Raw genomic sequence first — 71,699 nt, 5'->3', positions numbered from 1 at the left:
AGGAAGCCTGTTCCAGTGTTTGACCACACTTTCAATAAAGAAATGCTTCCTAATGTCCAGTCTAAGCCTCCTTTGACATAACTTTGAACCATTCCCACACGTCCTATCACTGAATACCAGGAAGAAGAGGTCTGCATCTCCCTCTCCACTTCCCCTGTCAGGAAGCTATAGAGAGCAACAAGGTCACCCCCCAGCCTCTTTTTCTGCAAACTAGACCAGTCCTCACAGGACGTGCCTTCCAGCCCTTTCACCAGCTTTGTTGCCCTCCTCTGGATGTATTCAAGGACCTTTGCATCCTTCTGAAATCATCATGTCCAGAACTGCACACAGTATTCCAAGTGGGGCTGCACCAAAGCTGAATACAGTGGGATAACCACCCCTTTTGACCAGCTGGTGATGCTGTTTGATGCACCTCAGGATGCAGTTTGCCCTCTTGGCTGCCAGGGCACCCTGCTGACTCTGCTGACTGAGCCTGCTGTCGAGCAGATCCATTCTGCAGGGCTGCTCACCAACCACTCCTCTCCCAGTCTATGCTTGTGCCTGGCATTACTCCATCCTAGGGGCAGAATCCATCATTTTGACCTATTAAATTTCACCCTATTAATCATAGTCCAATGCTCCAATCTATTTAGATGCCTCTGCAAGCCCTCTTGTCCCTCAAGACAATCCCCACTTTGATATAATCAGCAAATTTGCTGATGGTGTGTATTGGTCCTAATAGTGTCCTCTGCAAATAAAGGCATACTTAGTTTCATTATGTTACTCTTTTTTTTTTTCTTTTTTCCTGTTTTTTTTTTTTTTTTTAGGTGTGAGTTTTACATTTGATCAACCATCGTAACTTTAGAAAGCAATTAATTTAGGTGTGGCCACATGTCACTTCTCAACAAATGCCTTTTGAACTGCTACCTTCTTTAAGGAAATTGGTCTTGTGCTGTGAATTATCTGCAAATCACATTCGTATATCCAATTTTTTTCTTTCTGGTGATACCATCTTAATATCAGCTCACTGATAGGGATGGGAAGTACAGCTTACCAACAGAAACTGTTTGGTGCCAATTGCTAGGAAACCTTTCCTAATACCTTCAGCTCAGTCTTGCCTTGCTTTCTGTGTTAGTTGGTTGTGTAACTGTCTACCCCACTCCTTAGAAAGGACTGGATTTTTCAGACCTGGGAAACAGGGGCTGGAGATGTCAAAACTGACAACCAAACCTCACCAACACTCATAGGAGGAAATCTAGATATACCCAAGGAAGAGCTCATTCACAGAAAAGCCAAGATGGATTTGTGAAGAAATATTTCAATAACATTAGCAAACATTGCTTGTTTCAAAAGTCAGTAGCAACTGCCTGGATAGATGGTAAATATTTATTTTAAATAAAAATTTATATTATAAATATTTCTATTAGTAAATAACTGCTCTCAGGCTCTATGTGGAAAAAAAATGGGGGCACCAAGCTTTGCACTATGATGCCACTGGTACAGGAAGGCTGTAAAGGTCAGAAGTGTCGTTTTGCCAGTGGACCAGCACACCTGTTCTGGGAACTTCAGTGTCCTTGTGCAGGACAGAACGTCCCTCAGGCGCAGTCAAGCACTTGACATCTGATGATCTCAAAGCACTTTGCAAAAGCAAGTGAGTTAATCTTTCACATTGCCTCAATATGGGGCTGGTCCATAGAGAAGTGCCCTGTTCAACAAAGCCATGAGCCAGCGACTGAGCTGAGAATAGGATCCAGGTTTTCTACTGGCTTCCTATCATCTTTTGTACGTGCCAGACCATACACTCTGCCGCAGCATCGTACCATTTCTCTCCAAAGGAAGAGGTGACTCCTATCTGCACTACTTTACATAAGCAAGTTACCAGACTTCGCTGCTGACGGGACATCTGTAGGATCATGTTACCTGCAGCCTCACGATCACACCCCAGCTCCAATCCTCTGATTGCCTGTATTGCTCGTAGCCTGGCTCACACCTAGGCTGAGACCATTGCAGGTCAGGGACATACAGGCACAAGAACACTACTGGCCAGGACTTGGATCCTGCCCCCGTGGGCAACATGGGCCCTAGCAGGCTGAGCCATGCCAATGCATGAGTGCTCCAGCCCAGCAGTGTCACTGTAGCGCAGCAGTAAACCATAGGCTGAGATTCAACATGAGGATTCAGAGAAGGCCCAGGAGTGGAACCTGGCTCACCCGTTAATGTGTGCAGTTTGGCCATCTTCTGCTGTCATGCCTGGGAGTATTTCCTCAGGAAATTTTATTTTTCCTTATCTCATGATTTGGTGTTTGTTTGTTTAAGGTTCCTGAAACACAGTCCAAGCAGGTTGAACCTTGTGACTTGTGGCTGACTGAATACTGCTTTGCAAATAAATGTGCCATGACCACAAACCGAAAACAGTGGGCTTCAGTCCCAAGGAGATGTCCTTTTGCTCTCCCTGCAAGCCTAGTGGCTTGCCCAGTGGAGACCATGTCTGCACACATCCAAAGTCCTCTTCTGGAGAGACAAGCTGTCCTTGGATCTGACACCACAGCTGCCTGCTGGCCGCCAGCCTTTCACAGCTGCAACGTCATTGCCATGACACGAACGGTCCCCTGCCCTGCGGCTCAGCGAAAAGGAAAACATGAACTACAGGGAAGGATTTACTACTCTGTTTCAGTTGTCCTTTCTGGCAGCTGGTGGCATTCCCACCATGTCCCCTTGAAAGTCCTGATTGTTCTGGTCAGGCTCCCTTTGCGTTGATAATTCCATACACCAGCAGCACCTGTTATCCCGGTCTGCTTCTGCAGCGCTGGCTGCCTCGGGCTTGTACAGCGGGCACCTCCTGCCCCTGCCTGCCGTTGTGCCCCGCAGGGAGGGCACGTCGGATGTCTCAGCCGGTCGAGGAGCACATTCAGCATACCAGCTCGTGCTCTGTTCCCTGCACTGTTCCTGTGGCTGCATTTCAACTGCTTGATCAGAGGGCTGGAGCACCTCTCCTGTGAAGACAGGCTGAGAGAGGTGGGGTTGTTCAGCCTGGAGATGAGAAGGCTCTGAGGAGACCTTACTGCATCCTTCCAGTGCCTAAAGGGGGCTTATAAGAAATATGAGGACGGGCTTTTTAGCAGGGCCTGTAGTGACAGCACAAGGGATAATGGTTTTAAAGTAGAAGACATAGATTTAGATATTAGGGAGAATTTCTCTACGGTGAGGGTGGTGAGGCACTGGCACAGGTTGCCCAGAGAAGCTGTGGATGCCCCATCCCTGGCAGCGTTCAAGGCCAGGCTGGATGGGGCTTGCAGCAGCCTGGTCTAGTGGAAGCTGTCCCTGCCCATGGCAGGGGGAGTGGAACTGGATATCTTTAAGGTGCCTTCTAACCCAAACCAGTCTGTGATACCATGAACTCCGGGTACAGCCCATGACGTTTGCAATGCGTGGAGTCTCACTCTGCTGAAGGAGTGTCTCTTGTGATAAGCCAGGCAGATTAAGACAGCTGGCCACAGAGACCAGGACTGGTCTCCTTCAGAGACCTTCCCTTTGACACCTTCTGTGCAGCACTGCTCTTGTGCTGACCTCTGCCACCAGTGCCCCTGCACAGGAGGTCCACAGACCTTCCCGGCTGCATCGGCGTGATGTGAAGTCTCCCTCGGTGTTGCCATCACTGCTGCAGCCCAAGCCTCTCACTTCCTGGAGACAGGAAAGCGAGAGCGTAAGACAGGAAGATCAGGAGCCAGCAGTTTTAAACTGTCCCCTCCCTTGAATCTACCCAGCACTTTAGAGGAAATTTCTGTCTCAGGGTCTGTACTTATCTCATCTTCCCCTCCTAAATAACTCAGCAACAATTCCCAGCCTCTCAACAAGCGACAGAGGTGAGTGCAGATGTGTTTGCGCCTCCCAGGGTGCATGACCTGTCGATGCTGTGCTTGGGACCCTGTGTGCACCCTCCTGACTTGTGCTTCTCTTGGAGCAGCAGTGATGGTGAGGGACTGAGCTTGAGCTGATTGCTTCAGAGGTGTGTTTTACCCCCTGAGGATGTTAACACCCTGACAAATCAACAGTAGTAAAGATGCTCCATGCGCACTTCGGCTTCACAAGACTGTGGTCATGTTGCTGTTCTTGGAACAGATGATGAGACCCATTCTATATTTATTTATTTATTTATTTATTTTCAATAAACCGTGACAGTGCATATATGTTCAATATAAGTGAATTATTATTATTCCTTTCCTAACACCTCATTCAGCCTATTTTTCAGAAGCCCTCTGGTATTTGTAAAGTTGGCTTCTCAGCCCCATTTGTCTGGTGCATGTTCTCTGTAGTGGGGGAATGCGAATCATCAGCACCAGAGAGACCGTAAACAAAATGCTTCAGGCACCCAGAAGTCCTTTGCTCTAACATCCACCCTGACAGCAAGTGTCATAGTCCTGTGAAAGGGTTATGCAGGGTTACCTTGCTGCAAGCTGATTCATTTTCTCACCTGGAGGCAAATATCTGGAGGATTTGTAGTTTCTGGCCTGAAAGGGAACTTGATGGTGTCTTGCGTCATGCAGTTTGATGGTTTGGAAAGTTTGTCTTTGTACAGACTACAGACCCTGATTAATGTGATGTTGTTGCTATGGTCATTGCCCTATCATGCGATGTTTTCTGTTTCTGCCTTTGCTGACAAGGCCCTTAGCACCAGTCTAAGGGCAACAAGTAATAACAGAGACGAACAGAGTCATAATGACCGTCCTCTGAGCAAACAATTGATATGCTAATGACGTCGGTGGGAACGCAGCTTATATCTACAAAGAGAGGGACTGGAGAATGGAAATAGGACAGGGCAAAGAACAGAGGGGATTAAAAAATCGATTTGAAGAAGACTCTTGTGGGATTTTGCCAAGGACCTAGAATAAGCTTTGTGGGGGAAAGGGAAGAATCCAGTGTGATTTTTGTACTGGGAGAAAGCCTGGTTTATCAGCTAAGCTAGCCGAGGAACTGACCCAAGCTCTGTATTACCCCAGAATAGAGAGGACACTCAAGGAGAGGAATCTATGCAGAGCTCTTTTATTCGTATTTTATCTCCTGTGCACTGCTGGTACTGAGTAAAGAGATAAGTTGCTCCTGAATCCCATCTCAACCCCAAGGCACGTTACCTTTTCAAACTACCCACCACATGCTCTGAAGGCTTACAGAGGAGCACCAGATCTCCCAGGTACCTGTGGTCCTGAGGAGTGAGGTGCTTTGAAAGTAGTGGCTAGAACACAAAGCAGTTGTGTTTGAGACTCCACCTCTACACAGAACAGCAACCCAGAGCCAGTGTCCTACACATGTTTAGAGACAGATCATGGAGGAAAGGGAGCTGTGGTCTACCAATGTAGATAACGCAATGGGTTGGGGCCCTGGGGGAAGTTGTGTGAATGCCCAAAGAGGAGATCTGCTCTAGCCAAGTCACGGGCAGTAGCATTTCACACAATCATTCTTTTTTTATTTGTCCCCACAAATAATCTGTGACTGAACCAGCCATATTTTTTAGAAACAAAAATCTCCACTTCAAGCAAAGACTTAAAATAACAGAAAATGTGGAAGTCTCATGAGAATCTACTCCAGTGCTGACACCTTCACTATTAAAGGCTTATTTCTGCTCTTAATTTTTTGCACTTAAACTTCCACATTTCAGGGTAAAGAAGCTCTCTTTCTAGATACTCGCTTGTGCAGACACTTTTTAACTCTAATCAAGTTGTCTCTTAGCTGTCTCTTTGATCAGCTAAATAGATAGAGTTCCTTAAATCTCTCTCTGCAGGGTGCAATTTTCTCACCAAGAACCATTTTCATGCCATCTAGGATCTCAGCTGAACAAAGCTGAGGGAAGAACTTAGGCCAGACTGTGTTCTGAGAAAAGACTTAGGAGATGGATTTTGTTATCTGATTACATTTGGTGTTAATAAAAACTTGATTATACAACGATAAATTCTGCAGTCTTTATTGTTTTGCAATGACAAAAACTTGAGTCATCCATTGCACTTCTCTGTGAATTTCTTCCCTTTGAAATGATTATAACAAGCATGATTATATTACATCAATATAAATCTAACACCAATGTCCTGTCTTGGTTACAATATACTGATGCTTTATTCACAACATCATGAGTTTCTTTTTAGGCATTTTCAAAAGTATAAATCTCCCTTTCAGAGTTCTCAGTAGCAAAATTAGCATTTGCTTTTTGTCCCTGTGCTCACAATTTTTTCATGGTTGTCAGTCCAAGTATTTGGCCTTCAGAGCTTTCTGATGGGAAGCATAAATCAGGTATATAAAATCCAGTATATAAAAATGCAGATTCACTTATGTGCAAGAATTTTTTTCCTTTTTGCAGGTGTAGAAGGGGAACTGATTCTCTGTTTAAAAGTGTTGTCACTGCTCTTTCACTTCAGAAAACTTTGCAGCTTTACGTTACTACAGTGAGAAAATTGTTATTGGTCAGCTAAAGGCCAGTATATCATAACATGTTACTGTGTCTCCCATAGAAGAAATCATGATCTCATGTTGGAAAAGTTCTCTGGGGTATATTATTACTGGGACATGTCCTCTAAGAACAAGGGCAGAATCTCGTAATGGATATGGTGCCAGCACAATAGCACATGAGCTTACTCTGCTATCCCACATGCCTCTGCACCACTTCTCCTCCCACAGAAAGGTCAATGACAGAGAGGCGAGAGGATTTATGTACCCATCACCCTACCAAGAAACACTTTTAGCTAGGTTGGGCCTGAGCTGTAAACAGCCCCACTTATTTCAGCTAACCATTATCAAGGTCATAAAATGTCTCAAGACTTACGCAAACTTCATGCCAACTTGGCTTCAGCCCAGGTGCATCTGCTGTGAGAGCCTCCTGAGAACACTTGGGGAGCTGCGGGGGAACATGACGGCAAGCAGCATGCTGAGCTGAAGCCTGGAAGGGGTTTCTTTGGGAGGTTTTGTGTCCGGTTTCAGCAGTCCAGCTTTCTGTGGGATGAAAGCATGGCAAAAAGAAAGCACTGCGAGGAAGGTCTTACGGCCTCTTGAGTCCCTCTGTGCCTGTGAGTGGCATCTCCACGTCAATGGCTAGGGCATTCTGGTGTTTGGGATCACCTGAAAGTGCAGGTGTGTTGCTTTGGAAAACAGCAGAGGCTGTGGCGTTGTGCCAGTGGTCAGGATGGGGGAGTTTTGCAGTGCCACTGGTTTCCACATTCCCAACCAAGGTTTACCCAGTAATCCTCAAAAAATGGTTTATTGTGCAGGCTTTCTTTTGAGGGCAGTGGTCTTTCGTGCTTAGGAAGGTAACAGCTTGTTCCTTTCCCTTCACAAAGGCACAGACTGCAACGTTTAACAAGTAGTGGGGCTCGGCACTGCTTCCTTCCACCTTGCAGCACAGGGTGGGTGTGGGGGGAGGCTCAGCGGTGCAGCCTTGTGGGGACAGGGCAGGGATGGGCACAGGGTGGGCAGCCCCACTGCGAGGCACAGAGGCGATGCCAGCTGGGATGGAGCCGGAGGGGTGAGGAATGTTGGAGCCAGCAGTTCCAGGGTGCCTCTGCACACCCCCGGGGATGTCAGCTCTGACCAGGGTGCGCTGCAGCACGGGGGGACATGGGAAGCTCTCCCGGGGCCACAAAAGGGTTGTGCTCCAGCAACAGAAAAGCAATCAGGTTGCAGCAGCCTGGTGCTGTTGGTGACATGAAGAGATGCTTCCAGTTCCAGGGGACACCTTCTCGAAAGAGATTTTGTATGCTAATCCATCCTGCCCCCATCAACCAGGCCTGTGGCTGCTGAGCTGCCAAGTCCCCAGCAGCAGTAACCTCTGGTGCACTGACAAGAGGGAATAAAAGCCACCTTCCCCAGCCCCCCCCTGGCTCTGGTGGGCTCTCCCCAGAGCCCCCTGCAGCCAGCCCCACAGCAAAAGCTGCTCCCCTCTCTGGGAGGGTGGTGCAGTCACTTGGTGAGGATGGTGGCCAGGTCCAGGCTCATTTGGAGCCCGGGCCACAGGTGGGTCACCCCAGCCTTTGGTGAGAAGGGACAGGGTTCCCTAGCCCATCACAGTGACTCTGGCAGCATGCTGTGCTGGCCAGCCTGTGAAGCGAAACTGGGCACACTGGTGACGGACAAGGCTCTTCTCCAAGGGATTACCGCTGCCTGAAATACAGGCGGCTCTCTGCTCCAAAGCTCAGTGAGCAGAAGAGGGTCTGTTCTCCCCCATGGTGATCTCTGAAGTCACCTTCACACTGCCTGTGACCCCTGGGGCTGGCACAAATATATTGCACTGGTTAAAGCAAACTCACGGTTTGCTCAGCAATGCCACAAAAGCCTCCTCTGCAAGCTGGGAAGAGCTGGAGTCTCTTCTCCAGTCTGGTCATGGACGTTTGTCCAACCTCTCTGCAAAGGGGATTATAAGAGCAGTAATACACAGGTCTTCTGTTGATAATCCTGCCCCATGGGGAATTTACCAGTAACCAAAGACTCAGGCGTATGAGCTCTGAAAGACAGACAAGTCAGGCCCCTGCTGCTTTGATTGGTTTTGCTGTCATATCTTAAGAGATAACTCCTTTAAATTACATGGCACCAACCAAGCAGTGTCCCGCCAAATAAAAAATAAATGTTGCAGCAAAATGTTCTTTGTCTAACTCTGCTAACAGGTTTGTCTCTCCCTAAGACAGCTGTTTTAAGAAAATGAATTTGGTTTTGCAGACAAATCATGTCTGTTCAGTAAATCTGTACCCTAATCAGGTGAGGTAAATGCCCGGAGACTAGTTATGGGGGCCGTATAAATACCTCCATAGATAGAGGCATCAGGAGATAAAATGCAAAGATATTTATTATTTTATGAGGCTCATTCCTTTCTCTAGGATCTAAGGAGACATGCTTCATTGAATGTCAGTAAAGTGCCTTTGATGTAGTGAAAAATCTACTAGTTTTGATAGGTTTGATCTTTCCCAAAATAACTCTATATTGAAGCATTGTCTGCGGTGCTGGTGACATTTAATGACATATTACCGAGTCTCAAGTGGCCATACATGGCTGTGAAACAGCGAGGGCTCTGTGTGGCTTACAGAGTCCCGTAACACTGGAGCTCTCCAGAAGTATTAAGTGTTCAGCACAAAGTCAAGGCACTGCGTAAATTCTACGCGTGTTTCATACCCAAGTGCTTTCTGCCATTTAGCTTTTTGGTGATCAAAGGATACTATTGCAGGTACCAGGCATATTTTCTGAACCACCTCTGCATATTTCAGAAGGTGTGCAGAACTCAGCATTTAAGCCCTCTGGGCTGCTGGGGCAGACAATGCTAACACACGGAGCAGGTGAGAACTGCCTTTGCCAGGGCTGGCCGTGGGAGCAGGCAGCCACCCAAGGTTTCACCGCCTCAGTGATGTCCTCAGAGCTGTAGGTGAGGGGGTAGCCCCGCTGCTTATTTTAGGCGGCACATAGACAGTTGCTTTCAGAGAAAGGCAGATTAGCTGCTGATCAGCAATCTGTCCTGCTTGTGCAGCAGTTTATGAATGGGAGGACAAAAGGACCATGCTGAAAGCACCCGTGAAGGGACATAGCTGGCAGGGGAGCTGGCTGGGGGGGTCTGCAATTCAGATAGGCAGAAATTGTCTCTCCAACAGACCTTTCTGCAAGAAGTGAGAAGGAGGTGACAAAACATCCAAAACCCTCAACAGTGCTTTCTGGTGAAAACATGCAGAGAAAGTTTGTTTCTTCTTAGACTTTTAATCGACCTTTATGAAAAGGTCTCAGAGGGAATAATATAAATTTTTAGTGTAGGAATGTTATAGTCCAATTATAATGTCTTGCTCTGGACCCTTTTGCCATGTCAGGGTCATTAGCTAACATTTAGTACTAGCCATTTCCCTAGGAATAGCAATGGTTAGTTTTCTGAAGTTCTTGCCTTTTGGTGGAGGGCATGTCAGAAGGCCAGCAACGACGGATGAGACATGGAGTGGTGGTGGTTTATTTCAGTCCTGCTCTTCACCCTCCCACCTATTCTTGGGTTAAAGAAAATGCTGATTATGTTTTTTTGGTTGTGTTTGTTTCAGTTGCCTATCGCTGTTAATGACTGCAAAGCCCCACCCTGTCTATTAACGGGTCAGTGCCCAAACCATGCCCACTGTTAGAGCTGCATAGTTTAAACAGGTGCTCTTTCTAACACACGAGAAATACGAGCCGACTTTTTAAAGCCAAGCTGTCCCGCTCACAGCTTAGGAGCGGGTCTCGCTTTTGCGAGCTCTCTCAATGGCTGTGAATTTAAGTTATGCAAATCCTGAACAACTACTGTTTGGGAGGTGGTCCCTGGCTGACTCTGAAACAGCTGCTTCTGATGAAAGGTCCAGTAAATTCTCAGCTGATAAAGCTACCTGAATTTAAAGCAGCTAGCAGGCAGAGAAATGGCTATCTGCCATTGCACAGTGCAATATGTGAATGGATTTTTTTTTTCATTTCAACCCTTCACCCTAAGGCTGTATTTATAGGAGGAGAAGGGATGTCACACTCAGGTACACTGCCCAGTGTGGTATTGTGGTATTGTGGCAATAGCCTTCTGGTATTGTGGCAGGTGAGCGGCCATCCCGCATGCACTCCTACTGAAGGTTGGGGGTGAAATATGTTTAGAAAGCTCCAGCAATATGATGAGCAGTTGATCTTCACATCTGCTCGCTACCAAGGGAAGGAGGGAGGTGCAGCACTCAAGGGACTGGAGGAGCACTCAGGAGATGAGCCTTCCTTGGAGGGAGCCTGCTGGCCTTGCTTGGAAACAGCCCCGGTCCCTGGCTCCCAGGGATACTGCTTAGACCAATGGGAACAGTCCTGAGGAGATGACTCTGGGAGCTAAGGGCACAGAGCATGGGAATGAGACATGTGTCATCAGGTGGCACACACCTCATCCCTGGCCAGAGCAAAAATCCATCACTGCTCTCCGAGATAAAATGCATTTGCACTTGCTCTTTTTACTCGCATTGGTAGAGGAGAGGCCACAGGCAGTGGTTGCAAAACATCACCCTGAGAACCTCCCTGTGGTGGTACTGTTACTTAGAATCTGCCAAGGTGATGGGTGGAGGGACCGTGTGCCCTGGCATGCCCAGAAGCCCTTTAGATTTCTTATGCTTTCCTGACAAAGCACTACAAGACTCCCCCAAAGAAGGAAGACAAGCACTTTGCCCCTCCACAGCTGCCCCCAAATCAAGGCAGAAAGCTGTCTGCCCCAGCACCTGGGCAGCTCATCCAGAGGGATCAGGCATTTTGTGGGAGGCTAGGTGCTGACCCACGCAGATCCAAACTGAGTTACGGGGTGCTCTTCAGCTCAGGATAGCACAAGGTCCCCCCAGGACGGGGAGGAACAGAGGGCTGTGCTCTTTTGCAGCATCTTTTCTCCTTCACAGCCTGCAGACACCAGGATATAGGGCTGTAGGCAAGGCAAGGTAAGGAGAGGCTGGAGAAGAGAGCAGGGGACCGACCAGTGTACATGGGACACTGCTCCCCTGTGCTCCCAGGCACGCCTGCTGAAAACCGGCATGACCAAACCAGTCCTGCTGAGGAGCAAAATGGCATTGGGTACACAGATGTGCACAGCGCTGTGCAACGTGGCCAGTGACTCCAACACAGCCGGTTTCTACGCAGGTTTATGCCAGCTGGCAGAGCTGGCCTGGCTACGCCAGTGCAGGCAACTCAGGCAAGAGGTCTCAGGCGGGTGGGAGTTAAAGCAGGAGGTCTGTAGCTCAGCTGGCAGAGCCTTTTACCAATATTTGCCAGCTCACATCTGCCTGCAGGGCAGATGGGCAGGGAAACCAGGGTGACTTCTGAGCAGAAGGTGGGCAGCAGCATGACAGTGTCACACAGCAGCGGTCATGCAAGGTCTGTGCTTGGGATTAATGAGGGAGTGGGGCTTTTTCCAGAATTCATATTCAGCGTGCTGAGCTTAATCCACTGTTTTGCTCCGTTCTGTCTCAAGCACCACATCCCACCAGATGTGATGACTTTTCAAAGCCTTTTTCGGGGTGAGTTCTTTTTTTGTTTTGTGGGGTTTTTTTTCCAAAATACTGCTGAGGCAATGTAACACAGCCCAGCCTGTGTACGTGCTGCCCCATTCTGGAAAATGGAAAACAAAAGCTAAAAGAAGGTGGTTAACCTTTTCTAACTGTCGCAGCACAGGACTAGTTGCCAGGAGGAACTTGAGTGCTAATCCTACTTTACTCACCATGTGACCTTTGGGTAAGTTACCTAATTAACTTATCCTTCAGTCAGCGGAGCCTGTAAAGAGCAGGTGTTTCAGTGAAACTCAGGATTCCTGAGCCAACATGTGGCCTTAGGAAATAACCAAAGAATAAAACCTTCTGCACTTTTTTAAAGGTGGTGTTAATACAGAGAATTAAAACATTCTGCAGAAAGTTTAAACTGTCCCTCTAATTTTTTGGTGGGGCACATGATTGAGCCCAGGCGATTTAGTTGTAGAGATCATTCTGGATGGCATTTGTTATTTGTGGAGCAGTGATACAGTGTGATCTGGTCAAATTGTAACTGAATCCATTCTGTTCTGCTGGAATTAATTTCCTTCTGCTGGACATGTGTGGATCCTGATTTTCCCTGGCCACCTTGTGCTGTTTCTGCCAGCCGCACCCTCCAAATCCCACCATGGCTGCCCTCTGGAAGGAGGTGGGATTGCCCCTCTGTGTCCTTATGTCTGAAAGGAGTTTTCAGGCTGAATTAAAAACACTTGGTGCAAAGACGTATAGTTACACCCTGAAGCTTTTTCCCGTTCAGTTTCTCCTCCTTCCTGCATATGACTTTTTTATTGACTCACTTTAGCCATAGTCTAATCTCTTTTCTTCCTGAAATTATGCAGTATTAGGTACATAAACACTTCTTGGTTTTGCTGGAGTTTTCTGGTTGATGTGAAATTAGAAGATAGGAACCCATCCCCAGAGATCATCCTCTCTCTGGTGAAAGATCTTTCACCCTACATTGGAAAAGCACTTTACAGAACTATTCACTCCCTCTTTAGTATTTCATGTCAGAGAAAATGCCATTGTATCTCTGCTGTGGATTACAAACACATCATTTATTATTATCTGGCACTCAGGAGGCAAGCCTGCCTCCTGGGGTTGGTACCGCTTGTTTTCGTGGTTTGATCTCTCTCTCATTTAAAGAGGGAGGTTTTCAGGGAGAAGCTTTTGCAAAGCAGTCTTGCTACAATGGTCCAGTACAGTGTGTATTTAAATCTTCCCTTTTTATAATATGCTGTGGACTGGGCAGCTGAAATGCAGCCTTGGTTTGGATGAATGCATTCTGCAACCAGATTTCCAGAATCAGGTTTTGATCCCTTCTTATTCAAAAATGCCCATAACCATGAATGGTCTAATTGAAACCGGAGGCGCTTGCTGCAGACTAAGGAACAATTCAATGGGATTAAGGCAATGCCGAATCTGGGCTGTTGTGATTAAATTTTGCAAATATTAACTGAAAAATCTTGGCGCAGATCCTAACCAATATATATTTGAGCAGTTCCCCAGAAGAGAGTGAGCTGAGCCTTGCCTGAGGTGTAGCAGTGTGGCTGTTTTAACACGTCCTTCCATTGTCTTCACTTGACGGAAGCTAACGATTTTGGCTTATGAAGGGCAAGCTCTTGAGGGATGTTAAGGTTAGAGTTTGGAAAGAGCAATTTCCAAGGAAAAAAGTTTGCAACAGGACAATGAAACCAGACAGAAACCCTGCTGCCTTGAAAAATTGCTCTAGGAGTTAGAACCTTTCCCACAAACCCAGCGAGCTCCTTGGGGCACATCTGCACCATGCGATGAAGCACATTGCAAAGATCCCAGTGCTGGCCACAGAGCTAGTGGGAGGACCAGGAGCAGAAGAGCTGTGTCATTGTGGTCCAGTGACCAAGCCTGTCTTCCCCGCTCAGAGGGCAATATGCCATGATCTCAAAAGGGAGCTCAGCTCCCTTCAGGCATTGTACTGTGCTGAATGTACAGACTAGTCTGGGGGTTGCTCTGGGCTTATTGCAAATGCAGTATAGACGTACTAGCATATTCCCTCTCCCAAAGAATAAGCCTTGAGATGTAAAAGGGAAGAAGTTCCTTTTTTGAGACAACAGGAAAATGCCACTTGTCCCTGAATACCTTGCTAGCAGGGAGTTCACTATACCAGTCCTAGTGGTGTTTATTGGTGGTTTTTGTTGGGTTGGGTTTTTTTTTTTGGCTACAGCTGCCTATTACATTCCAGGATGAATCTGAGGTGCTGTTATTCATCTATAAAACTGCTGCTTCTCCGGGATATTGCCAGCCTAACCCAGGGCCAAATTTTACAGAGGTGCCACAGCTAGAGTGACTGGGTCGTTCGTGCTGAGGATCTCCCAACTGTGAAACTACTCCCCTCTGTCCTTTGGCTTGGAGTAGCCTGTTCAATCAATCTGCATCCACTTGTGAGCATCAGGCTTCAAGAAGGATGTTGACCAACTGGAGAGAGTCCAGCAGGCAGGAATAAGAGTGATCAGAGGGCTAGAAAACATGAGCTATGAGGAAAGAGTGAAAGAGTTGGGTTTGTTTAGAGTAGGGAACTGAAGATGGGTACATGTGATAATACCCTTCAAGTATGTGAAAGACTACTGCAAGAAGGAAGGATAAGCTGTTCTTCATGTCTGCTGGGGACAGGAAAGGAACTAACGGGCTTAAAGTGCAATAAAGGGAATTCAGGTGAGATATTAAGAGGCATTCTCCAGTTGTGGACTTGTGCACCATTGGGATGGTTTGCTGTGTGAAAGTGCCGTTGTGGGAAGGCTTTAGCAGCAGCTAAGTAGCTTTAGCAGCAGATAACTGTCTCAAATCCAGCGTCTTCAGCACAGCTGATCATATCTGGAGGCTGGTGGAAGGGCAAGATGACCTTTAACAGTTTCTTCTAGCTCCATTTTCTACGATGTCTGTTATCGACGCAGAAAATCACAAAGCTGATTGTTAATTCTCTAGTGGGTGTTTTGTGACCAGGCCACTATCTGGTTTGAAAGACTGTTGTCTGATGGGAGAAGGGATTTAGAGAAGATGTCCATCCTGAAATTGTCCAGAAGAAAATCCCAAAGACACCACAGGGACTCCCCTTTAAAGGAATTACAGATGCAAACCAGCAAGTGTGAAGGGCAGGTCTCTCAGCTGATGTAAAGAATAGGGCTCCCTGCTGGACCTCGGCAGCATCCTGAACCACCATTCCAGTGGTGGCCAGTATGGTGGCTGTCGCACTGAGGTGCAACTGAGGTCCTTAATGTCCCAGAAGACAGAATCAGACACCTGAGTGCTTATGAGCAGCCAGAAGCAGCTTAAGAGTTTCTTTATGTAACTCAATAAAAGGGATAGAAACAAAAGCAAAACCTGATGCACACAACAATCCCTTCTTCTCCGGTTTCACAGGGAAGCAAGTTACAACACTGTCAAGTCAAAGATTAAATAAAAAGAAAAAGCCAAGGGCACGCTGCCATGCATATATTAGACCTGTGTAAAACAGTGGTGTGCACGCCCTCGCAGATATAAACACTGTGAGGTGAGCAGGGGTTTAAGACCTGACAAAGAAGCTACCTTTTCAGCAGGTTCATTGGGCCTGTGTTTTTAGCCCTCCCTTTTCTGTTATCCTGTTCATTTTTAATGAGGTAGCATTATGCAACCAGCGTTAGCCCGGAGAAGTGCCCCGCTGTGGGTCAGCGGGGAGGAGGGGGCGGCTGGATGGCAGCAGTGGCCTGGGGCTCCCCGGGCTGTGGCCGCCCCTGCTGCTGTTCCCCAGGGAGGTCGGAGCTCGGCTTTGCTGGAGCAAGCTGGGGATGGATGGAAATCCCCCGTGCAGCTAAGCCAGCGCAAGCACCACAGGCTGGTTTAGAATTAAAAGGCCTTTCTGACATCCCCACAGAGAGCAGCTCTGCCCTGTTTGCGAGTTCAGCTCCTTTCTGTTGCTCTTCTGCATCCTTTTGTCCTCATTTGTGACTCTTCTGTAATGTAGCTTTGGGATGTGTGCACCAGCCAAGGGGCAGTGAGCTCCTTTGACCTTCCACTTCATCTGCAACAGACAGGAATAATGATAAATGCTGATGAGGTGCAAGATTTGACAGTCATCTGGGAGTGCAGAGGCATGCAATTTCTAATTTCACCAAAATCTAGAAATGGGTGGTTATTTTTGTTATTCATCTGTGAAATATTGAAGGTCAACAATACATTTGAATTTCTGTAGCTTTCAAAAGTGCTTGTTTTCCCATAAATTTGATAATTGCACGGATTTTTAAATCCATATTTTTCCTCTTGAAAAAATAAGAATGTGAAATTCTTAGTTTCAAATTAAACATTGTCGTTCAAGAACAATTTTATTTTTATTACTGTTTGAAAAACTCATAATGTGGCTGTGGTGATCAAGGGAAATGGCAATTAAAAAATCTAGAATAAATGCCAGACATGAAGGCTATGGGAAAAAAAGGAAAATACTTTCAAAAATACTTCCGGAGGAACAGCTATGCCCTTAATTATTTGGCAAATGTTAGCCAGCTTAATAAAATGATGCACATTCTTGGTTCTGTCATTTCACCTAAAGGTAACTTTCCTCCAAGAAGAAATTTTCCATTGCAGAGGGAGGGATTTGGGGGCTATATACCAGGCCTCTTGAAAATTAAGAAATCTAACGTGTCGTTTTCAAATGGTGGACATCAATCCTTGTGTGCTTCCCTGTGCACATCTGCAAACATACGGGTCTGCTCCCAAGATGGCAATTCCTGGGGAATTTTTTCTCCCTTCACCCCTCTCCTCAGGTACCTCAAGAGCTTTCCATGCTCGGAGGACCTGCAGTTGGTGCTCTCAGTCAGCAGCCCGACACTCAGGATATGCATGCGGTTTCTGGACATGCACTGAGGGAGGAGAAAGCTTTCCTGCTGGTGAGTCTCATGCTGGCACCAGGTCAGGGCTGGGACAACAACGCCATCAGATGCTTTAGGCGTATTTGGTGAGACAGAGAGGTGCGTAGCCTGGGCAGCGGGATTGCAACCTTCATGTGTTGTCCAATTAAAAAAGTCAAATAATTTTGCTGATCACATTCAGTGTTTAGTTTTGCGATTGTGTTTCTGGGGGATCTTTGAGGTGGTGCCAAAGCATTCAGTGATTTTATTATTAGTGGCTATTCCTCCCAGCAAGACACAGACACCTAACTTCTCTGTGATCTCTCACAAATGCAGTTGATGCGACTACAGGTCATGTTGTGTGTGCCCACCTTGTTTCTAGGAGCATGGATCAGCTGGATCCCAGATGGCTGGGAACCGTGCATGCAGCGTTCGGTACAGCTGGTGCACGTGGGGCTCAGGCACTGCATAAGCACCTGGTTGCTCTTCCCACCACTGCCTGGGGCAAAGGTTACTGAGCCCAGCTTCACCCTCTGCTCTGTGCATGCAGGATGTATTCATGCTTTAAAATGCCGCTGAATGAAAGGTGTTTTATGAATATAGGGTATTAAACCTTTGTACAGCACTGTGGCTCGTATGTTTACTTTGGATCCTGAACACCCAGCCCCAGTTACTGGAGCAAATAATCTTTCAGTGCCTGTTGCCGCATGCACTGCAAACTGCTGCTACCCACACAGCTGCCTCATGAATCCGGCTCAGGGTTTCAGCCTCATCACACCGCTTCAGGTGCCAGTTGGAGGGACCTTTTCTTCTCTTATACAACTGCGTTTGGGTAAGGTTCTTTGTCTGGAGAAAATCCAGCAGGGGAATCCCAAGCCTGATCTTTCCCCGACTGCCATTCCTGCCAGCTGCGCACAGACTTCGCTGAGGCAAAACATCTTTTAAGGTTGTTGATTAATTCTGCCCAAATGAAAGTAGCTAAATCTGCAAACCTTGGCGCGAAGCACTGTTAACCCAGGACAGTGACAGGGGAGTGTAGCACTTAATGCAGTACAGAGCAAGCTGTGGGGCTGGTACACGGGTGAAGCATTCCGGCTGTTCTCATACCCGCTGAGACCAGTCAAACTGGAATACCCCAGTACAGAGCCCTGGCCTTTAGGTAAATGACAGGGCTGCAGTCCTCCAGGAGACCAAGTTGTCATGTGCCTCTGGCAGAGGTCAAGAGAAAGTGAGGCCAGCCCAGGCAGTAATATCAAAGGCACCCAAAATGGAAGGAAACATGATTAAATTGATTAAATGAGTCACGCCTACATGATCCTGTGCTGCAGAGGTAGGCAGAAAAGCCCACCCCTACCACTCTGAGCTGCAGATAGCAGCATCTGGTAAAAGGCTTCTTATAGATACCAAGATGCTGGTAGCTATGCTGTTTCCTGGAGAAAGGGTGGCATTTTTGCTTCACTAAGCGTGACAAAGCAAGAACGGTCAGTATTTGGCCTGTGCCCAAGTGTCAGGGTGTCTTAGAACTGCGATGTGCATGATGACTGCATTTTCATGAAACTCCTGAAATGGAGGAAGAACGAGTAAACCAGCAGGAAAACAGCAGACACAGGCTGAATTTGTGCGTATTTCCACAGGCAAGACTTACATCACTAAAGTAGCTGCAGCTTCTTTTAGAGCAGCCACAGAAGGACGGGATAACTGCACTTCTGAAAAAGATAAACAGCCTTAAAGTGGGTTTGACAGTGCTGCTGGAGGGCCTGTGGACCTGCTTATGAGGCTGCAAGAGCTTGATGTGCCGTGATGTCCTCACACTATTCAGGTGGAAGTGGAGGCTGACCACAGCTAAAGACAAGTGTTTCAAGGGCCACCAGACTAGACTCAGTGGCCTCACAAACAGGACACCAACTGCTACAGTTTGGGCTCTGGTTTTTGGCCTGCGTGTGTGACATGGGACAAGTCTTATTGCTCTCATGTGCCCTCTTCCTCATTTAGCCTTTCCTTCCTTGCTCATGCTCGCTGTAACTCTTCAGGCCAGGCACAGGCCATTACGAAGTGTTTGTACAAGGGTCCGTGTGCCCTTTGATGCCTCCAAGTATGCAGTTACCAGTTTAGCTTGCAATTATTTTTAAATCCTTGTAATAACACACAGAGCTGTTTCTTTCCACTCTCTCTTATTAACCAGTAAAAGTACTGAAAGTATTTCTGTTCTCCTCTGAAGATGACTGGGCAACCATTTCCAGCACAGTCACCTTTTCAGCTGCCAGAGGGACAGGGACATCTCCCCAAGGCTGATCCAGGGATTTCATCTCCCTAAAACTGTGGGCATGAACATGAAGGCTGTGTTCACCACCAGCTCTTGTGTCACTTTCCTAAATGTGACATAATCAGGAAAGGCTACCTTCTGGGGAGCAAGACCGATTTAAGGCAGGAGACCACTAGCTCAGCTAACACACCATTTACTAGTATTTGCCAGCTTACATCTGCCTACAAGGCTGGTGGGCAAGGGAAGCCAGTCTGGTGTCTCAAATGGCTTCCCTCAGGCCATGCCTTTGCTTCAGCCAGAAAGGAGACTGCCGCCCCAAAGATCCAACTCCTCCTGGCTAGCTAGCACATGCATGTGCCGTGAGCCAAACAAGCCTGGGTGAAGTCCCCAAGTAAAATAGGCAGCCCAGGACATCTATGGGGACTCCAACCGGCTAGATGACAGCTATCTCAGGTATGTCTAACCATGCTGCTCTTGCATTTCCCGGCTGCAGCCTGCATAGCTGGAGAGCTAATGCAGACGGAGAATCCGGCTCCCTCGCTCCCAAGTGTCCAAGGAATGACCCAGCCATCTGCAGGAATCATTACCGTCCTCCGCAAGAGGGGACAAGGTCAAACCAATTGAATGTTGTCTAAAGAGGATCTTGGGGAGGGAATGTTTTCATTACAACAGTTCATCTTTCTTTTCACAGTTCATCAGAAGCAGGCCTTCTGCATACACACGCAAGACAAATAGGGCTGAGGGGTGATGACGGATACTGTAGGCCCGCGGTGATTGGGATGACCCTCCACTCACACAGCTGATCAAAGGCAAGTAAAACAATCAGCCAGCCATCAGCAACAATGTAATATTAAACTCCCCAAACACCTCATTTAATTGAGTCTTTATGATCAAAATCTCCATACCAGATCTTTTAAGTTATACACTCTTAGACCTTGCTCTAAGATAGCAGGAAAGGACTTCCGGAGGGAAAATGGCTGTAAAAAATTATTAATAAAATAATGCCTCTTCCCTCTACCCCCCAAATCAATTGCTCTCTGTAAGGATACGCTTCTGTCTGATTTGCCCAGGCAGAGCTCAGAAAGCCAGGTGCCTCATGCGCAGCACTTGTCCCTGCCTAGTCTGCTGCAGACAGAAATCAGGGAACAGCAAAGCTGGCGTTTATGATGCCATCTTTATGTTGGGGAGACCCCTATGATGTCTCAGAACCCACCTCTGGGAACCTGCTGCTGGCCGTGCAATCTGAGCCAAAGCTCACTGAAGAAATGTTAGGCCCATGCAGGTGCAGTGCCAGTGCAGGAGGGGAGGAGAGATGGAGGGGACCAGGCATCCACCAGGAACACATCGATGTGGAGGGTGCCTGCACGGTTCAGCTAGGCCCTCAGAGAGTAAGGATTTCTGAGCCAGACTCCAGTCAAGAACGAGATGGGATGTGAAATGCAGATGTCCTGGAGGTGGAGCTGGAATTCACTCTATAGTCAAGGACATCTGACCTGTTGGAGCAGGTCCAGAGGAGGGCCATGAAAATGATCAAAGGGCTGGAACACCTCCCTTATGAAGGCAGGCTGAAAGAGTTGGGGTTGTTCAGCCTGGAGAAGAGAGGGGACACCTTGTCATGGCCTTTCAGTACTTAAAGGAAGGTTGTAAGAAACATGGAGAAAGACAATTTACCAGGACCTGCAGTGACAGGACAAAGGGTAACAGTTTTAAACTGAAAGAAGGTGGATATAGATTGGATAAAAAGAAGCTCTTGAGGGTGAAATTAAAGGTCTCTTCCAACCCAAACCATTCTATGATTCTTTGATGTTCAGAAAATTTCTCCACCCCCTTAAATACCCATCTTTGTATGAGATGCTTCTTCTGGAAGCTTCTCTTTCCATTGATTAGAGGGATCTGAGAAACTGGCATAAACTAGCTGGATAAATGAGCAGAGATGAGACCCATCCTTTAGTGTTGTAGTAATTATTGTAAAGACATCAGACACCATAATGATGACAAATTGATAGACTTCTAATTCCTAGATGAAAACAACATTTTTGTTTTTCCTCTGCTTTCATCATTGGCTTAAGGCAATCTTAATTCTGTGCTAGATCTGAAAGGGGTGACTCAGCCCTACATCATGTGTTCCCACCCATCACCCGTGCACCTTGGTGATCATGCATTTGAGCAGCCAGACAGATCAGGGAATTCAGACAGATGAGGGAAATCTTCCCTTTTTTCCCATTTTGTGCTGGGTGAAGCATTTAGCTGGATCAGCCTGATGTGCTCAGTTTCCCGGATGCATGAACCCTATCTCTGGCACAAGGGAAGGGATGGGAACTCATGGACAGGGGCAAAACCGCTACACATTTTGGCAAAAGCTGGATGTAGATTGGCTCAGGGTGGTCATGAAACCACAACTAACTCACATGTGATCTGGTAACCCGGTGGTGAGAGATTCTCCATCTCATTACTGGTTTCCTGAGTCATGTGAGCAATGGTAATTGCCCTGCTATTCTTTTCCACTTCATTATAGAATCATCATTTAGGTTTGAAAAGAGTTTTAAGGTCATCAAGTCCAACTGTTGACCTAGCACTGCCAAGTCCACCACAATATAAACCAATACATTAACTGCAAAAGGTATTTAAGAAAAAAAAATCTGCAAATTAAGATCACATAAAATGAAACTGCTATGCAACACTAACAGTTTAGAGATAACATATCTTATGAAAGTTTAGCACTTAATTATGGAAAATAAAATAAGAAGCATGAAAATTATAACTGAACAATAGTCCCTTTAATACATTCACAGAAGAGAGTACTAAGAAATCTTTATCAATCCAGGGAAATGATATATGGGTCAACGTTTAAAAAAAAACCAACCAACCACAAGCAAACAGAAACAACAGGAAGCCCAAATCTTATTTTAAACATGACAGTTAAGCAGAGTTAAGCTTGCCATGCGTGAGTTCATCAAGCACCTGAAATTAAACCTGTCAAGGTGCTGCATGGCATTAAGCAGCCAACTTCAGCACTTGTAGTAGCACAGTCACATTTGCCAGTGCAAAGAAGGGAAGAAGGCTGAAGGGGAAGGAGTGAGGATCTTTACCTTGGAAGTTTTGAGACAAAGGAGAACCAGAATTCCTGGAGCAGACTGCAGCTCGTGTAAAGACCTTTTGGACAGGCTAAGGATGTAAGCCTGTCCCTTCTGGTTGTGTACCTTAGCAAATGGGATTGCATCCAGAATTGAAGAGGTTGCTCGCCCTGGAAACAGAATATTTTACTGTCTGAAAACAGTATGTGAATATTTACCCAAATGTCATGCCCTAAATTCTGGCGCCCTTAGAGGATCCAGATACATTTTCCAAGTGTCAGAACTAAAGAAAAATAGAGAGGGGAAGGGAAGGGAAGGGAAGGGAAGGGAAGGGAAGGGAAGGGAAGGGAAGGGAAGGGAAGGGAAGGGAAGGGAAGGGAAGGGAAGGGAAGGGAAGGGAAGGGAAGGGAAGGGAAGGGAAGGGAAGGGAAGGGAAGGGAAGGGAAGGGAAGGGGTAGCAATTCAGGAGGACCCCCAAAGAGAAACCCAAAAACCTGTAGTTATGTTTTAATGTGTTAAAATATGTTAGTTAGTTAAATTTTCCAGGGCTGAGTTCCAAATCCCTCGCAGGTTTAGTAAAAGTAACAGTAGTCTAAAGCCTGGATCACCAAAAAGAACCCCACCTTTATCTACTCTACACCTCTATCCACTTTCATAAACCACCCAATGTCTCAGTTGCTTTGACAGGTTTATACAGTCAGGTCACTCCTAAAACTAGTTTATTTGGACACCGTGCAGCACTATTTTTGTATTTTCCAGCTTCCCTGAATTGCTAAGTTAAGCACAGATCTGCTGCCTTGGGCAGTACACGCGCTAGGCATAGACCTTTGCTAGCAGATGAGCTGTACCTGGGGGTTTTTTAACGTGCATGTTACTATAGCAGCCAAGTCATGCACAGCCACCAAAGGCAGAATTGTTTATAGCCAGAATAGGACTCACCAATGAGACACTGCAAAGCTTGAGGTTGCAATTACATATGATGATCCATGAACTAAACTCCTGGTGGTATGAATGGAAGAGCTTTCTTTCATGAGCATTTGGTGAGGATCTGTTGCCATGTAGTTGAGGCTGGATTTGGTGACTACCCTGGCTGTGTTCCCTGCCTTTACACTGAGCAACCAGTGTCGGCCCAGAGCAAAGCAACATTGGGAGGAGGAGCTGAAGTCTAAAAGAAAAGAGCCCTCTAAAGCTTATCATTAGGGCTTCCTCAGGGATTTGGGTTTCAAGCAGACTGTCTGAGGGTTGGGTAAGTAAGACTAAAGAAACCCTGGACTGTGCATGCAAAAACAACACAATGGAAGCTTAAAGGCAGACAGCATGATGGAGGGGACAAATCATCCTCCACCAGCTTCTGGAGTAGTACAGTCTTTCCTGTGAATAGCCCATTGCTGAGGAAATGAGCTGTCCTAGAGGATTCGGTAACAGTGAACTGGGGTCTCCCCCTTGCCAAGTAGCCACAGACATAAGGGGTAGCCAAGACAGCATTTCTGGCTCAGTGGCTAGAACGTGGCGGGTGGTGGGGAGTCATCGCCTGAGGTATAAGCTCTGCTCCAGGGAGGAGTTCATTATTTTTGCAAATTTGAGCCACATCAGCAGGAGTCCTAGACAGCCACTCACCTCCGGGGTGAGTACGTGAGGGTGTGAGGCCAGATCTGGGAGGTGGCTAAGATGTTGGCTTAAGACAGCACTCACTCATCACTGTGCTGTACTTTCAGTTGACGTAAAGCTTTCTGATGACTACATTATATGTTATATATATATTATACATGCATTATATATATATTTATAACTGTTTTAACAACAAAACAAAGAAGCCAAAGTAGACACTTGTTTATAAGGAAACAAAAACGTTTGGAGATTATTTTTTTCTTTCATTTGGCTTCTGAACCACTAACTTCTGCAGTATTAAAGGCAGTGAACTAAGTCTGCTGTGGTAGTAAGTCATCCCCCTCTCTCTTCCAGTTGCATGGGTTCAGGAAAGGCAGCAAAGACTCTGACCTCGTAGTTCTGCGGAAACCAAAGCTGATGTTCTCCAGAATGACTACTGAACACATTGCCTCAGACTTGGCTTGGTTTTATCAGAGATGTTTGGGCTGTCTCCTACTTCCTGAAAAATCCCACTCAGAGAAGCTAGGTACCCGCAAGCCACATTTTGGCACAAAAAGAATGAATGATGAGTCATGGTTCTGGTAAAGGGAAAGATGTCTCCTCTCCATGGACAGGGATAAACGGGGATACTAGCAGCAAGGCGTGTGTCCAGCTACCTGCCTTCTCCTGATTGCTAAGGTACAGTCTGCAATAGGATCATGCATAGGCTCAGCTCTCTGAGCAGCTTGTGCCAGTGCTCCATCACCCTCAAGGTAAAGAAGTTCTTCCTCATATTCAGAAGGAACTTCTGTCTCAGTTTGTGCCCATTGCCCCTTGTCCTGCCACTGGGCACTACTAGAGAGTACTGAAAAGGAGTTCATACACTTTCCTCCACAGCATCAGGCACCACCCATGTCCCTTCCCTCCACTCCTTCCTCCTGGCCTCTTGACCTCTTGCACTGTCTTTCAGGATTTTTGCTTGCTGCCAGTTTTCACCCTGCCAGGAGAGGCAGGCTGTTCACCCTGTTGCATGCCCTTTCCCAACCGGCAGCTGGTTCCAGCTCTCTTCTTTCCATACCGGTTGTTGTCAGTCATCCCTTGCTATCACTTGCAGTGAAACTTTCTGGCTCTCTTGACTTGGTGTTGCTGTTCCTTTCTCCCCACCCTTAGCCATCCCCACCTTCCTTGCTGCCTTTTCCTTCTCTCTTTCTCCCTCTCCCCGAGCGTAGGGTGTAGAGGCCTGGCCAGGGTAATTGCAGGTGCCAGGTGGCTTCTAGCCCTGGTGAGCCTGCAGACTTGGGGCTGGAGCTGCTTGAGCTGAGCCCATGCACACCTGCAGAGGCACCTCCACCTGGCAGCACTCGCTGCCTGTGGGAAGGAGGGGGAGGTCTCCCTACCCACCTCGGGGTCCTCTTCCTGCACCCCAAGGGAGACGAGCATGACACTGAGTGTCTCCCCAGCCCCCTGGTCCAACAACAAGACCTCACAGGGCCCTTCTGCCTGCCTGCAGTGCCATGCTGAGGTTTGGTCTACAGCACTGATATCGGTTCCCTCATTACTACTTGCTGAAGTTGGGTTGGGAAAGTTGTCCCTATTTACCTCAAAACACTGAGTTACAGAGATATGAAGATTTTTGCATGCCAGTCTCTACTTTTTCATTGGTGCATGATAAGATGAACAGGGAAAATATTCCTTATTACCTCCTTCAGATCAAACATAAAAGCCCCCCCTTTGCCTACAGGATGCTGGATAAAGATGAGAGCTACTGCCTAGTGTGCTGGCCAAAATGGTCTCATTTTTTACACATTCTCCCCAAACTGCTGCCTTTTATTTATGTTTGGGTTTTAATTTGCCTGGGGCTGAGACCATCCATCAATTCTGTTTATATGGCACCAAGCACAAGGATCTTACTGAGTTAGTAAGGTCCTTAGGAACTGCCCAGGTACCATTGATGCTGACTTCACTGGCTGGTTTTATCAGAGTATATCAGTAAGCCAGGGCTGGAAGAGGAGGGACAGAACAGCCCATCACCCAGTCCTCCAAGCTGGGCCATTTTTCCTGTCCCTTCTCCCTGCTGCTATGGAAGGCATAATGTTATCTGCTGCAAGATGAAGGAAGTTTACACAGCCTAATTCTGCTGGTGCATATGCTGTGCAGGACTGAGAGTAGACGCCCTCTCAGGACTTGCTGTTCCCATTTCAGAGTAGGAGACACAATATCAAATACTAAGCAAAGAAAATAGACTCAGCCAGCGCATCTCAATGCAGACAACAGAATTCAAGCCACAGAGCTTGGTGCCTCCCACTAGGTATCTCCTAACCTGCTCTCATCTTGTCCTCTTTCATTTTTCTTTCTCTTTAATCTTTCTCTTATCATAGGCAGGAAAATATACCAAAGCAGAAGATGGACTCCTTCCAACTCTTGTCCCTGTCTGCTTTCATTCTGTGTTTTTTTCCTCCTCTCTCCCATTGAGATCATTTACCCATAGCCAAAACATGCAGTAGGTCCACATGGAAGCCCATTACAGATCGTGGCTCACCATGCACATTGTGATAGTCCTGGAAGAGTGTGGTGACATACACCGAGAGGTGAAGAGTTTATAATGGCCTGATCCAAAGCCCTGTAAGGTAAATGGCATCCTTTCCATTGGCTTCAAGGGGCTTCAGATCATGCTGTAAATAGTCCAGCAAGATACTGTACATGGATATGACAACTATTTATAGAACTTATGATAGATAAGATGCGTACTCACCATCTAAATCTAGCCACTGTGTCATCTGGGGAGAGACAGGACTGATGCTTAGTGGAATGAGATATATCAGTGACGATGAGGGACCATTGACTGACATGTCACCTGCTTCCCCAAAGCAGAAGCACCTGAGATCCTTCCCCATCTACTGCAAGTGCCCTTTGTAACTTGATAGCTTTGTTCTAAAGGAAAGTTGTCAAATATAGCAAAGTGATAACCTCATATTTATTATGTTCTTCTGCAGCAAACATCCCTAGAGCCTCTCATGGTGACCCCAGCCCTCTCAGAGGCCTGTAGTCTTGTATCTTCCTTTGACAGGATCTCTCTAACTGTGGCAAATGACCCCACAATCATTGAAAACCCATGCTTGGTTGTGTCAGTGCAAGTTAGTGTGGATGACCTTGGTAGCCAGGATTACGTGTGTCATACAGGTATGATTGCTATCATCAGTACCCAAGGTTACCAGATCTGACAACAGCAGAGTAGAGTTACCTGCATGTCACAGCCTATTCATATTCATATTCACATCTGTGAGTGCGCTCCTCACTGGCATTCATAAACATGTTTCTCCCTCTGAGCGGAACACAGTGTGCAGATGCTATCATGCAAATGAATTTTTTCAGACAAAGATGTTCTAACTTTTGATGTTGGAGGAGGGTGGTGTTTCATGTTATAGAGGGATTGCCAGGAGTGATCTGGTGCTTTAGAAATCTTCACATCAAAGTGCAGGTGGGAGCAGGTTGTCCATACTGTTGTCATTATGGTGGTTAATTGTTATGGTGGTGCCTCATGATAAATCAAGAATAGCCCCATTTTCTTCAGCACTGTATAAACACAGAGAGAGAGACTCAAAAAGTTTACAGTTCAAACCAAAAAAAAAAAAAAAAAAAAAAGGCCTTGGATTGGTTGAAATGCTAGAGGTTTTAGCACAAAAACCTTGGAAGTGATACAGATAGCACTTGTGAATGGGTGGAGAGACCTACAGTAAAATCGTCAATGGATCACAAATCTACAGTCCTGTTTATTGTGAGGGTGAAGACTACAGGGGAAGGAAAGGGGAGTGAAAGAGAGGAGGTGGCCTATTTGACTGTGAATAGTTGGTGATGGTTTTACTCTCTCAAAAATTACACTGGTAGACATTCACTTTGATTACGATCAGCACAGATTTTAAAGTCTATTTCCACATGCAAAATCTAGAGCCTTACTTAGTAAAATGCCAGGCAGTAAGAAGAGAGGTTAATCTAGCTTGTCTGAGACTTAGCATTGATCCCAAGATGCAGGAATGACATGGACGTTATACTAGGATTTGAGGAAAGGCACATGCAATTCCTCAGCCCCTGGCACAGAACAAGCAACAACTGTGGGGTGTAGAGGAGCTCTCCTTTCTTTGAAATCCCAGCTGGAATTTACAAGACTCAGCCAGTGCTTAAATGGATCTTCCATCCTATCCATCTGCCCGGCAGGCAGGCGGTGCTGACTGTTGTTGCTCAGGTCCTGGGTAGCAAGTCCCAGGTATCAATACCCAGAGGTCCATGTCAGTGTCAGTCCTCTTGACTGATGACTGCATCTTATCTCATTTCTTATTTCTAATAAGAAATTAAAACATCTTAATTTCAGGGATCTGCTCGTATCCGTTAGTATTCATGAAAATACTGGAGGGCATACTTATTGCTAATCTTCAGTAAGACTCCTATGCAAGTGCTCTGCTAAACAGAAATTTCTGGTCCCTGGACAATACAGAGAGCCATGGTGGGGACCATAGAAAAAGAGGGTGTACAGACATCAGCTATCCCTCACTGATGGTAGCACTGGCCTACATGCATTTGGGGTTCTTCCATCCTGAAGAATGCAGTCACTCCTGTCTGCATATGAACTGTCATGGACTGATAGGGTAGACATGTTTGTTCGTCATACCCTTGAGCTTTTGAGGCTTTCTAGTCATTCTGTGCTTCTATTTTTCTGTTGACTTAGTTATATAAACTTCCTCTATATAGAAGAGTAAGTATGTCTTTTGTGCTGTAGCCCTGAGATCCTCTGCAAGGCATTCTGCACTGACTGCAAATGATCTCAGACACCATGACCCTGTAGCGACCACCCAACTGCAGTTGTCTGAAGAGGTCTCAGGCCTTGAGAACAGCCACATGAATTGCAACCTCAACTGGTCATTGTTTCTGAAAGTTTAGACTGGCAAAGTTTATACCGAAACTTTTACTTAAAACTTTTTTAGGGTTTTTTGGGGGGACCCTGAAGAAAAGCTACTTTGATTGCAAAGCAAATTTTTCTGGGGTTGCATTGCAATTTTCAGTGCCTAGCTCCTAAAAAAATGTAATTGCATTTGGCTTTCAACAACTGGAAACCAAAAAAATATTTTTGTTTGACATAATCCTCCGAAGTCTGACATGGATTTCTTCTGGAAATGTTAGGTCTGCCCACAAAAATGTGCCAGTTTTGGTGTCTTCTGTTGTTATTTAGTTAGAATTCTGGACTAACTTTGCTCACTTGTTTTTTTATGATCCTTCCTCTGGCTGATTTTTTTTTTCTGCAGTTAAAATGCACACATCCAGTAAAGTTCCAAACTCTTCTGCAGTGACTGACCATGTAGCAGAAGCAAATGTGCTCCTCTCCACGTATGGGACATGGGATCCCTTCTCCTCCTGTCACCTGTGCAGAAGCAGTTGCTGTGCCTCTCATTTCTTCCAGTTATTCATGGTTTCAAAAGCTTCTGTAATGAATGCTCATGTTCCACGTGCCTCTACAAGGGTGAGTGTTTTCTTGATGGGTTTCCATGTGTCTTTTTTGCTGTGAGACCAACAGCATTAATCTATTTGAGTAGCTTGTTACGAAAATATCATAAGCCACTAGTGCATCTGGTTTAGATATTGACTTAACACCAAGCTGGAAAATGACAGCATATGATTTGTACCTCCCAGACACATAATATTGGTGACAGGTATTTGTATTTGGTTACACTCTTTTTATTGATTAATTTTCTGTTGGTCAATTAGAAATTGTCCAGTAACCTAAGCATGTTTGAAATGCTAAGCCAGCGTGGGATTTCCATCAGTGTCATTCCCTAGGAGGTTGTAAGAATTCAGGTTACCGTGTCCTGAGGTCGGAGCACTTTCAAAACCAAGCAAAACCAAGCCAGCTCAATTCTGAACTTCTGGAGTTGTTTCCCAGCCTGTGTCTCACACCTTCCTTGATTGTAGATAAATTCTTCTGTCTTATCTGCTTTCTAGAAACTTTCCCCGACATGAAAAGCCATGGAGTGTTAGTGAACACTGATTTATGGTGCATTAGCACATGCAGCATATGTTTCTCTAACTCTGGAGAAAGTTTGGCTCTGCAGAGCTTGGAAAAGGTCTTTAAAAGCCCAAGGCAGAGTGTTGTACATATCAGCATGTGCTCTCTGTGGGTGAAATTCAGCTCTCTGTAGTGAGATACTGCAATGCTGAGGTAGTTGTTAAATTCTGTTCAAACGCCAACATGTGTTTCATCCTTTAGCCCTTATTGATATATTAGAGAGCAGATCTGAAGTCATGTACCTTGGCATTGGTTTGGTATTGGGACTAAATCAACATCAGCTTTGATTGCTCCATATCACTCTGTATATTACCCTGCTCTGAATGCTATGCCAGGGGATTAATCACCGACAACAAAGAATTAACTACATGTCAAACTTATAAAAGGAGGAGTTTTAAGAATCCATCTCTTTATCCACCTTTGTGAAAACAAAGCAATGGCAGACATACAAATAATCAGAACACCCAAGGGGGGAGGAGAGGTGGAGAACAAGCTTCCAGTGAGACAACACGCCAAAAAGGTTACCTTAAAAGCTTCTTGATGATGGAGCTGACTGTGTTTACGAAGGATGTGACAGGACGCGCTCGCATGTAATAGCAGGGGATTGGAACTGTCAGCCAGGGACAGCCCTTACGGCCGTTTTCCTATCACGAGCTGACTGAGGCATTGCAATTAAACTCAGCACAACAGCTGTAAATAGGGTGAGCTGTAAAAATACAGTCAGGTGCAACTCTATCAATGAAACAATAACAGCAGCCAGCGTAGTGTGAAGAAAGCAGGGAGCAGAATAGACAATTGCTGCACAATAAGAGAAAGGAAGCCAGCAGGCCAGTTTCTGGACACAGAACAGTATCTTGTGATGTATTGTGTTGGGAAATCAATCGTTCCATGAAGATTAATTCTTGTCAAAGAAAAAGAAAAAGATCATTTTGAGTTCAAATGTCTGTTGTCTCAGCTAGGTTTGCAGTGCCTTTCCAAGAGCTGAAATGATCGCAGCTGAAAGGGCTGCGTACAAGATCAAATAAAAGATAAAAAGACAGATTTGTCTCCAGTGAAAGGTCAGTGAAATTTGTCACACAATTAAAACTACTCTATTTCTTTAGAAATCCATTGAAACCAGCCTCTCTAATTCTGTGTTATTTCCAGCCTGCTCACCATTTCCTCTCCTCTTTATACTACTAGAATGACTCTTCTGCCTTCCAGACTGATCTTCGCTGAAGTTTATATTCATCTAATTAAATACTGCATCATGCAGCTTTAGCACTAAAAAAAAATCAGCCCATCTGCTTTTTTCCCTCTCAATGAGAAGTGTCCTCAGGGAAGATCACACGTCTATGTCGTGACGGGTGGGGGTAGGCAGTAAATCCCATCCATGATGAAAGTCATGTTCTGTATTTTCTCTTTTTAGTCTTAATAATAGCTGTACACACATTTCCCTTTTGTTACGCTTCCATCTTGAGAACTCTCCAGACCTTAGAAACACCAGGGTCAGGACTGAAGCTGTTCTGGAGTTTGACTGATGGCAAATTTATGAGGATGGAACTTGCTACCTGACTGGTGACTAGCTCGTCACTGCCACTGAGGACATGATGTGTTGCCTTTTCCTTTGGTCCTTTTCCACCATTTGCCTTTCCCTCTTGCAGCCTCAATGCAAATGAAGCCAATAGAGGGGCTGGACTCTGGCTGCCTCCCGGTTTGTGAGCCTCATCTGCTGCTGTGTCAATGACACCCGATGCTGGAAGCTGTGGCTGCTGTCTTCTACTAGCACCTTGACTCTGCACCATGGGTGTCGAAGCACAGGCTTTGCCTGGAATAGCTCAGCAGAATGTGGAGTGGCATGAAATGGGCTCCTGAGGCCCCCACCGCTGGCAGACCTGGTCCATCAGTCAGCAGGAAGAGCTGAGGGCAGGATGGGCACAGGTAGGCGGAGAGCTCCAGCTCGAGCCAGGCTGGAGGAAAGCCTGCTCACCTCCCCAGTGGTGGCAGGGGTAACAGGGAGCAGAGTTCACAAATGTCCCTTTAAATAGTCAGTTGAGTACCTACCTGATTCTGCAGAACCACCTCCAGTGTGGCTGGTCCATGACAGACCACAAGCATCTAATACTTCTTGAGACCTTCTATGGCAACAGAAAGAGCAGAGTTGTTTTCTGCTTCCTGGTGAAATAACGCAGAGTTTGGGTGATGCAGATACAATACCCCTCATGTGCATAGAAGCATGAGGGAGAGGGGGGCTAGACGAGCTACCAAGAGACCTGGTGAGTGAGAATGAAATGCCAGGTAAGGGGGACAAACCCAGAGCAGAGAACCAGATCTGAGGACAGAGTGCTACCTTCCACTTAATGAGGGGTATCTCTGATTTTTATGATCAACACTCACCGATTAAGCAGAGGAATTCACCTGCCAAGGGGTTCAGAGAACAATGTCTCCTCCTCAAGAACCTACAATGAAAGGAAGGTCTTGCATGTAGAGATGACCTGTCCATCAGGCTGACTAGATTTCTGACTGGACCAGAGAGAAGGTGCTTTTTGTTCTCTCTGATTTGTCCTCTGCTAACATCTGCTTCAGGTTCTTGTTAAAACAAGACCAGCCTCTTGAAGTGCAGCACATGCTTTGTCCTGTTTAGTTTTGCAATGTTTTGTTTGGCTGTTAGCAACTTGTTCAGCAGAAGAAACAATACTTCCTTAGTCCATGCTCTAAGAAATCCTCTCCTGTAACAGCAAGGAGCTAACAAAGCCCACCCCACCCACCAGACACCAATAGGAAGAAAATAGCCAAACACACAACCCTTCTGACAAAATGTTATGAGAAGTCCACTTGAGAGGAGCTGTGTAGGAGGTTCCTGGGATCAGTTTATTGAAGAATAAGGGGCAGAAAATGTCTGCTGCATTAGGGAAAAGTAATTGTCCATGTGGTCCAATACCAAAGCTAATGATAGTGGATGCTTGAAGGGAAGTGCAAACCCCGTCCTAATTCACCTAAATACTACAGCAGTAGGGATAACTTACTCTGCCCCTTTCGTGGCTGATTAGCTTGTGCCCTGAAGCTGGGCGTTGATAGTGCTTGTGATTCCATCCTGGCTAGCCTGGGCTTTGAAGCCATGTGTATTGCTAGTGTTATGTATTGTAACTGCAGATGTTGTTATTCATGCTTTATTAAGACATGCTCCATTCCCTGAGTTACAGCATGGGTAAATTTAATCCCATGTCTATCACAGTTCAGTCTAAACTGTTTGCCTCGATAACATTCTGCAACATAGAGCCCTCTATCTTCTACATTGCCAGAAAAAGTATTTCCTTTTATCCTTATTCAGGTCTATTTTCTTATAATAAAGAGAGTCTCTTGGTTGTTTTATTGGAAAGGCAAGTAGCAGTGCCGGCTGGAGTCAGCTGTGTTACTGTGTGCTCCTGCTTGCTCTCCTCATGTTCTCATATGGGTTTAATTGCCCTGACAATATTTTCTCCTTATATCAAAGTTCTTCCTTCACAGCTCCTGCATTTTTGCAGCTCTCTGGATAGGCATATTGTATTGCCACATCCCAGTTCTCTTAGGAGCAAGGTGATCTGCTGTCCAGACACATCCAAGCCTTTCATATGGGAGGTCTGAGAGCCCGGCACTGACTTAGCTGTTGCCTTGTATCCCATCATGAACTACCTGTTTGTCTTTCCACCACCTGCTGCAGCTGGTTATGACTTCGCCTCTTTGAGGACAGAGCCCATCCTTTACTAAGCGTATGTCCCACACTCAGCCCTGTGGAGCAGCACATCATGGATCCTGCAGCACAGGCTGAGTGGGTTTCCTCACCCATATAACACAGGCAAAGACAGCTCTATAATAGGCAGCACATCCTCTTCACATAAGAAAAACCACTAGCAAATACAATAGAATGAGGGAGAAGCTTGCTGAATGAAGTTGCATTTTATTTAATATCAATGATGCTGGCACCAATGCGAACAACATTTTCTTCATTAAGTTCTAAGCACTTCCAATTGTGTCTCACTCTATTTTCCTGGTCAGTTTTTTATAACCAACAATTACCCTCTTTCAAAAAGGAGATTGAAATGATTCCTTCCCAGATATATGGAACTAATTCTGCAAGTGTGTGCTCATGAATAGACCTGAACAATTATTATTTTTCCAGAGAATAATACATTCTCTGGAAATGTGGTTTTAGTTGTCCTGAAACTATTCACACATTATTAGTACTGTATTTCCTGAATGACGCTAGCTGGGGAGGGAAAAAAAATAATGGCAATTAGCTTCACAAATCTGCAAGAGGAGGTAGCGCTTCTCAAATTGTACCGCTATGTCTAGTCTGAAGAGTGTAGGATACCCAGGTCAAACTCCCGGCCAGCAAGGGAAGATGCAGCCCTGCCTTTTGGCTGCCTGGAGCATGGCTGTGGGCAGCAGGACACAGAGGACATCCCCCACCTGCCCCGGGGTGTGAGAGTGGCTCTCAGTCTCCCCTCTCCTGTTGGGTTCTTCTGACACAAAGCTCATAATCCTTCCCAAGAGGAAGGGGACCTGTGCATCCCATCTCCTAGGACAGTACTGTAATTTGACAGGAGGGAGAAGGGTGTCTTCTGGCCCAATCAGTATTTAAACAATAATATCTTCTAGCAGGAAAGGCAGAGCGGTGGAGAGCAGCCTGGCCCAGAACCCCTTAGAGACTGGGACTCCTGGGTGAGTGGGTGTCAGAGACCCATGCTCAGGGCAGCTGCTTGACTCCAGGCAGGGACTTCAGCCTAATCCAGTCTTGTACCAGGCTCCAGGGCCTTTGGAGATGGGTATCTCTTATTGCCCTCTCTATAACAGATAAAGGACTGTGATGGCAGCAACTGCTCCTTCCTTATGCAGTTGCATAACCCACCCCCTCTTTGCCTTTGTTCACATGTGTCCATAGCTAAGCATTTCATTTTGGATCACATGGAACATTTTGTGTCAATTGAAAACAATAAGACTGATCCCCTTCCTCCGCCTGTGAGTTAAACCCCCAAAAATCTACATTTGTTTTTCTCTGAATCTAAATGATTTTCCAGTGAGGCTGCCAAGTTAAAAATCATTTCTTCATGCAGCTCCAGAGATGAAACAAATGCATCCTCTCCCATATCTACCTGATTCCCAATAAGAAACAGGGCAAGAGGCCCCCAAAACAGCACAGCTCAGCTTAGCAGGAAAAGCTGTTGCCTATGTCTGCACAGTAGGCATGAAGCAGAATTTCAGGTATGTTGGAGCAGACAATGTGTGGCCTTTTGGAGCAGGACTTTGTTGCAGAATCCAAGGGGCCTGACTGATTTCATAGTCACTACAGCTGGGAAGATGGAGATGATGTGGGACTAGATTGAGAAATGAGGATTTACAGGAAAGGCAGCACCTCTTTCCTCTTGCTGTGCTGAACTGCAGTAGGAGATCCCAACGCCATCCCCACTTTCTCCTTCCACCACAGTGACATAAGATCCCTAAAGAGCCACTTCTGAGTGCAGTTCATTAAGTTTACTCCCCAGTTCTTTTGATCAGGCATATAAGGGATGCTGCCCTCCTCTGTGAAGCTGCTGGACTATGCCGTCCTGAGGTTTTTATTATACCTTTTGGTTAGCAGATGCAATCTTTGCAATCAGAAGCCATTTTTACTTTTTAGAGCAGGGCCGCACTTTGCAGATGAGGACGACTGTGAAAGCAATGCATTACACTGGCTGAAGGGATAAATAATGCTCTAAACCAGAGGGCAGTTACAATTACCTTCACTGTTCTAATCAACGCCCCCGATGTGGGATACCAAAACAGAGCAAACTGAGCACAGAATTCAGCGTGTCCCTGAACTCAAGGCTGCATGACAGGGGCAGCATAGAAATGTCTCGATTATTTTTCATGAGCTGGCAAATCTCAGACCCACCCTCAGAGGAAGACTGGCCTTAAAGGCAGGAAGATGCAGTGGGACGCACTGTTCTGCATGACTCCAAAGGGAGTCAATGATATTCCTCCTTTTATGTGGCACACTGTCATGTGAAATCTCCAGTGGAGACAATAAAAACTTAGAGAGTGGGACACAGCTTGTTTTGGTGGGCTTCCCATGGGTCAGCCAAACGCTGATGGGCAGAAGCCACTGGAGAGTGAGGATGAGTGGGAGTACTCTTCTTTGACAGTGTTGGTGGAGCTCTGACCCCATCGCTGAATGGGAGAGCTTGGAAATAATCTTGTTCCATTGACATGGCTCAGAGGGATTATCTACTCCTTGACCTTACAACCCTATGGCTGATGAGCTTACCAGGTGCTTTATCTAGCCCCAGCTGACACTGCCAAGGGGTTTTGTCAGATCTGCCCCTGTTGAGGAGAATACCGTCGGATGGATTCTCCATGCCCACTCTGTTTTGTAAATGACCTGGACAATGAGGCTTTCACACCAGGCAATGTGGTTTTCAGGCTGAGAGTCAGGGCAAGAGGACTGAATCGACCCACACTCATGGCCTGATCTGGTGTCCAACAGCAGCATGGATCTCAGCAGCTGAAAGGAGAGCTGAACCTTCCAATGGTTCTATATAACGACTATAACGACATATAAGGGATCTAAACATAAGCAAATGTAACGGCCATTCAGGTTTAAATGCAGGGCTCCTGAACAGAGATGTGGCTGTAGTCAATCCAGTTCTAACGTCCATCATCAGTGCTTCCAAAGCAAAGGATGAGCTGCCACAGCAGCTGAAAAATGAGCACTGGCCACACTAAACCACCTACCATGCTAACTTAAGAAGCTTTCCTGAAGGTCTGAGGTATACAGCTCTGAAAGTGAATTTGCCTGTGTCCGTGTTGTCAGCAGAAACTATCCCTAGGCCAAAGAAAAGGTAGATGTGAACACACACTAGCTAACTTCTCCAATTTCAGTGTAGTTCAGGCAAAACATTGTCTTAACCTCATGTACACATCAATAATAACAGTAAATAACTATGATACACCCAGTCTTGCCAAACCACAGGCAATTTTCTTCCTTATAATTCATCACAGCAGCGGGTCCATTCTCCTTCCCATATTGCACTCCCAGTGGAGAAGGGGACCATATTCCCTGGCCAGAGTGGACTTAGACCATGATTCAAGATATATCCAAAGCCTGTTGCTGTATGGGAGTAACACATGCCTGTACGTATTGCATCTGCGTAGCCACTGTTTCCCTTTGATTGCCGCGGGTGTGATTTAATCCCAACAAGTTACTTCAGTTTTTTAACGCACCCTTCAGCCACAAAGGCAACTCCTAACCCTGCTGGCGAATCCTGGCAAAAGTGGTTTTTAACACGGAAGGGTTGCACAGTTATTGCTTTCGTTACAGTACATGCAGTGCTGGCAGCGCGTTGTGCTGAACAGGCAGCCCCAGAGCCTGAAGTCCTCTTTATCTCCAGGAGTGCTACAACATGAGGAGGGGCAGCATTTGCTTCCACTACAGCGACCTGTCAAGTTGCCTCAGCCTCGGCTCAGCAGGGTCACTTCCAGGAACAAGGAGATAATTCAGCCATTATGACCCCGTCTGGCTCCCCGTTCTTTGATAAGCCTCCTAACAAAGGTACCTATTAGTGCCAAGTGTGATGGGGGGTTTGCAAGGCAGGCACCCAGGAGCTGAGCCGAGGTGGGGAGCACCAGTGGGGTGGCCACTGGCACAGCGCTGGGAGGTGCATCCCCTTGGCGCTCACCAGCACAGGGCTGAGGGGTGATTTCTGGGGAAAACCCCACGGTGGCTGGGGGAGCACGGAGGGGTCCAACTGCAGGCATTTTTCCTTCAGGCTGGTACTGAGCTCCCGCTCTCATATTGTGTCTGAGACACATCATTTCAGATAAAAATCAGGCTCAGAGCACTTTGCTGTCACAAAGGGTCCCACAGAATATTTATGGCCTGTTTCAGGAAAGAATAAGATGGTAGCTCTTACATCCTCGCCACATGTCCCTCTCATCTCTCTAAATCTCCTCTGTGCTGTTTTATTTGGATAACGCGGCATTCACAACGTGCTTTCCATTATTATATGCTTCTGTCCAGCTGTTCAGTGTCAGGCTTTGCTTCAGGCTTCTTTTCTCTCCAGGCGTGTGTCTTTCTTTGCACATTTGATTCACTGATGTGCAGCGTATGCTCCAGGGCAGCTCTCTTTCATGGGCAAGCACTGGACTAATAGATGATCTCAGGAATGATCAAATCAATTCATTAACCTTCTGAATAAAGTTCTCTATTGATACAGCCCCTCTTATCAGGGAAGCCTTGGGTATTATTTATCCCACAAAGTGGAAACGCTGCTCTCCCCCTCTCCCACCCTGCCAAGGTTATGGCCTTACGTCAGCCCCTGCTGTGATGACCTTGAGGGTACTAACCCTTTAGAAGTGCTGGGCTTTTTCCCTGTCGGGGCGTGCATGGGCACAGCTCCCACACTGCGTGGTGATCTGCACGTCTCGCTGCTGTACGTAGACAGGGCTCTTAGCATATATTTGCATGTGGGTTATTGGTCTTCTCTCGCTGTAGCATCAGCAAGATGTTTGGCATCAGAGCAGCCTTAGTTCAGTGATTATCGGTGAGTGGGCTTGCAAGCCTGTGGCTGGAAAGGTTTGCGTTTGTCAATCAGAGGGAGCTGGAAACAGGTTGCCCAAAGAGGTTAGGGAGTTTCCATCCATCGCGGGAGATGTTTAAGAAAAAACTGGATGTGTCCCTGAACTACCTGCTCTAGCTGACCCTGCTGTGAGCAGGTGGGCTGGACTAGCTGATCTCCAGAGGTGCCTGCTGAACTCAGCCGCACTGCAGATGTGTGCTTCTGTGACCTTGCTGAGTGTGCTTTCAGGTGAGGAGAATGACAGGCAGCAGGACAAAGGGAATTTAGGGGACTAGGAAGGGCAAACCAGCCCCAGCTCAGGAGTGAATCTCCCACTGTTTCCTCCAGAAAACACATCCTCTGGAAAGAAGAGACTACAGTGCGGAGCCAGAAAGCCTAAGGCAATGTTCTTGTGAGGCTGGGGACACGTATGTTTGCAACCCAGCCCTGTCTGCCCACCTCTCCCCTTCAAACCTGCCAGCTTAATACCTCACAAAAGGCTACAGATTTCTCCCTTCTCTTATTGTAATTTCTTGGATTAGCACCGAATCATCTTTTTCAGCTGTAAAATGTGAGAGACACACAAGGTTTTGTTCTGTGCCTATATGTTCTTCTATTTATTCAGTACAGGAAGCCCATTAGCTAGATCATCATTCACCATGGTCTTTCTTCTTCCTATTACTCTAATGATCTCCAAATGTCATTTTGAATGATTTGGTCGTAGTTGCCAGTTGTAAGGCTCCTGGAAAGTTCTTGGCACTTTTCAACTAGCAAAAGCTAGCAGTGTCCCAGTTTCCCCTTTATCCTTCTGAATAAAGAAAGAGTGTGTATCACAGCTTTCTTTTCCGGACAGGTTTGCCTCCCCACTCCCAAGGTCTGTGTGGTTGTTCAGGGAGGGCAGACCCATTCTCATAGCTGCTTTCTGGGGTATGAATGAGAACAATTGTATTTTGGGGTGATATTTTCATAAAGAAGAATCTTTCTCTGTTTTCTTGTTTGTTTTTCTTTATCCTTGCCATAATTTTAGCATGAAAAAGGAAGTTGGTCTGCCCAGATGGAAATGGATTTCACTGAAGCAAGCCATTTTTATGGTGCAAAAGGTAACATTAGCCAGCTTTTACCTGCTACATTTTCATGGAAATTTCTTCAGGAAATTACATTTCTCCAGTTTGTTTTGCTATGGAAAGCTACTGGTAGCAGCTGTCAAAGAAAATTGCAAGTACCCACAAATATTGTCATTTTCAAAGGCAAATATTTGCAGAGCATAAAGTAAAGGCATGGAGTTAAGCCATCCCTTTGGAAGAGTTCCCGTTGGCTAAGGTACTGCTGCTGGTGAAGTGTCACTACTCACACCTTTTCTTTGTGTCGTGGCACACCTAATTCTCCTTCCTTCACATTATTGTTACTATAGTAACTGCAGTCCCAAAACAAGTGCAAGGCCCTACCCGCTATGGATTGTACAAATGGGGGTAAGCTCACTTTTTACCAACTCTTATACTTCTATTCACTTCCCCTTGGATTATCACCTGGGGTATGTTTGAGGTCATGTTTCATTTCCTCTCTGAGTTGTTTTTTTCTTTGAAATAACGAGTTACAGCCCACCCACTCCCAAACCAAGTAGTATTTGCCTGAGGTTTCAGTGTTCATCAGCTGCCATTCGAGCTAGAGCAGCCCTCTCCCTTCCACACCCCCACACCCCCCAGACCTTTAAATAAAGTGATCCTTGAGCAAGCACCTGGTTTCAGCACCTACAAATGGGAAGTATTGCAGAAGCCGACAGTATGTTGTGGCAAGCTGATCACCTAACATCAGGCATCGGGTTTGTCAGTGTCCTACAGGAGCTCAGCCAGCTGACATCCCTGAACACATCCAAACCCCTTGGTACCTCAGTCCGCCATCCCACATGAACACAGCCTCCAAGGCAAATCAGCAAAGTTAGCAGGGATTTTCTCAGTTGCTTTAAGAGCTGTACAGTCTATACGGTGATGGATTCAAGCAGCTGGTGGATATAAGCTCACAAAAGGCCCACCATAAAGTCCCTCACAACTGTCCATAACTGAAATTTATGATCATGGTGTAAGAAGACAAAGATCCATCTTGTATCAAGGCTCGTGTGAATGCGGGAGGGAGAGAGATCTGGGGAAGCAGGAGGAGAGAAACTTCTATGTCAGTGTTCTGCAGGACAGCTGTGTAATATCCCCTCTGAGAGCTGCAAAAGTCCTTAATGAGCCTGCCTGCTTTCTCCTGGGCAGCCATCAGGACCCTGCCAAGACAGAACACAGGCTGTGTGTCTTGGATCTGAGGGATGATTTTTTTTTAATCCAGCTACCATGGTCGCACATGCTTTTACTGTGGTACAGTGTAAGTACACAAGCTCTGGGCGGGAATTTGTCCAGGAACACAAGGTGGAAACCCTCAGTGTTTCTGAGAAGATATGCAGGGGTTATCATCATATGAGGGACACTTCCTTCAGTGTTGTCACGGTAAGGATAACATACAACTGTAAACACCATAGGCTAAACATCTCTGCATGAAATTAAAGGGCTGTGCATTATCTCATGAAGGACAGCTGAGAAATTCAGCTGGGTTGGCAAAGATTGGCATTCAAATTATGAGCTCCAGCCTTAATCCTCCCTTTCAGACAAGCAGCTGAAGTCTTTCAGGATGGTACTGGAATCCAAAAACATAAGAAAGATAAAACTGTGCCTGAAGAAAGTGCAATTTCTGGCTGCTGCAATGCTTGTGAACTGCCATCCACAACAAAGGTAGAGAGCACAGAACTGATGGAGCACCTGGAGGTGATGGTGTCATGGTTTCAAGGGTACCATTAACATACACAGATGAAGATGCTTTGTGTAGGAGAGAGATTGCCAGAAGTGGGGTTGGAGAAAGAGACTCCTTACAGCCTAAAGGGCATCTGAAAGACAGTGTCACCAGCTGGCCTGAAATAACTGTGCCCCATGGCAGTTTCCATGGTAGGAGCATTGGGGTGAGGATGGTCTCTGTTTATGGAGTAGCATTGACAGGAGGCCACATCTTTAGAAGGATAGTCCCTCTGAGGTCTTAGCTGAAGCTGGGGCCAGTTGTGACTGCTAAATTCTCCAGCTTACTACCCACGCAGACACTTCAGAATATGTTAACACCTTCAACCCTTTCACCAGCACCATGACAAGCAATCCCATCTTTGCAGAGCAGGAACATGTGGCAAGTCTAGCCACTCTAAGAAGAATTGTTCAGCTTCTCCATTAGAACTACAATTACTTTTCTTCCTGCTAGTGTGGGAAAGGGACACTTTTGTCCTAGGACTTATGGGAAAACCCTGGTAAACAACAACACTTTAATAAGAGAAAACACCTTTGGCAGTGCTGGGGCATTTGCTATAGCAGGATTTGCTGTTAGCCTAGTAAGATTAAAAGGGATCAGACGTGTTATGTGAGTAAGAACTCAACATAAACTTGAAAGTTCTTTAGTGCTTTAGTCCTCCTGCCTCAGGTGTAAGTCTGCTGGGGTCCACAAAGACATCCTTCGATTACTCCTGTCACTAATCCTACAAATTGCAGTGACATCTAAGTGTGGGCAGGAAGCTAGTGATGCTTCTGGGCTGGCTGCTGCCAGGCACAGGGATGCCAGCCAACAGCTGCATAGACTACGGGCTTCCTCCAGGCTAGTCATCCCTGTGATTTCCAAGTGGACCAGACCTTGTGGATCCCAAATGAGTCTGTGCAGGGAGGCATCATTCCTCCTCCCTTCTGCGAGCTGGCTGCAGGCACGTCTGCCCTGCTGTGATATGCACGTTTCAGATTGTCTGACCTTCTGCGGTCTGGTTGTTTTGGCTGTGCAGCCTTGGTTTATATTTGGCCTGGGCTGGCTTTTGCTTTGCAGATCAGGTGGGAGGGTTTAACATTGTCTTTCTGGGGATTTGGGGATTTCTTCTCGCTCGCTCTCCCTCTCTCTTATTTCTCAATGATTTCTCCATCTGGGTCAGGTTGATCTGTGTGGGATCCTGGCAGTGTACCAGGGTGTAGCATAAGCAGTGCTTGTAACGTTGGTTGCCTTGTATGCTCAGCTGTTGGGCTGCTCGGGAGCCCGAAAACCTTTTACAAAACAGCAGATCTGTCCCCATTGAGCACATTTACAGCAAGTGAAATGAATACAAAGCTCACCACAGACTGATACCCTCCAGGTTTCTCTTAGTCAGAAAATGTAGCAGGATATATCCAGCCACACTGCAGCTTTCTCACACCCATAGGAGATCAGCACCAATTGTATTAGGCTATGCCACTTCTTTCTACAGGTTATTTTGCATTAGCTGAACTTTGTAGACGTGAATCCATCCTCAGTCACACACAGAGGTCAAAGTTATCTTTGCAAAGTCTGCCCAGCCCTGATTTGCCCCCCTGCCCCACTTTCTAGCAATTCTGCTTTGCTGGATTATGGCCTCTTGTAGACCTAACACTCCCACCAGCAGTGCTGGTGATCCAGCAGAGTAGCAGGGGCAGCTGGGAAATTGCATGAAGACTGCTCAGTTCCTCTTGGCCACTTCCCAGGGCTGTCCTCAGGAGCAGGCTTCACAGGGTGAGCACCTAAGTTAAGAAACATTTTTCCTTGGGACACTCCCATCAATTCCTGTGTGCCGTTGCCTGCTCCCTTCCTCAGTGGGGAAGCCAGCATGAGTGCTCTGCTCCTGCAGATCCCCCAGGAGCTTCACCAAAGCATCCATGAAATAGCCAAGGCAGCAACAGAGATAGTGTCTGTAGAGAGGTGAAGAACAAGGTCAGCAGAGAAGTGGCTCTGTGTCTTGCAGCAAGAAGCTCCCCATGTTAATTTGATGCTTGTGCCCAAGGAGAGCCAGAGGGTGCAAGGGGTAGCGTGCTAAGCCTGCCTTTCCCAAAGGTTAAGCAGACACAGGACAGAGCTTGCCAGGCGCTCCACACATGTAAAAGCCAGTTTCTAATTTCAGATATTTTCTAATGGCCACTGTACTCTGGGGAACACAGCCCCGGTAGAAGGCATGAGCCAAGTGTGGAGTCCTCCTGCCACGCAGCCCCGTGGCTCCATCCCCAGCAGAGAAAAGGGATATTGCGGTGGCCAGGAGCACCATGCCAGGGAGGATGCAGCCTGGCCAGGGCACAGCAGGCAGCCTGCATCCAGCAGCATGCCCTCTCCAGGGCACCTATGGATGTGGTCAGAAGGGAATAGTGCAGCAGGAGCTCTCTGCACACCTCTGTGACAGTTTCCACCTTGCATCTCAGCCTTTCTAGCTACATCCTTAATGTGCAAGAAGACAGTGTGCAGGGAGCGGGGTCCCAGCAGCCCCAGGAACAGGTGACATTACATCGGGCTGGCTGCAGCAGCATTGTTGGACAGGCAGCAGCATCGTGTGGCTTTCACTCTCCCGCCGGCTTAGAGCTCTTCCGGTTTAGAAGCAAACGCTCTAAGCTGGGCTATGCTTCTCTGTTCCTCTGACACCCGAAACCCAGCGTTAGATTTATCAAGCTCGCAAGGCAGCCTCGTGAGATGTTTGCCAGGACATGAGGCTAATAATTTAATCAGGTGAATTCAGATGGGGTCCTGCAGCGGCTCGGGTTGCGTTATATAACGGGATCTGCAGGAGGCTGCTGGGCGATAGGGTGGATGCTGCACAGCCTTCTCCAGGATGGCCATTAAAGAGAAAGTCTGCCTCTGTTTTGTACCCTGTCCAATGTCATGAAGTTTCACAAGGGGAGAAATGCATCTTCCTTTCCATAAAACTGTGGCTGGGCTTTGAAAACTGAAATGGGTTATTTTTCTAACAGAAAACCTTGTGCAGTGGCTGCCTTCTTCTAAAGCAACAGCCAGAAACCAGTGCAATTCAGAGACTGCACACAGGTTTCCATCCAGTTTTCGAGCGGGTTTAGCAATCCAGCCAGCTGATCCTACTGAAGCACTTCGCCCCATAGACCTGCATGGACAGCAAAGTCTGTCAGCGCAGGCTATCGGGGGCCTGGGACAGGTGGGGGGGTGCTGGGTGACAACTGCTGCTCTCATCAGGTGGAATACAAGGTCTCCTGGGCCTGCTGGCGGGTTATATCTCTGTATCACATGCTTGCTTCCCTGTCATTCCTCTGTTTGCTCAGTATCTGCACAACACTCATCGCGCTCATGCCCTGCACAGCACCAGCCGTGTAACTGAAGCGATGGCTGCAACGTGTGACCAAAGGCAGCATCATGCACAGGACATGAAAGTATGAAAGATTTAAAAACTTTGGGGCGAGATCATGCTTCAGGAGGCAGCGCACAGCCTTGTTTTCAACAGACCAAGCATCAGGTGGAGAAGGACCGGTGCATGGGAATCACAGTCTTTTGGACCATTTGGGCCCTACCCATCCTTCCCTTCCTCGCAAGTGCCCCCACTAGCACCCCACCAGTCGTGTTGAATCACAGACCCAGCAGCCCTCGGAGATGAGTCAATCTCTAGGTGGGAATCCAGGGCTTGCACTTAGGTTCACACTGTTATTTTAGTTTGTGGTGTTTGCTTCTCATTACGGTAAGCTCCCAGGAATGTCAGCACCAAAATAGCACAGAATCACAAGGTTACCTGCTGAAGAATGAAGTAAACAAGAGGGATATTCTTTCTCTCTGCTTCTCTCTTTTTTTTTTTTTTTTTCCCCTAAAAGGAGGCATTTTGAGTACCTGTACTGAACTCCAGGGTGGAAATTTCAGGTTTGAAGTTTAAGTGCATCCAGGCACATGAGGCGGTTTGGGCAGGCCTGGCCTAACCCCCACTGGGAGATGTGCAGCCAAGGTGCCATAGGTCAGCAGTGGCTGTGGAGATGCCGCTCCTGCTGGCCCAGCCTTGCTGGCCATGAAGGTGAGGCTCTGCCACGTCTGGAGAACACCAGTGCCCTGGCAGGCATCAGCCCACCCCTACCTGGGCACTGGGACTGATGCTTCAGGATGATCCAGCAGAGGACAAGGGCCCTTTGGTGGAAGCTCCACATTAGCGATGTTGTCCCAGAGGAGTGATGAGCAGAAGCAGCTCTGGAGCTTTACCTGCAGCAGAAAGCCCCTGGCCCTCTCTCAGAGGCAAAAATGAGCAAATACAGCCTCTTTCCAGAAACACACTGAGGTCTCCCGGGATACCGGTGCACAGTCCAGGAGGGACTCAGAGCTGCACTTCTCTGTATTGACTCCATGAGAAATGAGAGCAGGGGGGAAAAAAAAATAAATCAGCACCTGGCAGACAGACAGGGGCTAGGAGTGACTTCCCTGTTTCTAGGAAGGCAGCACAGATGGTGGGAAATATTTCACCCATGCAGTGGCAGTGGTGCTAACCTGGCACTAGGGTGGCTGGGGTCCGGTTCCCTCCTCTCCCCCAGGCTCCCTGCATGACCTTGAATGTAGGGCTTGCATAGAGCCAGCCTTGGTGCCCTGACTGCAAACAGCTTCCACCTGCAAGAGGACAAGTGCATTACAGACCAGAAGGGTCTTTGGTGACTTGGGGACCCCATTAGTATGCAGAGGGACAAGCACCCTCCTCAGAGCCACAGCGGGATGCAGGAGGTCAGGGTAGAGCCACCACCTCTGCTGCTGGCTCTCTGTGTGACTTGGAAAAGACGTTGCTTGGCCCCTGTTTCAGAAAGGGCACTTGGGAGGGAGGGTCGCACAGAAGTCTATGTGCCTTGGCTCTCTGTCTGCAAATTAACAGCTTGGGCTGCCAGGCTGGGGATTGCATTATGTTCCCACTTTGCCCAGAGGATGCCTGGGGCAGCAGCCGGGACAAGCAGTGTGAGTCCCTTCAGAACAGAAACCCTCACACGGCTGAAGGGGACTGCTGAGGCAAATAACACTTTCCAGTATTAGCTTCTGTCTTTGTCTCTCCTTCCACTTTTTCAAAAAGAAAATAAATATATGCAAGACTGATGGGGAAAAAAAACCAAAACAACAACCTTCTCTCAAAACCCAAATAGCCTGTGTACAGCAGAAGTTAAAATGGCAGTTTTAGCTGCTGTACCTGGCTGGGATGTGGTGGTTCTGTGGGATCACCCATATGCCGGATAGTTAAGATAAGGCAGCAGTTGTGGCCCTTTATCCCTGTCTGGTATACCAACAAAATGATAAAAAAAGCCACAGCAGTTTGACTGGCCACCCTGAGCGTATGGCTCTGGGCTCCTTGATGAACTATTGTGACAAAACTGTGAAGACTCCGCAAGTGAGGACCTGCAGTGGCAGCTCGTCCTTTATCAGCAGGGAGGGACAAGCACGTGGGGCACTGCTGTGGGAAGATGTGCAATGGGAATTGCCTGTCTGTTCTGAGGGCAGGGATGAAGCATGGAATGATGAGAAAGGTGAAGTAGAAAATAAAGTCCAGAAATGCAGCCTTGACCCTTCCTCTTCCTAACCCTCAGCAGAGAAACCTGTGGGGAGCAAAGGCACACCACCTTCGGACGTGTTTGCCCTCTGCATCACACTAAAATCTTTGCTGGAGTTGGAAATAAACCTGCTGCTGGACTGGGCAGGGAGGGGATCACTGGTGCTTGATTTAGGCCTGCCTGACACTGGATTCTTTCCCTCCACCCCTTACCATGCTCAGACCTGAACATATTTTGGAAAGAAGACATCTGCTTCAAAACAGTGACAATCACCGTACTTGACTGGAGGCAACCGAAAGGTGGAGGCAGCTAACAGATGGGTGGAACACAAGGGAACAGTAAAATGGTCAAGGTTAGTGAAAGGAGCAGCAGCCCCAGCAGACGCCACCTGCCCGAGCAATTGCCAGGCACCGTCAGGGTTATGTTTTTCTGTTAAATGTTACAGGGACTTCCCGTGGGAGGGGGGTGACGCATATCAGTGATGCTCATGGGCCCAAACCAGCCAATTCACAACCCAGCATTTTTGTGCCTGCAATTATGCGGGAGGATGGAGATGACTCATGAGATACTGCAGGACACAATATAGCAGATGTCCTGGACAAGAGTGCTGCAGGGAGATGCAGCTACCAGCAAAAGCCAGGCAGGATATTTCAGAGTGACCCAGCTTTGAAAGGAGGAAGGTGTAGTTTCAGCTGGAAGGGCTGGGGACCTCACAGCTGGGCAGGGAGGGAAAGGAAAAGCTTGGCGTGGGCTTCAGGATCTGCTGAAGAAACACATCCTGTCACACCAGCTGAGTCCTGGGCTGCTACAGCTGTGCGGTCCTTGGTGCCTGGTCAAAAGTGAGCGTGGGAACAGGCACCGACCAAGGGAAGGGGCTCCGTCACCTCGGCACGGACAGATCTGATGCTGGAGGGGGCAGTCAGTGGAAATGAAAGCTGTCATGTTACAGTCACAAACTATTTACAGATAGTTGTGGGGCCCTTTGGGAGACACAGTGAGTTTGCACTTTGCATAAGGAAACAGCCCTTGCAAAAAAGGTACCTGTAAACTGATGGCTGAACTCTGTGGAGAAGCCCCTTAAAAATACTGTGGGTGGTCCTGAATTGCTTTAGAGAGAAGCAGAAAACCACAGTAGATGGGGCAGGATGGAGAGGTGGTGTGTGCAGGGAAGATGGAGAGGAAACCAGTGACAGTGACGGTGGGAAAGGAGCAGAGTTGCCTGTTGAAGTTTGTTTTATACACAGCCTATTGCTGCTTCAAGGAAGTCCATTGCAGCACTGGGATGAAAGCAGAACAGAGATGCTCACATCCATTTTAACCACTTCCTCTCCCTTTCAGCTGAATAGCTGAGCTCAGAAGATGCCATAAAGGTCTCTCTGCAACAGGACACCCATGCAAGTGACATGGAAATATGCTGCTCCTCTTCTTCAACAGGCCATTCTTCTTGTGTTTTGTTCCCTCAGTGGCAAGAGGTGGAAGGATTTCAGAGGTGCCGCAGAAGGAGTGACTGGGTGCTGGTACGTGTCACCAAGAAGTGCTTCCACAGTCCTCTGCCACAAAAAAGTCTGGAGCCTCCTTCCAATTTTGCTCCATGAGGAAGAAACACTGAACCAAATCCTCTTCGATGACTCTGTTCAGCAGGTCCATGGCCTTTGGGATACCTGGGAACGTGGGATGCTATCAGCCTGGGGCTTCCTAGCTGCAAGGCAGCTTCAGTGGCTTCAGACATTATCTGGTAGCATCTGTTTCCACATCCTTTCCTTCACAGATGGTGCTGCTGCAGGAATCCCAGAGTTCAAACTAACACCCAGCTGCTGGATGTGCCTGTGCAAGGCCAGGACAGCCACAGCCAGGCAAAACAGAGCAAGGTCTCCTTTATGACAGTATATAAAAGCAAGGAATGTGTTTATGGAGGTCAGGAAGGGCTGGCTCAGAGCTTGAGATATTCTTCAAGGGGACAAGAGCCAGCTGCTATGGGAAGCAACCTCCATCTTGGTTCCCAGTTGCATGTCAAATACAACAGCAACCACTAAACAACAGTTGATAATGCTTACAGCAGTAATAGCCTTGAAACATTGTACAAATGGTCACTCAGTTACCTATCTGCAGGAAAATCCGCCTGGGAAACATATTTTTGCCAAGTTGATGATATTTGGTCTATGTTGAAATTTTTCTTTCCTGTTTTAGGATCTAATTCTTCCTTCTTTGGCAAGTCACCACATGATTTCCAGGTGGGCAGGAGAGAGAAACTTGATAGAGATACTAATATTTTAGTCTAAAGTGGTTATTATCATTGCCAAACACCTGAAGCTCTCCATAATTACTTTTTTTGTCTCAGTCTTGGACAACCTTAGCACAGCTTCAAGCTTTTGCCTGGAGTCAGGGTTTAAAGGTCAAAGACAAGCTTTGCAATAATCTTGAGAATGAACCTATGCAACGCTGGATTTCACATTAAAATTCCCCTTATTTGCTTCATACATACATCAGCTTTATATGCCTTGTAAGACTGTAGCGCATTCAGAAAGCCCTCTAAGATCCCGAGGAGAGCAAAGTGGAGGTATTATCAGCAGAGAGCAAAGAGCAGAGCTCTGTAAGCAGATGTCACGCTGAGCAAGAGGTTTTAAATAGTTTCTTCTGAGACAACTTCGGCTCCTTCTGTTACACAGTTTTACTCAAGTGTTCAACAAATTATCTCATGAAGGAAGCAAATACTGCAAGAACAATATACCTTGCATGTCTTGCAGGGGTTGAAAACCACGGCAAGGGAAGAGCAGCCTCAGCTCCCTAGACAAGTTAAACAGAAAGGAAAGGCACAGAGAGGGAAATCCTCTCTGACTTTGTTATGGAAATGTGATACAGTTTGACATTTTAATTGCAATTCTCCCCTTATTATCTGGCATACATTCATAGTGCCCAAGATGTTGTTTAGTGAATCCAGCTGCCTCCTCCACTCCGTTTGAAGTCCGGTGACTCCGCGTGATAGGGGAGTGTGAGAGTCAATGTGATTTGTGTATGAGGAAACATAAATATGTCACAGGAGTTTAGTCTTATAGGCCTGCAGAGTTTATACTCACAAAATCTGTTGTGCCCTTGTTTACACACTCAGATCCAAAGGCCTGACACACCCTCGCTCTAGTTAAAAACTTTCATCATTTCTGTCTTCTTTGTAATGAGGCCATTGCAAAGCATGTGGATGATGTTTGACCACAGTTTAATATATCCAGGAAAACGTGCTCTCAAATGTTAAGAAGAGCTTTAATCGAAGTTGATTCTTTGTCATTAGCTGAGATTAGCACACACAAGGTTCTGCTGCCACATGTACAAACTCCTAGGCATGGGCCTCCCCATGCGCCGAAAATGCATCCATAAAAAAAAAAAGAAAAAGGAAGGTTTGCAGATAATGAATGTGTGTGCACCCTTGAGTATAGACACCTGAGTACAGAGATGTAGTTGTGCTTAAGCACCGAGCAACGTGTCTGCTCTTCCCACAGCTGACTTTTGCCAGCCAGAATTGTTGAGATAAACTCATCTCTTTGGTGCTGTTCTTCTCCACTGCTGCCAGCCACAGGGGAAGGCTTGGCGTAAAACGGATGTGCGCTTTTATGTAGCAGAGGAATAGAAAGATTTACCATGGGACATATTTAAAAACAAACCATAGGAAGCACATAGGTCTGAATTAAGGGAAGAGACTTAAGGGAGCATGCTATTAGAAGTAGGTGTCCTAGCCTCTGAGAGTCTCCCTTAAATCCGAGGTGGCAAAATCTGTGCACCTGAAAGTGACAGATGGTAATAGCCTCCCTTTGGATATGATGCTCTTTGACAGAAGCAACTTTCTGAGTAAAAGATCGAGCCTTACTCAATTTCAGAGTTCAGCTGCCTCTCTGAAGGCACTAAGCTTGCACTGTGCTCTCCTTGGAGCTAGAAAAAAATGATTTTGTACTTGAATAAACTACCTACCTAAGGCTACTACAAAAAGGCTTGCTGACCTTCCTAACTCCAGGTTCAGGCCTTTCTCCAGCACTGGGAGAGCACGGAAGAGCGTTGGCAGGACATACTTGAAAAGTCTGGCTAGAGCTGAGACCTCTGTTACTGGAGCTTTATGTAGAGGAGTCATCCGGGGAACATCCAGTTCTGCATCGTCTCACTCTAAATCGAGGGCTGAGCCTTTAAAGCTCTCATGCTAACCTTTACTTCTGTAGCCCTGATGAGTGAGATGGGGTGATCGGGATCCATAAGTGAGTCACAGTTTGAGGAACAGGAGTCAAAGTAACATTCTGTTCTGGATGCTTAGATAGAAACCTTTACAAGTAGTAAGACTACATGGGAAGTGTCAGCTGACTGCAGGACCAAATCCCTGCAGCTTTGCCTTCTCGGCCACATAAAAGATGGCTCTGCCACTGAACATCCCAAAATTACTCTTAAACTGTGTGCAGTTATTGAAAAGCAGATTTAGGAAAAGCACAAAAAGGGAACTTACATGGGCGGCTCCTGATTTCCAGGGGATCTGAACACATGGTTTCACATAGCCATCTTTCCTGCTCCATTTCACATGAAAGTAAGGTTCTTCTCAGTTGGAAACTAGGAATATTGGGTATTGCTTGGGTATAGTACCTAACAACACCATATGATGGTCATGGGGGTTGGGTACAAGGGCAGATTGGTCTTCTCATTATTTCTTTAACATTCACTCATCAATTAACTGCAAAGTGGCACGACCTCCACTACATGAATATAGGCTCCCAGTTGCACAATAATTGCAGATGAATGCAATAGAAATTGCATGCTTTGTGCTAGTAGCTGCCATGTCCTAGTCACCAGTACATAGCATCGCACTTCTCCACCCAGCAGCCAGCCGAGCTAGGGAGATGGCCATGGTGGGAGGTGGAGAATAAGCAGGTGTGGGTAAAGTAACCCTTAGGGAGCACTTCAGAGGGGCTCTCAAGGTTTTATCCCATCTGTCATGGCTCAGTGAGACACAGTAACCTCATTGCCCAGCAATTTATTTCTAACTTTATTTCTTCCTTAAGACCAGAGTCTTGGCACAGAGAGCTGTTCAGTGGCCAATGCCAAGCTGAAGCCAGTGGTTTAGTGATAAGGGAACATGGAAATGAAGCCAATACTTATTTTTGTCTCTGAAGCATGCGCCTGACCCTGTAGCAGAGCTCTGTCAGGGCTTACTCGTCCTTACTCCGAATGCCCAAATCATGTGAAAGTGGGAGGCCATTCGGGAACTCTTTGCAGAGTGGAAGCTCCTCTGGAGGGCTTCCCTCTCCCCCGCCTTCCCCCTTTTGTTTGAAGAAAGCTGCTCCCTGACATGCCCAGACCATGAACTCAGTTGGCACTTGAGTCAGCTAGAAACCAGGCAGCTTACAAACCTCTCCTCTCCTAGCAGATCCTGCTGGGAAATTGCTCTTGTCCCAGGAGCAAGCTCAGGGAACGAAATGCAAAGCTGTGCATTTGCACCTGATTAGGTGGGAAGAGCCCCCCATGCCTTAGATGGCCTTACATCTGGTTCTGTCAGCAGAAATACTGCCTCCCTAGCCACTGAATCAAGGAGCTTGGGATTATAAAAGGAGCAGTGTCCACCTGATAATGATTTGCTTTTTCCATTTCTTCACTTGCTCCCTTGCTTTAATTGTGGAGCTCAGAAGTGGAACTGATTGTAATGGCTTTGTGAGCTCCAAGACATCAGCTGAGCCACAGCACCTAGCCATGCCCAGGCTCCTCGCCCACAGCAAGTAAGGCATTATGTGCATTGGGTGGCAGAGGTGAAACCTGCACCCTTTACCTCATATCTGTGAGGTGCTCACACACAAAATCCATTCTTCTGGCCCAGCTGACACATGGCAGTCTCCAGTGACAGACCATATGTCTGAGCCTCCAGAGCTGATTTAGGCCATTCTAATGACTGATGTGTTCAGGACAGAGGCAAACATCCTTTTGTGGTCCTAAACAGAGCCAGCAAAGATATTACGCAGCCCAGCTGCCAGTCACTGCCTGCTGGCTGACAGTTACTCTCTGTGAGCTCTCCCTCACCTGTTTCAGCGCAAGCCGGCTTTAGCAGTAGGTTAAGCTAAAACAGATTACTTTGTCCTTCCTCAGCTGAGGAACACTGCACCAGCAGAGTTGTGGGATTCGTATGAACTGCAGCAGAAGCACGGTTGCAAGTGGGTGTTGAGTGCAAACTTCCTAAAACTTTTCCCAGTCACTTGCAAAGTGAGAGTGCCTCTTTGCTCTCAGTGGCAAAGATCATTTAGTCCACTGCATTGACTGGGTCGTTTACCTAAACCGCAGGATCCTGCCTGGTTACCCTATACGAGAGGTGGGCATACTCTGCATGCATTGGGAGTTGGCTTATGAAGCTATGTTGGGAACACTGCAGGAGAAGTGGGTTTCTGCAGCCAGATACTGACATTGAATAGCTCTACTCCTTTTTGGAGCCCACTAGTGAGAGCCTTTAACCATCCCTTCCTACTTATCCCTGCCTAACATCACTAGCATCGCTGACACTCTCCCTCTCCTCCTGCCCCCATCTCGCCTTATCTGATCACCTAACCTCTCCAAAATTAGCAGTGCTATGTTTAGCCTGCTCTGGCACTCTGACCACTGCTGTGGGTGCTGGGTCGGTCTCACAGGGAGCCTACAAATTTCCACTGCTATTGGAGAGAGGAGTGTTTTCAAAACTGCTGACACAAGATCCCAGTGAGTGAACTAAACCAAGAAGCCAGAGCCTGTGAAATGTTCTTAATATAGCTAGAGTGAATAGCTCCCATCTTGTATTACCGAAGCCTCACAGTCATGTGTCCCAGCAGCCCTGTACCCCTGACAGGCAGGAAGGCAGGAGCGTGAGGTCATTTCCAACAGCTCTGTTTCTGTGATGTCATCACGGGAAAGATGAGCAACTACTCATTTTAGGCATGGGAAGTCAGAGGAAAGGGCAGGCACAGGAGTTAAGCTTTCCTTTCTGCTTCCCTGTGAGCCAAACATAGTTTTGGAGGTTACAGGGGGGTCATTTTCCTCCCCTTTCTTCCTTCTTGGAGGCCACTGTAGCCCTATCACTGGGAGCTTTTTAAGTGCTGGACTGAGGCAGCTTTGCTCCAGCCTTACCGGAGTATGAAAGAGCCATCTACAGGTGATGGAAGATAAGGCGGCACAGCTCTACCTTCTGTCATCAGTGACAAGGCGAGATGCTAACTGGAGGTCGTGGCCTTCTCCCCTGCATTACACCTCCTCCCCAGGGTCACAGCCACCCCTTGCCCGGGGCACCCATGCGTTATGCGAATGGACCCAACTCCTCCCAGCTCGCAGTCGCTGACTTCAAGCCAGGGAACCACCAGCCAAGCTTTCTGGGGAGGATGGTGGTCCCTAGGGTGGTGAACCATGTGGACAGGGCAAGAGGGAACATGCCACTAGCAAGTCACCACGGCTGGAGGGCCCCTTGGAGACACCCTGGAGCAGCCTTTGAGACTCCTCCAGTGAGGCAGTGGGGGGTCAGATCTGTGTGGCCAGGAGACTGGATTTGTCAGAGTGAGAAAGGGACCATCACGTCCCACTCATCAGCCTTCAGCTCCAGCTAGACTTGGGACTATGCTCCAGAGAGCTTTGCTGGCTGCCTGCAGCAGCCTGCATAACCATCACACCAACGCACCAGGGCGGGCAGAGCCCAGCCGGCTGCTGGAGGAGACACAGTGGTCATGCACAGGCTGCTAAGGAGGGCGAGCCTTGCGCTGGGAAGAGAGGGCTCCAGATGGACAGCGGTGATTGCAAAACATTTGGAAAAAAATGAAAACTTCTCATCAGAAAGGCTGGTGTGAGTTGCTGTAGCAGACAGGAGGATGTCTAGCCTGGAAAGCCAGTTCCACTCAGCAGTCCTTGAGAGATTTCATGTAACTCTATAAACTTTTTATACATCTGCTTTTTCCATCCACTGCTAACATAATAGTTCTTTCTTTCTCCCCCTTGGGCATTCCTACATGGACCAATGCTCACAAGAGACAGAAGGAGAGCTCTGGGCATACTCAGCCCCTAAAATACACAGATCCCTAGAAAGGCATCTGGTCTTTCTTTACCACAGATAATTTCCTACCTCCTTTTTTTTACTTTCTTTCTTTTCACCCATTTGCCTCCAAGATCTCCTCTTTCTCTTTGTTTCATCCAGGACCTCCTCCCACCACCCCCACCGTTCCCCTGTCCTCTTCCATTTGTTTCCTACACATTACTCTGATTGAACCTGGCTCTGGCTTGTGAGCGCTATAGCCCCCATGGGCTCTGTCTGACTGACACATGACATATTTTAAAGAGTGTGGACTTAGCCCCGGCGAGGTGAAAGAGCAGTAGTCAGCATGTATGAACTGTGCAGCACAATAGAAAATACAGCTTTTAATTAAAACTGGTATTTCAGGACCTCTGCTGGTGGCAGCCTTGCTGAAATATGACATCGCTGAAGCCCCGCAGATTGTAGTGTGACCCCCATCTCCAGGAGCTGCAGCTCCCAACATCAGCACCAGCACTTGGAGTGATGGGAAGTGCTCTGTGTAATGGCTAAATACCCAGCCTGGGCTGAAAGCACTTCCATAGCAGGTTGGCAAGTGCTTTGTAGCCTGGACTAAGAGACCTGTGTGGCAAAGTGCAGGTCACAGCTATGGCGCTGCTTTGCACATCATTTCCAAGAACACCCATGTTAAAATTATGTGAAATTCAAACTCTGTCAGATTTTGTCCCTGTTGTCACTTACATAAGTGGGACTAGACCCCAGTAGGCTGGGAGCAAGGTCTTCCAGCACCTACCCTGTTTATGTGGCATAGGGCAGAACCTCTTCTTACATCTTGTTCTGCCAATACTTCATTACATTTATTCCTTTAATTTATTGCACCTGCTGCTGACTCCCCGAGTCGCTCTCCTGAGGACTGCCCCATGGCTACCCCAGCAGGATGCAGAACCCCAGTTCTCAGTTTGCCCCACAGCCCCTTGAAACTATCACCATGGCTGCGGGGGAGCACAGCAGGGTTTCACATCGCCTGCCCCAGGCACAGGCAAGCCTCAGTTAGCTCCTTGTTAAGCTACAGCCTCCCCCGTGATACCTGGGGCAAGTCACTTTGCAAACGCAAACAGGACCTCCTCGATCTTGGTGTCTGTAAACCCAATTAACAGCACTGCCTTATTTCATGAGGTACCACGGTGGAAGCAGACATGCCCTACAGACAACTCGCAGGACCAGGATGGCATCTCGGAGAGAGAGCAGCAGCAGGCTGGGCTCGTTATGAATAATTCTCTTAAAATGGAAGCAGTGCTGCCCACCTGTCCCTGAATACCTTACCTCCCTGCCACAAGCAGAAAGGGCATGGAGGACCTCAGGTCGCCCAGTTTGGTTCCTGTGCACCCAGTGCCCTCGTGTAAGGAAACAGCTGAGCTCCCAGAGAGCTGTGCTAGCTTGACACAGCACTTCTTATTCCCTTCTGTCCCACCTCACCCAGATCATGACCCGTGTTCAAGGCATGACTTGGAACTGAGTACCTTACAACCCCCGAAGTCACAACGTTACCTTCTCCTAGATTTTCAAGCAAAAGAATATCTGCTCCACGAGTGGGTTGTGAGGTCGAGGAAGGGATTTCCCACCAAAGGTGAAGTGAATAGGCCCTCTGTCTCTCAGGGTGCATCTGTCAGAGGCCAATCCATACATTAGCATTTAGACTTTATAGCACATCAGAGGGAGAAGAAAAACTAGGGTTTATGACAGAATAAAATATAGTTTATTAGCCCCACCTGAAAGCTGGTGCCCAGAGCCATAGTTCATTTGGTAAAGAGTAGGGGTTTTGAAGTTTATAGTATTAGGGTGAGTTACGGGGAACAACCCCATAATTTGGACCCAGCAACACCTCCACCTACCAGCAGAGGAAACAAACAGCAGAGATGAGCTGCCAGCAACCCTCCTGACCCTCCTTCACCAGCACTGCCCTCCCTGGGGCACTGGGGCTCCTCGGTGCCAGGCCCTGGGGCATGAACACGGCCCTCCAGGTGGGAAGAGGAACCAGAGGTGAGCAAAGGTAGCCAGTCTCCCTCTGTAGGGTGCCTTGGAGGGCTGGCAAGGAAAAAGAAGGAGGACCAACAAGTCCCCAGGCTCCTGTTGGCTGCTGACTCAACATGGGACAGAAGTTTCAAGGTAGGAGCTGAAAATCTTGTTTGTATTTGCTGGGGAATAATGTTTTCTGCAGCTCTGGAGGCGGGGGCATTAGTGAATGTTGCAGGCACATAACAGAGGTAAGACCAGGGGACTTCTATTTAGCTGCAGATTTCTTCAGTGGAGACCCTTGAGAGGTTCCCCAGGCTGTGTAAGGAAGAGAACTGCAGATCACAGACAACTGATCATCTTCCCACTCTTGCCCTTGCTGAGGCCCATTTAAGGAGGACCATCCCCAGAGGAGGAAGAGGAGCTGCACCTGATGTTGCCCCTCAGCACCTGTCCTGCAGGAGTTGCACAGGGGTACTTCAGGTCTCAGCAGAGCTCACTGAGGAAGCAGGGACAAACCTACTCCAAGGGACTTATGTCCTTTTGATCCACGGGTCTAGGCCTTTTGTACACCAGCAAGCGTGGAGTTAAGACTGCAGCCCAGATGAAATCCAAACATTTGCAAGTGTGGGAATTCCCAAGGAGAGCAACCAAACTACCTTCACTCTTTCCTCACAGCAGTGCTTCTACACAGCCTGCAGCCGAGTCTGCCTTGGCCAGCTGCAACAGAGTTTAATCTTATCAGTGACCATAAAAACTCAAATTCCTCTTAGCAGAATTGCTGATGGGGACGGTAGTGCCAAGCCTGGCTTCATCACAGTCTTGGACAGTCAACAGAGGGGAAAAATGCTATATCACAAATTCCTGAATCACACATTCCTATATCACCCCTCGCTCTCTGCAGGGAGAACGAGACCATCGGCAACCTGGCACATTGCAGGGTGGAGCAGGATCGAAAATGTTTTTTCCCTCCATCACTTAGGGGTAGAGTTTTTATGTTACTGAAGTTAAAGAGGTAACGCTTCCTGCAGGCTCATCTGAAGCACTGCAAAGGCACTCTGCCCTGGCAGCGGGTGTGCTTGGCCACAGGTGGGTCTCACAGCTCCTCAGCATGGCTTTGCCAGGAGGGTGAGGGAAGACTGCATCCCTGTGGACAGGAGCTCCAGGCAAAGGTGTGCTTCTCCCTGCAAGGTGCATTGAGCTCAGCAAGGGTGATGTACACAAATGGGAATGGCTTGGCATTTTGATGCTAAGAAAGCAATGCCTCATGTGCTCCTCTCCCATCTGTGCTGTCTTCCGTGTGTGTGTGCAGGTGCTGACGCTGAGGAGCAATAGGTGGGACCCAGTCTCAGGCAATGGGGCTGGGACCTGGGTTACACCTCAGTGGCTAGTTTTGGTGTTATTGTTGAGCAAAAAGGTGTAGATGAGGTTCTGCCTCCCACATTCTGTCACTTGGAGCTGTGAGGCCCATCCCTCAGGTGCTTGGATATCCTGCAGGAGGTGCTGAGAATGACCACCTCCACTAGCACCACAGTAACAATGACTGGGTCCTCTCCAGCCTTACCATCCATTCTTCACCACCCCCACCCCCCCCAAACTTCCCACATGCATGGGCCTTCAATGACAAGGTCAGTTTTCCTGAGCTGCACTCAGCTGTCTCCCCTTTGTACACCTGCAACCATCGCCATCCTTTCTGCTGTCCTGGGTTCATCCCATCACCTCTCTATTAGTCTTGTCTTGAGGTACTTGAGGTACTCCTGCCAGGACCCTACCAGCTATGTCCAGCCCCTCCACACTTTCAGAAGGCACAACCATCTTTATGTTTCCGTTGCCTCTTCCATATGGTGCATTTGTTCTCTCCTCTCAGCCCATTCACTCGCATGTGTTTCCCTCTCAGTGCACACCAGTGGTCTTTACACATACACTTCTCGTGCAGGGCTGTGAGACAGTCTGAGCTCTGCTCCAGCTCAGTCTGGTCTCTATGGGAGATGCCTCACCCAAGAGAGGAGGCTTCTCCTCTGCTCTGGAGCATATGGCTCCTCTTGCAGTCCATAGGGGAGACCCTCAGGACACCCAAGGATAAAGCACCCATGTGCCGAAGACCTGGAGTGACCGTGCAATGCAGACACGCTTTGATGCCCTCTGAGAACTGGTCTGTAAGCAGTGCTCCTGGCTCTCCAAGGTCTCACTGCTGATGCTGATAGGAAGTCACCCTGCTTATACAGGGGAGGCTGGTGGAAATACTTGGCATGCACTTCAACTGTTGATAAGGCTAGACTATCTGCCAATACACATTGTGCCTCTCCCTCTGTCTGACTTGGAGTAGTCTACAGTTCTCATCACCATCGTATGTCAACACCTGTGCCTTCTGGCTCCTTCCACTTGCCTCACCCTTTGTACATCTTGGATTAGAGCTGCTCAGCACAGGGGTTGGCCAAGACCCCAGTGCTCAGGTCCTGCGATATCTGGCTGTTTTGGGAACTGAACCGTGGAGAATATCACAGAGGCACACAGTACTGCTGGCAACTGCATTCAAACATAAGACTTCACTTGCAGAAGTGTACATCTTGTGTCGGGCAGAGGGAGACAATGGGTGTCCTTCCTCCTACTGTTGCATGCTTGGAGGTGACAGACAGCCATCCTAATTAGGGGCTACAGAGATGACGCTTCCATGGAGAACAAGTTTTATTTATGAGCCAGATTAGTAGGCATTAATTGCTTTCTCTCCTGGTTTCTGCTCAGAAAGGTACAGTAATCACAGGAACATTTTTGACATTGTTGACATAGCTTCCCAGCCCTCCTGCTGAGAAACAGGGACTCTTGCATACTTCAAAAGGGCTTAAAGGCTCGGGTTGTGCCACCACAGTAGTAGTGCCGATCTAGGACTGGGGTGGGGGGAATTTGCATTAGAAGGATTAAATACCAGGGCTATTGTGGAATTTTAAACTGATGTTTTCCGGCTGACCACAGGCCCAGAGCTTGTGTGTGGCATGTTTGAGCCTCAAAAGTGCTCTTGATCCTCTGATCTTTTATTTCATAACATTTCTCTCCACTCCCTCCCTTCAAATGTATTTTGCTTTTCTTTTGGCTGCCGAGCCGACACACATTAGCGAAAGGAACAAGTTGGGTTGACAGTACTGGGAGCAGTATGAAGCTCAGGAAAGCTTTCTTTGCATGTATTGGAAACACTGAGTGTCAGTGTCTGGATTACTGTTGTAGTGCTGGGCCCCGGAATAACAACAAAGTTAAGACAAGCTCCATTGTGACCCAAGCGCCCTGTGAGGCTTTGCCATAGTCCTGCACAAACACTATGGGCTGTTCTTACATCAAATTACCTTCTGAGACATGGCTCTTGCTTGTGGGTCATATAAAACCCTCCTGGCTTTCATAGCTTGATGTTAAATGAGACGTTTCTTGCAGCTACGTCAACATAATGGGGTCTCTGCTGAGACAATCTGTTTCCAAACATGAGTCCACGATATTCCTGGCACTTCTCAAGTACCTCACTCTGCAGGAAGAGATTGATCCTGTGAGGATGCTCAGCCCCTCACACAACTGGCTCAGTCATGTTCCTGTGCCAGCCTGCCATCCAGCTGTCATTAGACACAGGCTCAGGCTGCACACAGATTTCCTGCTGTGGTAGCAAATGGCTTCTTATTAGGTCCTGCAGCCAACTCTGGGTTAGCTCTCAGAGTAGCCACCCCCCTGCACAGCATTGTGTAAGAAAAACATGGTTCTTGGCAGGGAAAGATGTCTGGGGCTGGGGTTTTGGGGTGGGTTTTTTGGGGTTTTTTTGCTCGGCACAGAGGTGAATACCCAGCCTTCCAACATGACGCTGCCATGTGCAGCATCCCAAAGTCATAAGAGACTTGCCTTGGCTTGTCTTTGAGGCAGACTTTGGAACCTGGAAAGGGCCAGTCTTGGCCCTTAGCATGCAGCATTGTGGTTCAGTGTCTGAGCAGGGTCTGGAAGAGAGGCACATGCCCCTGCAGACTGGGAGCACTTGGTGAGTACCACTTCTGCTCCCCCCAGTGCCACAGCCAGCAAGCATCCCTCCACAGTGGGGGCTGTGACAGCTCCATGAAAGCAGGGTCCCACAGCCTGCTCCCAACCCTCCCTTAAATCTGGCTGCCACCTCAGAGCACAGCCCTGTGGTTTACAGGGCACAGGCACCCTCTCTAAGCAGAACCATTCTCTTTCCACTGTGATGTGGCCCTTTACGGCCAAAGGTCTCAATCAGTGCCAGCTGAAATTGCTGAGGACCTAATACATAAATATATCTGTTCCTGTTCTTTCTAAAATCACTCTTGATAGCATTTCTAGTAGTTATTATAATGCAGTGAAGACTTGGCAACTCATCAAAGCTAACATTTTTCCTTAGTCTGATGCAGCAAAGTAATAAAGAGAAGCCACTAAAGATCTTGGACCAGTAACACAGCGAGGCAGCAAGGGGAGTTAAACTTTTTCCCTACAACCATGACTCAGCTTTACAGCCCATGCCCTGCAGTGTAGTTTCCCCGAAGTGATGGTTGTACCACAGCCAGCTACCCTCTACCACATCTGCTCACGCATCCAGAGATGAGTCCTCCATGGGAAGCTGAGAGCACTGTCATGGAAGCAGCAGCAGCTAGAGGCTTCACGAGCAGATGTGCTCTCATCTGCATTTGACAGATGCCTGTTAATTATTTATACAGCATGAGAGGTGTACTTGATGCTAGACAAACAGCAAGCAAGACCAGCCTCTTTCCCCAAGGAGCTTTCCATGCAGATTATGCAGATACCAACAGGCAAGGCAGGATCAGGCATGAAGGAGGGAGCCAACCATGCCATGAAGGAGGATGGTGATGAAAGTAGAGACAAAAGGTGCAAGCCATTTAGAGGAATTTGAAGGAGATGATTTGACGAAGGGAAGAGAAACTGTTTTCCACGCACGGGAAAACAAAACAGAAAAAGGCAGCAGGGATGTCAGAAATACCAGGGAGTAATGAGTAGGCATACCAGCTTGGGGCTTAAAACTGGCACAGCTCCTGCCCTGGCCACCATATCTTGCTTGTGCAATAAGGCTGTAGGAAGCTGGGAGTGAGCAGTCTTGAGACGGAGTAGAAGGGGCTGCCATAAATTGGGCTTTTGCAATATGCACGGCTGTGCAATACATTCTGGATGTGTGGCATGAAAAGATAAGCTGGAGCTGGGGAAGTACAGGCATGCCAAGATCTATGCTGGGCTGTCTGTACAGACCTATGTGGTCCTGGACACTTGGAACCACTTTGTCTCGTAGTAGTGTTGATCAGACCCCTGTGTCATCCCTCCATGCAGGGAGCAGAGCAGGAAAGCACCAGATATACTACAAGGGGGGCATAAACTCACCCCTACCTCCTCACAAAAGACACAACCCGCAGTCCAGCCTCCTTCACTCTTGTGGCTGCAGACTGTAAGGAGAAGACTTGCTAACAAAAAGGGGGCCTTTAAATCAATAGGCAGCCCAATGGCTTTTTGATTCACAGCACCCTGGTTCAATATCCTGCTGGAACAAGGATAAGTCCTCCATTTGATGGTGTACTTAGTCAGACGCCTTTTTGGAATCCTGCACTGACCACATCAGACCATGCAATTTCTCTGCTCCTTGCCAGGATGCACTTACACATTGGCTGCTTTAATAGTTGAGGTGGCACTTTTATTTTAAGCACTTCTTTTCAATGGCTTCTGCAACCTTCTGAAACCATTTGGAGTTGGGTTTTTTTTTGCCCCTGGGCTGAAATTTCTCACGCTCACACTCAGCCCTGGGTGATGAAAGTTTGACGATAATCTGCTGTTGCCAGTGTCCCAACTCAACAAAGTGGTGATTTTGGGCTGGAACAACTGGAACTCCCTGATACACTGATTGGAGGAGGCACGGAACAAATTGCGCCTCCTCATTTACTCCACACACTCTAATTTGTGGATTCCTGGGTGTCTTTCACCACCGCCTCAGCACCCAGGCAGCATCCGGAGTCCAGAACACCCTCCCTGCTTCAGTCCGTGCTACCTGCTGATCCCACACTCATGAGGTCCTGCTATATGGCTTACTCACGCAGGTCACTTCATTTAAGAGACATTAGCAAAGTGGTTGATATTATTAATGAGAAGCAAAATCAAACGGAGCCTGCAGGCTTAGCAAGCCAAGTCATTGCAGGGTCACACTGCTTGTCATTAACTTTTTTTCCCTTTGGCACAAACCTTGCTAACGTATAGCTCCTGATTTTGCAGAGTGCCCATTCTTTTCCCGGTATGCCCCCCCCTGACTTCTAACACACAGTACACAGAGTTTTGCTTTCAAATCCCATAGGACAAATGGGCCTATTCACAGGATTAAGCACTGCCCAGTGTGGTTTCCAGAGCTAGCTTGACTGCAGCACAAGATCTGGGGCTCTTGATGTCAGCTGGCCTCCCCTGGGTGTGGGGAAGTGAGCTACTTCTGTGTAGGTTCTTATGGCTCTTCTTCTCTCCTTTGAACCCTGACTTTTAGGATCCCTTGGCCTCACCTTTTCCATTCCCCTACACGTGCTAGTGCCAGGAGACCCCTTCAACAACACCTTCCCCTCCCTGCAGCTAAGCCCTTGGCAACATGATCCCAGCTGAGAACCTCATCTCTTTACCCCACTGGCAGCTCAAGATCACTCAAGGGTGACATCTGAGCCCACATCCTACCTTACACGGCCCCTGTGTGCCCTGCAACTGTTGGAAAGAGCCCTGCTGGAGAGCTCTATGAAAGGCAACACCAGGCAGTGCAGAGGACTTTATCTCCTTTCACCCCATGAAGATCCCAGCTGAGCAGATACCTCAACCTGAATGTCTGTGAAGGGCGGGAGGAAAAGGTTAAAAGCCTTGAACCCCTTGAAAGTCATGAAATAGCCTGAAAGCGAAAGCATCTGGTGTTGGCCAAACATTACGGGGGCACAGCAGGGAAAAGTATCCAAAACCAGACTTAAGTCAGAAGGTCAGAGCACATCGATGGTCCTCTTATCCCCCCTTGGCACCCTCCACCCCCTGGAGCACCCATTGTGGGGCCTGCTGGGAAGCAAGCCGGTTCTGCAAAGGGCAGGCTATTAACTTGGAATCAAAAGGAGCATTCAGGCGGCCAGCAGGTCTGGCAGGAGGGAGGGCCGGGGGGAGCACAGTGCCCCATCCTCCCCTGCTACTGGAGGCCAGCCGGTTCAGCTGGGGAAGGGGGGAATAAAACGTCTCCAGTGTCGGCCGGTGAGGCTTGCTTTCCCTTTATAGCAGCCCTGATCGCTGAGCGAGAGACACTGCAGGGAGAGCTGAGTTAGAGGGGTGAGGGGGGGGCAAATGCTGGCCGGCAAAGTCAATAGTAATTTAACACCCCACTGACATTTTTGGTTGGCAACAAGATAGATATTTAAATCATAGCCCTCTCTCTATATACCCTTCCTCCCCACCAAAAATAAATAAATAAACCCAGCAGCCCCGGTTTTGGCCTGCCAAGAACTTGGAGCATTTGCTGTGCACTCCCTGAGCCTCACGTTGGGCACCGTCAGCTGAGCCTTCCCTTGACAACAGGGATGCTCGCTCCCCTCCTGCTTTTGGAGGGCCGCTGAGGACCAGGTGTCGCAGGGCTGGCCGCAGCAGCTGGCTGGGACCCGAGCGTGTGTCCCTGGGTTGCTGTGCAACCGGAGGCACAAGGCGCAGCGCGGCGGTGCATACGTGCCGTTTCGCCCATGTGACAGCCAGCTCATACCAGCCTCTCTGACCCCTGGCAAGGCACGCACCAGCCCCAGCTGGGCTGGCCGCCCTTCTGGGGGGAGCAGGAGAAGGCAGGACTTTGGGAAGAGAGTGGGGAAGATGGGGAGGGAGGGGGAAAAGATAAAAAGGTCTTTGTGTGTCTCAAGCAGTGCCATTAAAGAGCAGCCAGGATCTGACACTAAAGCCTTTTCCACTTGAAAATGATGCCTGAAAACAGGCGCAAGTCTTACAACCTGCCTGCTTTCTGCAGGTTACAGAGTCGTTGCTCCTCAGCCCTCAAGCCTGCAAGCTTCTTTTTATGAACTTGTTCAGACCCTGGAAGAAATGGAGCTCATTGCAGAGCCATCTCCTGCTTGGTGGGAATCGCCCCAAATCCCCAGGTCTCATGTTCTGCCTGCCTACCCCACTGCAGAGGACAGAGGATCAGCTCCAGCCTCTCCCTTACCCCCTTTCTCTCAAAGGAGTGCCTTCTCCTCGCACATGGGACTGCAAGACAGCTCTTTCCCCAGGGTGGCTCTCTGTCAGACTTTACAGCTCTGGTTTCTGTTTGCACCCTCTGTCCACGGGTCCTAATCCACAAGGCAATGAATTCAGTGGAAAAACATCCATCAGCTGCAAGGGCTGATGAATATGCCTGATAGCAATTAGGATCTAATTTGTCTAGTCTTATTATTCACATATGAGTCCTGAGATTGAGACTCCCAGTAGTAAATGGAAATTTTTCTCCCTCCCTGCACCTGGGTTTCAGTGGTTTTGATCAAACTAAAAAGCCCACCTTGCACCTCTACAGCTGCAGCCCCTGCCTGCCACCACTGGGCTGGATGCAGCAGAGAAAAGCACTGTCTTTGCGAAGGGGGAAGCAAGAAGGGGAGATAGCTTGGAAGAACACATGCAAGTTATGAATATGCAGTGGAGATTTATCCCCAGAGCCTTTCCAACGGGATGACCTCCAGGTGAGCAGCAGGAAGAAGATGCCAATAGAGTTGTCAGCAAGAAACTTTTGCTAACATCTGTGGCAAGGTCTGTGACTGCCATAGAGCTGGCAGGGACTGAGGTACTGCCCATCAGCCCGCTTTCCCTGTAAGTGTGCTGGCCATTTGTCTGAAAAGCTGCGAAGAGAAAAAAGGGAGGTGCAAAGAACTAAGTGATGCCCCGTATAACTATAGTATCAGCTCACCCTGGTCTCCTTTGCACATCGGCATGGCTGATGGGGAGCTCAGGGCAGGACTGCACATCCAAGAGCCTTTAAGTTAAGGCTATAGACCAAAAAATGCCTGAAGGCTAACCTGCTGCCAAATGCAGGTGCTGACTGTGAATGTTAGGGCTAAAGCTGCTGCTTTAGAGTAGATTCTGACCTATTCCCTCCCTTATAGTGCAGCAGCAGGAGAGCTGCCTAGTGCAGCCCAGCCTTTCAAATGTTGGTGCCTGAAAGTAGGTTCCAAAATATGTGTGGAGCAACCCTTTTCAGAAGCTCAGTGCATGTGGATGAATAACATCAGATGTCCTCTGAGCTATTGAAAACATTTTCCAGCTGCATAACTCTGGGGTTTGGAGCCAAATTTGAGGTGAGGAGGATGGAAGAGTTTGGTTTCACTTGTTAGCAAGTGCTCCAGTTCATACCCAGTGGAGAAAAGGGACTAGCAAAATTAAGGACAGCTACAGCAGAAGACAATAGAGACAGAAAATTGGTCTGTTAGCAGATTTCCACCCATTCTTTTTGTAAGCCCATAAATAAATATGTCTCTAATGCCACTGTTTGTTTTTATTCTTCCTGAAAATGCTCCTCCTATTATTTTTACCTCATCCCTTGGCTCTCTTTGTAATCCCTCTAGTACATTCTTTTCTTAAAGGAAATCTAGTCTGAACTGAAGAAAGCTCATGCTCCACAGCCACGCAGTAAGACATTCAACACACCTCTGTTAGGGCCTGGAGTACAGTGGGTTATGGCATGCGGCTATTGGTTGTGCCACTGACTGAATGGAAACAGGAATGACTATAGGACTGTGCTTCCTTCTGTCCATCAGGCGTGTCTTACTGTTGGGAATGGTAGACAACAGGTACTAGGAAATGTTCTTTTTTCTCAGTGACCATCTAAAATTGAGCAGTCTTTTCTTCCTGTATAATTCTTAGTTTATATTCACCTGCATTCAGGGCCAAGGGGATGTTTGGGGATGCTGAGCTTTATACACTGTTGGGCTTTGCCATACAGCCTGAATAGACCCCATGTGCTGCTGAGTGGACAAACCTGGATGATGGAAGCAGTGGCTGTAAGAAGAGGTAGACTATGAGTGTGCAAGGCTGTACACAGATGAGTGCTGCCCCCAGATCAGCTAATGATCTCGGATGTTCCCATCAGAGACAGCCTCTTGCTCCATGTGTCTCTGGGAGCTGGCTTTATGAACCAAAACCAGCCCAGGATCTTTGCCTGCAGTTCCAAAATAGTCCCTTTCTTGCCTCTCTCCTTCCGGCTCCCTCCCTATAACCAACACCTCCCCAGCACCAGCAGGATGGTGGAACTCCCAAGGGTGTGGCGGTGGCAGGGAAATCCCAGACATCTGGAGACTATCTATTGCAGGGGAGGAGGATGAATGCCCGTCTTCCCATGAGAACTCAGGAGTTGTGAGCAGAGGAACCACCCAGCCTGTCTAGGGACAAGACTACTGTCTTCCAAGTCCCTTCAACATTCAAGCAAATGTTGCTCAAGGACCCCAGTGGGCTGGCTTTTACAAGACATCCTCATGATGTTCTTCAGGCATCAACAGAAACCTGTCATTTGGCCTAAACGAGAATGAAAGAATTTGAACCTCCCAGGCCTTTAACCTTCTTAGTCCTGGCTGGTCAATGTACCAACAGGTACTGACTGGTATTTGAACTCTCATTTCTTTACAGGGAGTTTCACTGGCAGGGAGGAGACATCCTCATGGCAGAGGACTCGTGGGGGTTCTGAACTTGGTGTTTTCTGAGTTATTCTCCTGCGAACAAACTCCCAGAGGAGAAGGTGACACAAAATCAATTGCACAGATCAATACCTGTACTGATGTATTTCCTGGTGACAGGCCAGATGGCCAGTTGAAGGTAAACAAAATCTGAACAAAGTCTGGGCACAGCAAGAGGTTCCAGATGGGAACCAGAAGTTCAGAGCTCATCAGAACCATCTCCATGCACACATTACAGGCACCAACCAAACACTAATAAATGATTAACAGAGCTGTTGTACATTAGCCTCAGCTTTTGGTTCCCTCTCACTATTTCTGGATAATTAAAAAAAAAAAAAAAAAAAAAAAAGCAGATGATAGGGAATTCTGCATTTGGATAAATTAATTAGATATTCAGCTCTCTGTGGACCTCATACAATCCTAAGAACCCTGTTTGCCCTCCCCAAATGCCTCAGACCACAGATTAGCCATTTCAGTTGAAGGCTGCTCGAAGGCAGTTCCCTTTGGAGTCCATCCAAAGCCTTAAGCATCCAACTCTTCCATGAGGCCCTAGAGTAATGCAGCAACCCCTTTCTTCCTTCTGTGAACTGAATGATCTTTATCTTCAGTCAGTTCTTTAAACAATGGGAGATACGAGACCTGGGGATGGAATCTTTTGCTTATAATGAAGAGCTGATACAAGAAAATCACGTGGGTTTATTGCCTCCTTCAGACCCTCCTCCCACACTTCCACTTTCCCTTCACTTTCTGTGTCTTTAACCTGTGAGCAGTCTGGACATCCACCTGCCACTGCTGCCTCTTGGTCCATTTTCCGTGCCTGCAGTGCTACAGCACTGTAATACCAGAAATATCCTTTCTTTCCGGGGTACCACTCGCTCTTTTGCACTCAATGGTACAGTCACACTGCAAGGCCTGTGATGGGCTGAAGGGGAGGAAGGCTCATCCCTTGGACACCTTTCATCTGTTTTGTCAGGCACCAGCCCTAGCTTTCAGTAATGGCCTGAAACTGATGGGACTCTGATATCCAGCTATGACTGGGTATAGCACAAGTGGGCAGACGTATCTGGAGCTGAAATCAGTCTTGCTCCTCCTATTCCAGCTGGGGTCTTCATAGCCTCCCCTTGAGCATGGGCATCTAGATCTAGAGAAGAGCACTGGTCTAGGCCCCTGGGAGCAAGAGTGAGGAGGGCACCAGAGGGGACTGTCCCCTGGGAGCACTGCAGAGCACAGCAGGTCTGCACCAGACAGCTTCCTTCTCATTCTCTGACCTTCAGTTCCCCCATTCAATAATTTTATTCATTATACAACAGCAGGATTAGACAGTGCCTGCTGGTTGGCACGCTCCGATGGGCATTAATACCTGCTGGCACAGAAGCAGGCACATGCCAGTACTCCTGTGTGCTAATGAAAAGGCACCATTTCCACTTCCATTTCAGCACACACTGAGGTTTCCTGAGAGCCAGCATTGATCATTGTGTCCAGGAGAACATGTGCTGCCTTACATCTCCAGGAGTCCTGCTGCTTAGGGCAATGGTTGCCATCAGAGAGCTGGATGATGTCAAACTGGACCCTTACTAAATTATCATGGGGCCAGGGCTTGTCAGCACTGTGTCACTCAATGGAGACTTCCAGCGGCATGTTGTCTTCATGTACACTGGGGCTATCCCGGCATCCCTTGGTGAATAGAGTGAAAAGCTGCACCAGGGCAGGCTCGATGGTGCAGCTACTCACTACTTTTGGGTTCCCACTGGGATGTTTGCTTTAAAATTCCACGGTTTGCTTTTCCCCAAGTTCTGCAAAAGCTTCTTTGTCAAAAGAGGCTGGAGCAGTTCACCTGCCACCCTCTAGGAACTCCTCTATCACCATGAATCCTTTTGGGTTCCCACTGGGATGTTTGCTTTAAAATTCCACGGTTTGCTTTTCCCCAAGTTCTGCAAAAGCTTCTTTGTCAAAAGAGGCTGGAGCAGTTCACCTGCCACCCTCTAGGAACTCCTCTATCACCATGACTCCTTTTGGGTCCTCTGCCATCCTGTTGAACCCTCGAGAGGTGGTGGTGATGGAAAGCTGAGAGAAGTGGGAGGTAGGATTTCCCTGGCCGACTTGTATATAGCCCTGCCACAGTGCCCTCACCCAGAGGAACTGGCCTTGGGGACTAACCTCCAGGCAGAGCAGTGAATAATGTTTGACTTGGAAGGAGGACAGATGGAAGGAGCTGTCACAGAAATGTTGAACAAGCTACAGAAGAGAGATATCCTGAACTCCCAGTTCTACAACCCAACAGCAAGAAGACACCCCACAATGCTGCATGTGAGCTTACTATTGTCTTATCAGATTAGCTGGAACTCACTGTCTCAGGGTGCTACAGGGCACAAGAGCTAAGCGAGATATTTTTTTTTAAGAAACAGATAGTATTTATAATGGTCTCCAAATTTTGTGTTGGAATAGTAACTATCTAAAACATGTCAGACTTCCAAAAGAAAAATGTCCTTTATTGCTTCTGATAAAAAGATTCCAAGGCCACGGTGCTGAGAAGGAATTTGCCCTCAAGCTTGCTTAGTCCAGAACCAACCACTGCAGAGTATCTTGCAAGATTTCTCTGGAGGAACTGATAATAATCGCATTTGGACTCAGAATGGATGTCAGAGCTTTGGAGCCATTAGGCTGATTCAGACGTCTGCTATGACCAGAATGGACAGCATGTGTCCACCTGATCCATGAATATTTATATTTGTGACCTAGCTGTGATGTGTGGGGAAATAAAACCTTTGAAAGAGTGGGGTACTAAGTGCAGAAATGGCCATGGTAGGTACTAGCACGGAGGGATTCGTATCCTGCAGGTGACAGATCTGATGTTGTATGGGAAACCGAATTTAAAGCAATGCTCCAGGACTATTAGCAGCATCCTGGCACTGCTGCAGTTCAGTGTGCCACACAGCAGGTCATTTGAAGCTTTTGTGAGTAGGACCATCCACACACACATGCTTGGTGATGACCTCCCACCCCCAGAAGGTTTGAGGGCATGAAGACTTGCTGCCCAGCTCTTTGGGTGTGGGAACTTTGTTTCTGTTCCACACATGCAGCTCTGCAATTCAGGCCCTGCAAACAATAGTTTGGACACTCCAAGAGCAGCGAGCAGGCAAGGGGTGTGACTGGAGCGGCTCTATTCCCAGAAGCCAGGCCAATTCTCTGATGGGAGCTCAACCGGCATCTCTGCTCAGTGTCCAGGAAAGTGGTTTTGGCAGCCTTTCTGTAGATGGTTCCAGTTCAGGAGAAACTGCTGGTAGATTTGGGACAGGCAGCATGCAGATCGCAGCTGCATGCAGCCAACAGCACAGAAAACCTTCGCCAGAGACACTCGTCCAGCATGCTTGATTTTGACTTTTTTTTCACTGTATTGCATTGTTCTTGGGTGCCAACACCTTTCACTCCCCTCTGCCCGAGCAGCCCTTTATTACCAAACCATGCCACAACTCCTCTCTACCCAAACTTTTCTTTGCTTCCCTACTCCTTCCCCCACAAAAGGATTCCTCTTTCTCCTCTGCTTCAGACTCATATGTCCCCGAGAAAACACCCTAATCAGAGTGTTTCCTAAGTACAGTGAATATAGGAAATCGTTCTGCTTAAACAAAAAGGCCTGCTACTAACCTGCATGAGACAAACATCCTCTCCTTAAATTCTTTGGGACAGGCACCATTTCATCCTACCTCTCAGAGAGATCCCCAGCACAAAGCCTCTGTGTGCAGCTCAGTTGCAGTTAACAAACAGGAACTATGAACTGAGCTTGCAAGGGGTGAAATGGTAAAACTGACCTTACTGGAATAAGTTCATTCCCCTTTGCAATTATCTGGTGACAGACTTCACCTCAGGCTGAATAAATATAGTAATTCAGTTTCCAGAGCTCCAGTTACTATTTCATAAATGGTGCTCAGTTGTGACTTGGCCCAGCTTCAAACAGGGATGGGTAGGTTAGCTCTGATTGATTTGTTCTTTAAGTAAAAATTAGAGCTGGTACAATGCCAGGATAGCAGTCCCCATGTAGGGAATGCTGTCTCTGAAACAGGGAATGTGGCTTTGGACCTCGAGCTGGGCTCTGACACCAACTCAGCAGGTGATCTTCAGAAAATGACCATTCTTCAGGTTTCAGTTTCCTGAAAGCAAAGGCGGGTATCACAACACAGCACCACAGGAGCGACATGAGCTTCTTCACCTTTCTTGTGTCCAGTATAGAGTCTTGTACCATTTAGGGTCCACTTCAGGTGGGATTTCTTTCTGTGGAGCACTTCCTAAAATCACTGTCCTCAAGTGCT

The 71,699-nt window shown here is 47.6% G+C and overlaps 1 long non-coding RNA gene across 3 annotated transcripts; it reads right to left on the bottom strand.

Annotated features, from left to right (window-relative positions):
• Positions 1–13,012: 13,012 nt before the first annotated feature.
• LOC130157757 (uncharacterized) lies at positions 13,013–71,151 on the bottom strand. Of its 3 annotated transcripts, XR_008825020.1 has the most exons (4): positions 71,097–71,151; positions 26,997–27,328; positions 22,184–22,338; positions 13,013–16,008 (listed from the first exon to the last, which is right to left on the bottom strand). It is a non-coding gene; the product is annotated as an uncharacterized LOC130157757 (long non-coding RNA). The 3 variants fall into 3 exon arrangements; XR_008825021.1 differs by lacking the exon at positions 26,997–27,328 and having other exon boundaries at positions 71,097–71,146; XR_008825019.1 differs by lacking the exon at positions 26,997–27,328 and having other exon boundaries at positions 71,038–71,140.
• Positions 71,152–71,699: the final 548 nt, after the last annotated feature.

The sequence above is a fragment of the Falco biarmicus genome, chromosome 12, assembly GCF_023638135.1.
Source record: "Falco biarmicus isolate bFalBia1 chromosome 12, bFalBia1.pri, whole genome shotgun sequence".
In the NCBI taxonomy this organism is placed as follows: Eukaryota; Metazoa; Chordata; class Aves; order Falconiformes; family Falconidae; genus Falco; species Falco biarmicus.
Note: the sequence above shows the minus strand (reverse complement) of the source record. Positions and strands in the feature narration are given on the sequence as shown.